General features: G+C 38.8%; 1 long non-coding RNA gene across 2 annotated transcripts; it reads right to left on the bottom strand.

Moving 5' to 3' along the window:
* Positions 1-21098: 21098 nt before the first annotated feature.
* LOC120496984 lies at positions 21099-32467 on the bottom strand. Of its 2 annotated transcripts, none has more exons than XR_005626387.1 (5): positions 32432-32467; positions 28111-28364; positions 23999-24049; positions 23224-23330; positions 21099-21695 (listed from the first exon to the last, which is right to left on the bottom strand). It is a non-coding gene; the product is annotated as an uncharacterized LOC120496984 (long non-coding RNA). The 2 variants fall into 2 exon arrangements; XR_005626388.1 differs by having other exon boundaries at positions 23224-23276.
* Between the last annotated feature and the right edge of the window lie 39622 nt (positions 32468-72089).

Raw genomic sequence — 72089 nt, 5'->3', positions numbered from 1 at the left:
TTGCTGGGGTGGAGGACACGGTGCCCTGAGCAGGGGAGCCGCATCCTGGTGTCAGCATCGAGGGGATGTAGTGTAGTTTTGCTGCCTTAAATGCTCAGGGTGTAACTGGTTTTTTCTTGGTTTTGTTAATGTGTTTGATTTGTGTTTTTGTGGCTTGCTTGTGTCTAATTCTATGAGTTAGGTATGACTTACAAAGTGAGGTGTTCCCCCTTCTCTAGGCTAGCTGTGAATGATGGGTGTTAATGAGAGTTGGATTCACTTTAACTGGAATCTTCAAGACATAAAAATTCATTGTCCTTTTCTCTCCCAGCACCTACATTTTGGTGTTTTACCAACGATCTTGGTGTGTAGCAGCCATATGTAAAGCAGGGCAAATGCTTGCTCTTACTTTCAGCAAGCTTTAGGTGTGTGTGCAGGGTGTATATATAAAATATGTGCTCCCATTTGCAAGGTGCTCTAGTGTGCCAAGTATTTCTCCAGCTAAGACTGTTTGCATACTTTGCCATATTAGTTGACTGCAGTTTTCATGTGCCATAAAATAAAGGTTAGGATATGAAAAGATTAAGTCTCTATTATCACAGGCTGTGCAAATGGCCTGTGTGTACATAGCTGCATTTTTTTTAGGCACATTTTTTTAATTATTAATTTAACTATGGCATTAAAAATTCAAGTTCTTAATTCCCATGGGTATTTTTTAAATGGAGGGAATAATTTAATAATAAAGTATTACCCTAGTCCTAAATTTCTCTCTATTAATTTCTCTTCTAAGAGAAGAGAGTGGACCAGCAGAACTGAGAAAGGGGTGTGTATGAGCTCAAGGCTGCATTTGGCAATTCATCCCAGCACTTCCTGCCAGCACAATGGTAACCCCATATGCAATTTGTGCAGAATGGGTAGATGATTTTCTTCATAAGCTTTGAGTACAAAGGGTATTCCATGATGCCATCTAATTGCTTAATCCCCAAGGAGTTCTTCAGGCATTTATTTAACACTAATTGCATGTGTAAATGTTCTTAATTTACAGCGTGTGAAAGTTGCAGTGAATGCACACAACAGAGGATGTCAAAGTGACGCTTCATGGAAAGATGCAGTTAAGGCAGTGCTAAGTTACTTCTAAATAGGATTAATCATTTATTAAAGTTCAAAGCTCATCAGAGCACAGGGACAAGCATATGATGACTTGTTGCTGTTCAAAAGTAACTAGTGGAGTGGAGCTGTGCCTCCAAAAATTTCTGTGATATACCGTACTATGTTGCAGTGAACGCGGAGCTTTAAGCAGGGCAAGAGATTCAGTTCAAGGCAGAGAAGTTGGCAACTGTTGCACAAAGCCTGCCTGGGCTGTTAATTAGTGCTTGCATTGTAATGAAGTCTTGGAGTCCCAGGCACTGTATGGAGGCTGGGGATGCTGGGGCTGTCCCTGCGCTAGAGCTTGCACAGCTTCAGCCCACAAAATATGGGAACAAATCAGTCTTGCAGGGCACAGTAGATCCACAGAGATCTCAGAACGGGTAGGTGGTATTCTTTGGAAAGGGACCTGCAGCGCAACACCCAGAGTAGTTGCCAGCTATTTCCCACTAGTGGAGTGAAAACTTTAATCTTGTTTGAGATCTTGAATTTCGTGGTAGATAAATGCACAGGAACACAAGCAACAGCTGGCACCTGGGCTTTTGGGAAAAGTTCAGGTCCTAGGTTCTGTCTGCGCTGGGTGTCTGTGTGCTGGCAAAGGAGTTCAGGAAATCATACAATGAAGAAAATTATACTTTTTGTGACCTGATTATATACTTTAGAAACATAATTGCCCACAAGTCCTACTTTGTGGTGCACACTGCACAAGCACCCAGAGGTAACTCTGAAGAGGTAAAACCTGTTGGTTTACAGTTCTATTGAGAGGAGCAGAGTTCAGGAGAGCTGGGCTCAGTCACACCCCACCCAGCTCAAACACAGCCCTTATTCACCCACCTTTACACTGTATGAAATGTACCAGCCCTCGCACTTCTCTGGTTCTTCAGTGGATGCTGATGTTTATACCTGTATTTCAGTAATTTCAGAGAGGGAATAATTCTCACAGGGAATTTGAGTGTGATAACTCATCTGGAAAGGCAATTTGTTCAGAATTTGTCAGAAAACGTGGGAAAGGTGAAGGCTTAGGTGTGAATTTTCTTGTCCATCTGTGAAATGTCTTGATCTTTTGTTAGCTGCAGAAATGGTACCGACTGAATATTACCTGTTTTGAGACTGGGAACTTTAAGATATTCATTCACTTTTTTTACCCCTGAAAATTAGGTTAGTGTAGTATGCCTTTTATGTGTCTAAATTTTATATGGTTTTGTATCTTCGAGTTCAGTCTTGATTGTCCATAGTCCCATGAGGAATAGCATGGGACCGTCTGTTCTTCAGCCATGCAGGGCTGTGAAAACTTTATTTTCAGACATGGCAGAAAAATAACTGAAGAATCTGATTTGCCAGAATTCCACAGTGAAGACCAGAGCTGCATAAAGAGCTAAGCATCCTGTCACATTGTGTCTCGGTGTTTCCTACATAGTAGAATCCATAACATAAAGTTCAGTGCCTCTGGCACAGACAGAATTATATGTATCAGAATAGGATCTGACAATATTGAGGTCCAGGGGAAATCGTAATCTATGTATCCTGGAAGGCCATGATAAAGAGAGGCATGTGTTTCAAATTTAGCCCCACTTTTATACTTATAGCTGAGCATTAAAGTGTTTTTTTCAGCCATCTTAAAGGAGGGGCATGTGAAAATGGAGACAAGAAAAGTTAATCATATCTGGATGCCAAAACCAGAAGTTAATTTGTATGTGAGTTCTGGTCCAGGATCCAAGCCAGGTCTTTTGCTAGGCTAAGTGGCTTCATCATCCCCATGAGAAACTGCTGAAGAAAGCTGGAAAAAGTTTATGCATGATGAGGAAAACTTAACTTCTCTTGCATCTTTCCTGTGCCCTTTGTGATTAATGGAAAGAGTCCATTAATTCAAACATATGCTCTTGGTCTCTAGGGGAAAAGTGGTTGTGATTAAAAATCACCTTCTACTCTTATAGTTTAATTTCCTCTGTCTTTCTCAAAAACAGAGACCAAAAACCGGAAAGCGTATAGATGGCCCAAACAATTTAGTTTAAAACAAAACAGAGCAGCCACAAATCCCTGTCTTTCCCTTACCCTGAGCTGCTCTGGAAGGCTTTAGTGCTCTGTGCAGGGTTGGTTTTTCTCCTTTACTCATTGCTTGCATTTTGACAGGGTTGGTGTGTCCTGAGCTCACAGGTCTCCACAGCTTCCAGAGTAAGGAAGCCCACATCTTGCAAAAAGCTTTCCACATTCTGTGCTGAGGAAGCCTCATAGGTGTTAAATGTCAGACAAAGGTACAAGTTTGCACTTCCTGTAAGGCAGGACGTGAAAGCAAAGAGATCACATGGAGAATTGTTGAGGCTGGCTGCCTTTAGGAGGACATAGGGTATCTTCTGGACAAACCTACTGCTGTGGGAGAAAACTGACAGGCCAGTACCCTTGGATGTCTTCAGACTAGGCTAGCTAAGGAGGAACAACTCAGTTCTTGCTAGCAGGCAAAGTGATACCGGGACCTTTTAAGTAATGTCTATTTGGGTCTTTAAACTGATTAAGTTGTACCTGAACTCTAAAGACCAATTTTTCCTCTTTATTTCGAAAGTTCATCCATTTGAGCAGGGCTGCCTGTTCCCTTGCACAGCAGAGGTGTGTGCAGCAGCAGGATATGCTCATGTCTGTGGTATGCCAAGGCATCAATAGAAAGCAGGGAGGTGGAGTGGTATCCTCAGAGGGATAGGAGCTTGCTGGGATGCTGCTGAGGGCATTGGAGGGAATCACAGGAATTGGAAAGCCAGCTTTGACTCAGAGGCAGCTGTCAGGAACAGGGGGCAGACAGGTGTTGGTGTAGATGGGAGGACCCAGAGGGGACTGGGCACTGCTGATACTGACAGTAACCTGGCTGTGTGTAACCAAGCACTACTTCCCTCAGGTCCCACCTGTGTGGACACAGCTGTTGAAGGAAGAGCTACACATAAACTCTTAATTCTTCTGTCCTGTCAGATCTAATTATTTGGAAGAGGTTATGCTTAAAGGGTTAACTTTCTAGATTTCATTATTTTGTTTTATTCTTTTAGTTCAAAAAGTTGTTGATCTCTTTGTGTAAACAACCTCCAAGGGAAAACATAGTTAGAGTTAGCTTCAAAACTGGCTGGCCCAGTGTCTCTCCATAAAGTACTATAATGTGATATGACCTTTGTACACTTCTTAAAATTTCCTCATGCTTTCCAGCATGTGTTTGTGCAAAAGAGAGCCTTTTGAAACCAGAAACTGTAAAAATGAATACTGCAATTACAATAAGAATTGTCAGTGTAAAATAAAACACCCTTAGTAAGGACAAAGTCATACCTCCTCTGGGGTGTTTAGAATCAGAATGTTATTGAGAACTGAAATCTGCATTAGAAATATAAGCGGACCAACTCTCATGTCATTTCAGTGCCTTATTAAGGACTACCCTTATTGACTCCTCCATGGCATAGGGTTATGCCTGAGGTAAAACAGTTTTCAAGATAAGAATGAGTATACAAAATCGTGCTATTAATGGTTTCTAAAATTTCATCATTATAGTATGTATGCTTATAATTACCCCACTGACACCCTTTAAATGTCCATAGTAAATGTGGTTTTGAGCTTTTAAGATTTCCCAAATAAACATTGAAATGGATCTATAATAAAGAACTTTAAAAACAGAGAGTTTAAGAGAACCCATTATCTAACACTGATTTCCCTGTTGGAGGTTCTGAAGTGGACCTAGTTTTTGCAAGACAATTGCTGTGCATTTTTGCACAGCAGTTTTGGTGAGCTAACATTTAAGCGGCTGGCTCTTAAAATACCTTTGCACCATACAGGTGTGTACGGTAATCCTGGAGGGAAGATGGACAAGAAGGACAATTACAGGATTTCTCTTTTCCCCCTCCCTTGCCACTCCTGCTTTTGCCCAGGAGGAAAAGGCATCGTGTTTCAGGTCCTAGGAAGTCACACTTGCCCTGTTTGTTCTCTGATAGAGGCCTATAAACAGAGACATTCAGTCTGTAAACAAGTCAAGCTTACAAAGTGACTGAAAGATAACAGTCCCCCATCTAGCAGTGGGAGAGGAGGGAGGGAGCAGGGGGAGGGATGATAGAGAGACTGCAATAAAAACAGGAAGGTTTCTGTTGGTCCTCTTGAAGTTGGTGGTTAAAAACATCAAAGCGTGGTGTGTGTTTTTTTCAGCCAGACTGCTGTGTCACTTTATAATTCTTCATAAAGCAGTCATCCAGCCACTAACATACTGCAACTGTTAGTGTGAGCTGTGCTTTGATTTAGAGGAACTGGATCCTGCTCCAGGCATGTTAAGCTGAGGAATCTCTTGTAGGTTTTCTTGGCATGCTGTGTGCCATTGAAGAAACTATAACTTTTCAGAGCTGCTAATTGCAAGCTGTTCAGGAATTTTTCCTTCCATGAAAAAAAAAAATCAAAACAATAAAAAACTCCTCACAAATAAATTACACCCCTCTTCTTTCTCACTCCCCAAACCCAAATAATTTTCCCAGGCTCTGAAGTGTTCAGAATTTCCAACATTGAAATTTAAAGTGGAAAACAAGATGGCAATGGAAAGGAAGAAAAAACAACTATACCATATGTGTCAAAGCTAAATGTACATATTCTCAGCTTGCTTCTAAGAAATATAAATTATTCAGCAGCTGCTTCTACAGAGAGATATTTTACAAGTTTGAAGCCAGCAAAGTACATCAGTTCTCTTAGATGGGGGAAGGTATTTTGTTCTCCAAATATAAGATATTCAGAAAATGGCATGGAGCTCTTGTCTGCCCTTGGAAAAGCAGCCAAATAGAGATAGATGGGAAGAGGAGCAAAGAAGGGCAGGAGCCTTTAGAGTCAAAAGAGCAGCTGCATTGTTCTGGGAGGGGAATAGTGAACTTTGCTATAAACAGTGTTAGAAGCTTCTCTGCAGTGGGCTGCACAGACAAGCCACTCTGGTTCAGTATTGCTCAAACAGCTGACTTACACTGAGCAGCATTTGGGCTCAGCTTTAGCTCAGTAAGAAGACAGCAGTAACAATTACCTACATAGAGAGCAGTCAGAGCAGAGGCAGCCTTTGGTCTGTACTAGAGCAGCTTGTCTGAGGTTGGTTTACTAGGTTTTTAATAGCTTTCCTCCAAGGGAATACTGCTGCAAGATTTTTCACTCCTGTAGGGATTACTTTTGTAGGAGGTGTTGGGAGGAGGAGCGAAGGCAAATGTACTAGGTGGAGGAAATGATTGGTGCTGATGTGCTCTGTTACCAGATATGATAGGTAAAATTCCATGTCTGGATGATGATTTAAATTTCCTCCAGCTGGGAAAAGGGATTTTAGCCTCGATCCTTCACTCCTGATCAAAGCCAGCGAGCACTCTCAGCAGTGGTGAAGCTGCAGTAGAGATTTAGAATGCAGGTCAGCAGTGCAGAGCTCATTCAGGGGACATGTGTTCCGTGGGCTTCCACGTACAGGCAGGATTTGAAAAGGCCACCAGTTGCACCCACAAATTGAGACACCTGAACAATCCTTTCCTCTGGCATATCTTAATGGTATGCATAGCTCAGTACTTAAATGGATAATTTGTGATTTCTCTAAGCCTTTTATAAAGGATATTTTCTTAGCTTTTTAATATTGAGCACATCTTGCCTATAATTCTTTTTTGAAGGGGAAATTTGTTCTTCCTTGTAGTTTTTAATAACCAAAAATATAAATAGAGGGCAACTTTAACTTACAGATCACTTTGGCTGAACCTGCACTTTGATAAAGTGCTGTCACTTGTTTCCAAAATATATACTCATTTTATATTAGCAGCTGTTTTAAAAGAGTCTGCTCCAAATAATATCATCAAAAGTAATGACCTGTAGTAATATGAATGCAGCTTTTGTCTTTAGCACAGAATAAATCAAAAGACCTGCAAAATTTTAAAGTATGTGTGGTAGTATGCTACAAGAAAAGGCTGCAATCATCCTCTGTCCGATCTTCCATATATATCAGCTTAAACTGAGGCTTTGCTTTTAACTGATGGAATATATTCCTAAAGTACTAAATAGGCCCTTAAAGGTGAATGTGTGTGCATCCATACAGGCAAAAGTGTAAAAAAAAATAGGTAAATCTAGCTGAAAAAGCATTCCTTTCAGGAACCTCAAAAGGCTTATGTGTTGTTTCTTCAAGAAAGAGGATGTGGCAGGAGCTCATTGTGAGGGATTATGGAAACCTCTCCAGTTCAAGCCAAATACACATACACATACGCATTATAATGTTTTATCAACTTACTCAAGCTATGTAAAGGGAATGTGGAAAATAAGAAGTGGGGTTGCCTGCATTTTAGAGATTTTGGTTTGCTTGGTTTTTCTTGCCTTTAGGAGTTTGCTGGCAGCATGAAAAACTTGACTGAATAATGAAACACAGTATTTGGAAGCATCTACTCGATAAAAGCCCCAGAGTTACTTACAAGGTATTAGTGCATCCTTCTGTTTGCTTTTCGTGCACATTCATATGCATGACATGTTTGGAAGACCATCCATGACTGAGAAATTCCAAAATGCTTGCATGAATAAATATGAGCAAATGTTCATCAGATGTTCATACCACAAGTGGCTTGCTCAGTTCTTTTGCCTGCTTTTCAAAGCTTGTTGTCTATTTCACGCAGACAAAACACAACATAAATTTGAGAATTTGAGTTTTGTTAATAAATGCCTAGGTAATGTTTGCAAGGATGCTTTTATGGACATTTTCCACCTTCTAAAACATATTAAGGGGATACATTCATAGACACATAAACAGCAAATATATTGAATTTCATTAAAGTTCCTTTGTGAATAAACAAGTCTGTTTTCTACTGGTAGTTCACACCTGTGTTGGACGACAGGTAGCTCTGAATATTTAAAGCTAACTTGAGTATATTGGATGCCTCCAAAATGTGCCATATTATAGGTAGCTGGGATACAAGAATCCAATTTTTTTTTCCTATATGTCAGGCTGGGGTTTTTGGTTTTCTTTGTTTTTTAAATTATTCTGAGGCAGATGAGTACCTCAGAGTTCAAGAAGAGTGTGCATGATGCTCTCAGGCATAAGGTGTGGTTTTTGGGGCTGCCCTGAGCAGGGCCAGGTGTTGGACTTTGATGATCCCTGTGGGTCCCCTCCAGCTAAGGATATTTTATGATTCTATGAACAGCCAGGAAAGCTTTCTTCTGGTAGAACTACTGCACGTTTTGGTGGTGCTGAAACTATAGCTATTGAGAAAATCCTCCCTGCTGTAGTTTCTATGGAACTGTGAGTGCCAGCAAAGCCATTGAAATTAAAAGGGGCCCTTCTAATGATTTAAATCTACTCTAATTTGGACTGCACATGTGTTATTGACAGAGGATTTCATTTTTCTCATGTGTTGCATACTCTGTTTTTTTGAGTCTCCTCAACCCTGAATGGATGCCTTTGGGTGCAGCTGACAAGGCTTCAGTACTGTGAGCCAAGGCACACTTGCCACCAAGCTTACATCGGAAATCCACGGACTTTGGCTAAGCTAAGGGAACTCCAGCACAAATTGTCATGGGTAAAACTAATCCACAAAGTATTTGGAAAATATGTGACACCTGAGCTGTTGGATAAAAGCAAGATCCTACATGTGATCACTTAGGAAAAAATATTGTGGTAGAACAAAAGTTTTTGATACTCCAACAAAACTTATTTCTTACTTGGAAGCCTTCATCATCAAACACATTTTTCTTCATTGTTGACATATACTGAAAATATATATGTGTGTGTGAATTCTGGTTATTGTTCTTGTAATTAGCATAAAGTAAACAAGAACAGTAGTTATTATTATTATTATTAAGAAACTGATGGGTTAGAATGCGTTTTTCTTGTTTGTGAGCATGATCTGTAAGACTGCACAAAATAATGACAATAGTGTCACCTCAGAAAGGTGAGCTGGTTTCTCAGCAGGCATAGGGGAGGATGGAGAGGGCTCTATGGTTTGATTTCATCTCACTGAAAACCTGGAGAGCTGTGGATTTTATATGGCCAGAGCTTGGCAGAACAGAGCTTTGTCTTGATAACTCAAAATGACTAGATCATGCCTGGTAGCTGGTCCTGGAAACCTGACCCTTGTCACAGGCTGACTACATCAATTTGCAGTAGATTGATGATGTATAGACTGTGGGTGCCCCAGGGGAGACCTAAGAAAGGCCTGAGAAACATTGTATTGTTAATCCATACCCCTCATTAGCTTCTGCTGTGCTGGATTTCAACTCGCTGGCAAGGCTAGAGGAGCTGGAGGGAGAATGTGGCGTTGTCTGGCATTGTTATTGTTGGTTGCCTTTTGAAAGAAAGGATGTTTTAAAATACCTTTTCTCCAAAGTTTAATACATCAAAACTGGCAGGATTCTTTATTTTCCTCTCTATCCCTCTTGTCAAGTGCCTGGAATTCCTAGATTTTCTTTGTATATTGATTTAGCGCTCTCCCCTCAACAGCCCAAGCTTTATCTCTTCCCGATAAGAGTCTCTCTATATCCTTTCCCAAGTAGTGGCAGGCAAATTATATACGCTGAAATCGATTTACATTTTGCAATCATTCGTCAGTCCTGGCTCTGTGGTGCCCATAGAGGCTGCAGCCCTGCCTTCAGGGCTCCTTTATGCACTTTTATGGACGTGTTGCTTAACCATTTCTGCTCAGTGCACTGCAAGGTTTTGATTTGAAGGAGGCTATAGTTTCAAACGCGGTTTCCATCAAACAGTAACATCTTTGTCAAACTTCAACAGAATTAACCTTAACTGCCAAGGAAGTTTTGACTGCCATCATAAAAATGTTTGATTAGTGTTAATAATTTATTAAATTGGTTTGTCCTGACACTGCCAACATGTTGGAAATCCCTCAACCATTAAAACATTAACAGAGACTGTAATACAATGCTTCTTCTGTTCTACGTTTTATTTCAAGACCACATTCTTATGAGCCTGGTTCTGTGGTGTTCCAATATGCTCTCATTAGGACTGCATTAAAAGATGAAATATGACAAATATTAAAAAGCGTGGGAATATAGAGTAAAGCATGGTGGGTGTACTTTTGTGGGCAACCCTGCTGCAATTAAATTTTTGCAAAGCAAGTCTGTTTTTGCAATATGGGGAAATAAAATTACCAGGCAAGTATTTCACTGAAACAGACCCAATATGTTCAATTGCTTCATCCAACCTCCTAAAATACATAAGCTTAGTTAGAATTTCTACTAAAATGGGAAAGCTGATATTGGACCTGCTTATTCTGAAGTATGCTGTTCAATTATAGAAGAAACAGAGTCCTATTTGAGAAAAGTATTAACGCCTTGAGAAAATATTGATCAAATTTTTATTTGAGAGTTTACATCTGCACTTGAATGGCTGTAGTAGGAGCTCTCCTGTGCTCCACCAGAAACACCTGTTTTGGCTCACACAGCTCAGGAATTGCATGTAATATACTCCATATGAAATGCCATTTAAACAATAATAAGAGTTTGGTTTGTTTTCCAACTGGATAGAAGATAATTAAAATGGAGGCTCAGTTTATCCTTTGCAATTTGCTAATAATTTCAGTGATATTAAGTAAGTAATTAATTTTTTTCTTCTGCTTGGTAGTCACATAGGAGCTCCAACATTGTCTCAAATGTGTAGACTGGTGTTGCACACAGAGATGTTGACAAGTGAAAGGAAAACTTTCATTTCTCTATCCCAGTTATGAATATAATTACTGAGAGTAGTTACAATATCTACCTTTGACATTTAATCCAAGGTTTTTAAACTTTTGGATTGAACTGTTCTATAATTATTCATAACAGCTGGATTGGTCCCCACTCAACTCTTCACTTTTGGTACCTGAAAAAAACTATGATGGGCACTTTAGTGAAAGTTGTATTTTATTTTATGAGAGGAAGTAATCTAACCTAGTCACACCTGTATGCTTTAAACTCCATGTGTTTTCAAATTAAGGTAAGGCTTGCTAGTTTCTAGGCACTCAGCTGTGTGGAGTAAAGATCTGAAATAACTGACCCTGAGTCAGAGGACTGATTTACAGCGAGGTCTATTGGAATGCTAGTTGGCCTTTCTTTCAGTTAGTCTCCACTGATTTCTCCTTTCTGTTGTGTGCAGAGAAGCTTTATGGAAATTATTATCATATATCAGCCTTCTGCAGATTTCTAGACTTAAGAATGTCATTCTTAATAAACAACCTTGTAAATGCTAATTTGTTTTAGGATGTAATATGCCTTGTAAGATGTTGGCAAGAAGTTTGCAGCCAGAGTACATCAAAATGTGGAAAATGATCAATTGTTTCAACATCAGAAAGTCATAATCCATCAACTCGATAAATTCCCAAAAGATGTGTCAAATACATGACTGTTTGGGGAACAGGCTGAGTGCAAACATTAAAATTGTGTCTCTGAAACTGTCAGGTAGAGACTTACACATGCTTTTTTTTTTTGTTCTGCTGTTGTTTGTCTTTGTAATTGTTTCCTAATTATTTGCTGTGTTAATAATGTGAATTGCTGAATGTTCTGAAACCTCAACAGTTCTACGTTTATTAATTACAATACAAAGATAAGAGTAGCATGTGAGATATTTTAATATGAGGCTTCAAATGGCTCTGGTTCTTGACTAGACTGGGATAAACTAAGATAAGAACTTTTAATAAGTGCCAAGAAATTTCCATCTTATTAAGACCATCCTCAGTTCCTCCTGACAATATGTTTGCTATATGTAAATACTCTATGAGTTTTCCCAAATTGTAAACCAAAGGTTGTATTTTTCCTGCACAGACAAGTGGCATCTGATGTTCATGGTTAACGCATTTTATTTGTGGTTAATACATTTCCATACTTTTTTTCCCCAAAGCAAGGAGGGTTGGAAAATTTTGAATTAAGTCCATAAACTAATTATTTTCCATTGCAATGTTGTTTCTTTTGTAATAGAACTCCTGACTCAGTGCTTTTGTAAATGGCCTGCAGTTACATGACCCTGATTGTGGTCTAATGAGGGCTGGAGGGTGCCTCTTAGATGCTGCTGGAAAATTAAAGGGACCTTTTTCCTCTAGCTTTTCAAACTAATTATTCATTGATTTTACATGAGAACGATCCTTATACATATGTTGAAATCCTTTTCATTCAATGGCACTCTTTTCCTGTCCCCAGCTTTGATAGGGTGCCCATATTTACAAAAAGGCCGTGTAAGGGGAACAGTAGCTGACAGATCCCACCATGGTCCTAGCAGTTAAACAGTGACTTCAAATACAGTAGTGTGAATGAACTGAAATTCAACAGAGGAAGAGAATCTCTGTTCTTTTCAAAACAAAGCCATGCCTTTCATGTCCAGTTATTTGTATCCATCTTTTGCCCATATTTCTATAATTTAAAGACAGTACAGTTAATGAGCAAGGGGCCCACAAACACCTCTGACCCACGTCTGTTTATGTGCTGTGACTCTGACCTTAATATGTGTGCCTTTGACGACTTTGCTTACCCTTCTGTCACACTGATTCCTTGGAAGCTCCCTAAAATAAGACATAAGTAAAAGGCATAGTTTACTCTCTTCATTGCCTTTCACCGAGAGCTGCAATATAATGTTAATGCTTCTGACCAGTAACAATGCTAACAAAAGGAACTACTGGCCAAATATCTGGTAGTTCAAAGCAGTGTGTTAGAATACCACTTCCTTATGGTTAACTTTGCTCAGCATTGTCCTGGAAAATTAGAGAGGCTAATGCTCAAGTTCCTCAGCTAAGATATGTAATCTCCAGATCGCTGCAACGGAACAAATCCTATCAGTAATCCTGTAGATTGCTCTGACATGGTTTCCTCTAGAGGAGGGGTTCTTTGGTTATTAGATTAATAAATATGCACTTTATAGTTATTGAAAATATTTGTCTGACACTGGAGTCGAAGAGTATGTTGGATAAAAAAACCTCAAAAACCAAAAAACCCCAAAAAACAGAACCTTAGAAATGCAAACAGAAGATGAAATTTCACTAACCCAAAGCTAGCAAAATGTTTAACTCTTAGCTCGCCTCATTGTGAAACATAAAACCACAGTAGGCAGAGCAGTTCAATACAGAAACTGCAACCCTGCACAAGAAAAAGCAAGAGCATGTGAAGGATAGGATAGGATGGATACAGCTCAGGACTGCTCATGAGGTGTTAAATAAGTGACAACATAGAATTAAAAATATCAGCAAAGCCAGCCTAAATAATAAATGAGTAATGAAAATCAATCTTAGAGAGGATTTATTTCAATGATCATTTTAAAAATCAGAATAGCACAAAACAGGACAGTCAATGATACCTGAAAATAAGAAACCCAGGCTGGAGAATTAAGATGTAGTAATGAGACAACATTAAGTACAGATCTTGTTGTTTGTGACAAGTAAAAGTTGTGCTTAGTGTGATGTGCTCCTTGTTTTGTTTTCTAGTTTTATTCCAACCTGTTGTAAATCTGGATTCATATGTCTTCTTACATCTCTAGGTTTATGTCTTTCTAGATATGAATTTAGCTGCATGATCAGTACAAATTCACCTGGTAAGGTGGTTGTGAATTAGTATCAGTGTCTGTATAAGTCACAGATCCCTTGCCACATAGGAATTTAACATTTCTAAATGCAAATATTGGATGCTTTATTGCTCACTAGGCCTTCAAGTGGTTTGGGTCAGCCTTTTGTGGTTTTGTGCTTTTTTTTCTTTCTGTGTTTTTTTTCTTTTTTTTTTTCTGACTTGCCCTTTAATAAGTTTTACATGAAGAGCTAGGCAGAAAAAATAGAAATGTACTGCTGAGTATTTTCTTACCCATATCCATGCAAATTCTCCAGAGAGTAGTGTCTTTCTTTTAAACTGTGATTAAACTTTTCCTTGCCAATCAAGGCAGAAAGAGCCAAGGCAGACAAGAATCCACAATTTTGCCCTGTTTCTTCATAAAGATTTGTATCTGATAGCTGGTGTGGTGCAGTTACATGAATATAGCTTGCAGAGTTCAGGAATGAAAGCTGTTCCACAAACAGTCAATATTTAGCTATGATTATTTGAGTTGCACTGGAATTGCATGAATTGATTATTTGAGTTGTATTCTTTAACAGGAAAGAATGAACTTTGTCCTTGCTAGTAAAGATGTTATCTTTATTAGAAGATCCATTGGAGCTATGCTGCATCTATGCACCTGTCCTTTCATATGCAGTTGCATTTTACCTGTTAGAAATCTTTGTAGCATCAGTAAACAATTTTGTTGCTTCTTTTGGTTTGTTTCTTGTTGTTTTGGTTTTTTTCAATTTTTTTTTTAAATTACTTTGCAGCCTTTTCTTGCTCTCCTTTATTCCAACTCACAACTATGAATCACTTCCTGATGCCCAGCTAAAGGAAGTTTCTTCAGAGATATAACATCAGGTGATTTATGCATTTCTTTCTGGTATAATAAATACGGGGAGCCATTCAGCATAATTATTGAACTAGCCAAATATTTATTTTAGTTATATTGTAGGTTGTATTGCTCTATGGCACATTAGACAAAGTCTGTATTGTGACAGCAGCTAGAACCTGGCGGCTACTTTCATCCCAACCCCAGTCAGACTTTTATCACAAACCTCTCCAGGGAGGTGAGGCTTAGCACTCCCATGGGAAACAAGAGAAAACATTTTTTATTATTGCTCTGGCAGGAGTCTAATGGAAGGTAGGTTTTTACTGGTATAGGCATTGACAGCACTGCATCCTACATCCTTTCTGGAGCAGCTGATTGTGCTAGAAATTGCTTCTTACTGCATGAACTGTGTTACAGGCACCAGGGTGTCTGCTTTGCCTCACTTTTGCACTTTTGTATGAAATTGTGTTACTTGGAGGAAAATAATTTCTTGCAAGCAGTGAGGTTGCAGCCACATCCTCTCTCCAGTGGAGCATGGGCTCAAGGACAGGAGCAGGTCAGTGAGCTGGGCAGAGCAGCCATGGAGGAAGGTTTCTGCAGCTTCTTCTGCTGTTCCTGTCTGCAGGGCTTTGGTGGGTGCCACTGAATTTCACAATTTTCAGACTCACTGGTGGAAACTTGAAAGCAAAGTTGTTCTCCCATATAGACCTTGTCCTTTAAGTGGAAAGGCCTGCACACTGCCAACTTTGGAGCACCACAGCTATCTTAATCTACACTGATGATGTGTTTAAATTGATCCATCCTTGTGTTTCAGAGCACTTTGGAAAAAAGATCACAGGGTGTTTTCTGTCTTGGGTTGGAAGGCACGAGGAGGAAAACAGTCTTGCTACAGAATTATAGGGCAAGGAAAAGAAGCTGAGACAAAGCCTCTATCTCCTGACCTTTGTGGTGCTTTCAGTAGTATCCCAACATGATTAAAAAATACAGTTGTTCATGTTGGTTTTGCCTAAATTGCTTAAATTTCTGTAAAGCAAGTACATAAATTTTTTTTTTCACATGTTGTCACCACAGGCATGCCATTGTAACCCAATTATTAACACTTCTGAAAAAGAAATATGATATTATTTTGCATATGTGCAAGAGAATTTTCCTGCTCTGGCAAGCTGGGAAGCGGGTGAGGGGCAGGAAAAGGATTATAGTGTAATCCTTTAAAATGAATGTGAATGTAATGGCAAAATGTATTTTAACAGAAGAAAGCGTGCGGAGTTGTAGTCTCACAGCAAGAAATAAACATTGTAATCATAAACAAATGTAACATTCAGAACAGAAGACAGTGATTTTATTGTATTGACATAGGATACTTGGGCAACAATGAAGGACTTGTTTTCTTCTGTTAGTCAGGACACACGGGCATGAGGGCCCTCTCTGTGGCCATTGCTTCCAGATAGCATGTGTGAGAGCTAGGATTATAAATTGTCTAGGAGTGCCACAGGCAAGGGGAATGCTTGCTTTGAGGGGAAATTGGACAACCTCTTCACCACAGGGCCTGAGAGTGAATGTTCTCAAGAACTCTGGGAACAAAAACAGCACTGAGGTCCGCTCTGCCTTTCACATAAATAGAAATGCTTACATTTACACTCTGCAGAGCATTACCTGCATGTGGAATTTTGGTTTAGAACCCAAAGGCAGCTCTGCAGATTTATGCAAACTGATGAGACGAACTGACAATGTGTGTTCATGTGACACAGTGTCCTGTCCTCATGTGTCAGGTGTCTGCTTTCTGTGCCACTGGCTTAGATTCCATCAGATTCCTCACACAGATCCTAGGGGATTGTGTTTCTCAATCTGGATCTCAGTGGGAAATGTTGTTTCTTGTAAAAGAAGCCTTCCTGGAAGGAGACTTTTGTTGTGGACTTTGGGACACAGTCTGGATGGCACAACAGACAGACAGTGCTGTGTAAGAATGTGGAGAAAGCCTTCACCCTCCAAGAGTCAGAAGTTTTTCAATTAAGCCAAATCAATAGTGTACTTGCAAGGGACTCCTTGCTTTTTTTCTTTCTTTCTCTTTCTGCTCACCATCTGTTATCCATACTTTTTTTTTTTTTTTGATAACTTGATTGCTGGTAAGTTCACAGTGAAACAGGACAGAGCTCCTTGTATATTTAGAAAGGCAAAGAGTAGCAAAAAGGTGGTATCATTTTCCTTTTTATGGGAGAGAAGCAAAACAGAGAAAAACAAAATATCTTGCCCAAGTTTCTTTAGTGTTTTTGTGAAGAACTGGGTATTAAAGAAAAATCTCCAAGTCCTGTGCAGGGTCTGTTTAATGTGTGGTTTGTATGTGCTTTGAGAGTATCTTCTAACTCTTCACTTGTTTGTTTATAATCCAGACTCATTCTAAACAAACCCCTTGTTTTGTTGAGATCAGATTGCAGATGCTGGATACAAATGTAACGTGAAGCTCAGATCCTGTTTGGGTTTTTTTGTTTGTTTGCTTGTTTTTAGTGCTAACAGTAGGAGGCTTTTAGGGATGTTAAAAACAAAAGCAAACATACACAAAGAAAAATAAAACCAACTCAGAGTTGTCGTATTCTAGTGCAAGTATAACGAGGATGTCCTCTTCTGTCAGTACAAGGTAGAAAAACAAAGCCTGCACCTCCCTTTTCTTGTAAGGTGTTTGAAGCAGTGCTCATGAAGGAACAATTCCCATTTGAGAAAATACAACTTCAGGGAGTTTTTGTGCATTGACAGAATGCACAACAGATTCTAGGGCATATCTGCAATGCAATAACCCTTCTTAATAACCTGCTGACATATGGGGCCAGAGAAAAGCATCTAAAAGTTGATGTTTTGTTGCTGATGCTGTTAAGATCAGGGCCTGTTTCTTGTGAGGCACTTTTCTAATAGAGCTGAGCAGCCTTGCAGCAGCTTTCTCTGTCAGGGAATAACTCATCCTTGGAAGCTGCCTGGTCCAACAGGCATGTTTAGAGCAGATCCAACTTTGAAATTAGATCCAGCTACAAAGATAACTTGGGCTGCTCAGGGCTCTGTCCAGTTGAGTCTTAAACACCTGAAAGAATGGAGACTCCTTGTCCACCTGCACACCTGTTCCAGTCTGTGACCACTCTAATGATGAAAAAAAATTCCCAATACCTAACTGGAATTTCCTTGGTTGCAGCCTGTGTTTATTGGTTTATTGCCTATTTCCTGTGCACCTCCAGAAGCTTGGCTCTGTCTTCTTTAGAAGCACATGTTATATAGATTAATAAAATCATAAGATCTTATTTTCTTTCTCAAGTCAGGACAAATCCAGTTCTCTCAGTCTCTCACCTTGTGCTCCAAATACCGCCAATTCAGCAGACTGGTCCCTTCATCCAAAGCAAAAACTCAAATTAATTTGCAGCAGATATGTTTCAACCTTCAAAGTATCAGTGAAGGCCAGACACGTGGGGTAAGTTATTTCCATGTTTGAAGGGAAATGTGTTGGCACAGACACAAGATACCTTGTTGCTAATGTAACTTTTGGCAGGTATGTTCACTCAGACAAGTTTCTTAGATGCCAAAAGCAAAGCATAGTGTAACCCATATTTCTCACATTTAGCCTCACAAACAGCCCTGTGTTCAAACTTCCAGTCAGCCTTGGTTTTTCTCCTGCCACATGGCAATGCATATCTGAGAAGAAAATTCAGCAAACTATTTGGAAAAATAAATAATTTTTGAGTACTCATGTAACTTCTGACTATAATTTCAATTTAGTTGTATGAAGGCCCAGAACTATTCCCTTTATTCCAAAATATTCAGAAATGTTCAAAAGGAAAAAATATATGCATGGTTTGAATTAGTTTGCAGCATGATTTTTCACTGACTTCCTAGATAAAATTGATTTCAGCCTATAAAAATCCTTTCTGGACCTTGTCTGTCACCAACTTTTATCTCCTTTGCTCCATTGTAACCTGTCTTCATTGTAAACAAGGTTTCAAAGACATTGTGATGACAGATTGAACGTCCAAACATAGAAAACAAAACCTAATTGTGTAGGAAGTTTACCTTGTGCTGGTTTTTAGGTGAATTTTTTTTCCCCTCACAGTGTCAAATGGGTCTTTAATTGAATGAATTTAATTGTTGTAAAAAGTTTCCTTCCTATATGCCCTGCTGGCTCACTTGGGTTGTATTTCTCTAGTTGGTGCTTTCATGCCAGGTGGTGTTGGGAAGTGCTTTCTCAGGCAATCTGCCAGCAAAGCACCTTCTTAGATGTGACTGGCTGGAGGATTCCTGTGTTCTGTGCATACATCTCTGAAGCTATGCTGGCCAATAGACTGTCCTTACTATATCTAGTAATACATTACAATACATTACTATATCTAGTATATCATTACTGTATTTCCAAACTCACCATGCCCTATTTGCAATTGCTGTTAACATAGTTGCTTAAAATTGCCATCAGGGAAAAGGAAGATCATGTGTTTTTCTTGATGATTATCTTGGCACCTGTGACTTGTTTCCCCTCAAGTTGTAATAGTTCAAAGGAATTTTTGGATTCATCTTCTAGTTTTGAACTTATTGACTGTTCTGGAGTCAATAAGTCATTATCACCTTATTATATTCCACTATTTCCATAATACTCAGGAGTCCTAGAGGACAGGATCAGGTCATGAATCTACAGGCAGTATCTCCTTACTTGATTGCTATCTGTACAGTTTTTGTCTTTCTTTTTCCATTGTAATGGAAATATAATGAATTATTATTCATTTAAAAAATTATTTCCAGTACAAATACTTCAAGGATATTTCAGATATCTGTTCCTCTGTAGAAATTGTTTCAGCAGCGAATCACCAATAAATGTTCTTCACTCAGTTGTGAACATCGTGATGTTTTCATTTAAACTGTTTCTTTCATTAATATTTATATAGTTGTGTATTACATGTCAAAATTCTTATTCAAGCTGAAATACATCTACTTCTCTCCTGTTACCTATTGAACCTAGTAATCCATCAAAGACAGAAATTGACCTGACTTATCACGTTCTTTTCCTAGCTCTTATGACTGTTATATCCCAGTGGTTGAAAATTGTTTGCTCTATCATTTGCTCTAGAACCTTTCTAGGACTTGAGTGGGTTGTGATTTCAACAATTACTCTGTGATTCCTTCTTCCACTTTTCTTCTTGTTCCTGTCCTCCATATACTTTCAAAGGTTTAAACACCACTCTGATTAATTCCTGAATTGGTCAAGACCAGATTTCATTAAACCTTTTTCATCTGGAGATATCTGAATAATCCATATATCTTTCCTCTTCTGGTCAGCATTTATTTATTTTGGCATCTACAGTGATAAAAAACCTAATTATTTTAGTAAAAATTGATTCCTCTAACTATTTTGCAGGTCTAAAATGCAGACTATCAAAAGTAGTTGTTATTGCTTGCTCTATAAATGATGGTGTTTATCCTATTTTTAGCAGAACTACTGCAGTGACTTGCCTGATACTTCAAAACTGGTCAATGGTAAAGGAATAGCACCTGGAAGTTTTTGATTCTTTCTTATGATATTCAGCACTCAGAGCCTGCATCATGAATCAGGATTCAGCTGTGCTAAACTTTGTGCAAGCAAGATGATCCTGTCCCAGAGCAAGTAATGGGGGAAAATACATAATATGTGATAAGAGGCAGGCAATGCTGATAGACAAACAGGAACACTGCAGGAAAACCTGGAAGACATCAATAGTTTGTGAGAGACGCACACAAAAAAAAAGAACTTGACCCTAATTCTCCTCTCAGCAGTCCTAAAAGAACATTCTGTTAGTGTGCGAGATCAATGTATCCTTGCTGATGCTGATTCTTTAAGAGGAACATGAACAAATTGATGCTGTTGAAACTGCAGTTACTGAGTTTGACCAATTGAAATTTCTCTCCAAGCACTGTTACAAAAAAAATTACCATCTCAGACTGTTCTTGGTCTCACTGCACACAATTTGCAAACATGGTATCCCATCAGCCTTTCAAAGAGAATTAGAAATACAGTACTCCTTCTCCTATATTGTGAAAGGACTCAGAAAGAAATGTTGGTAGAACATCTCAAGTGTCTGTATAGAATTCAGCATTCAAAGTCACAAACAGTCCTAGAAGCAAGCTCAGACTGCGAACATCTCTGCATTTCTGCAGGCTGTTGAGTAGTTTTGTGTTTTCATTGTGCACATTGTGATTCGTATTCAGGATTCACCTATCTAAAAGGAATGTACTGAGCTTATGCATGTGCAGTGGATACATACAAATCTTACTAGTCAGCCTCTATTTTATGTCATGTGTGTTTGAATCTCTCTAACATGATTTGGGAGTGTGTAACATAAATGAATGGGTAAAGGAGAACCCAAACACTTTACTGTTACCTTGATGTAGTAACTGCAAAATTTGTCTTCCTTGTAATGTCACTTGAAACTGGCAATTAAAAAAACTTTTATAGAGTTGGGGGAGGGGGTTTTGTGGTTTGTTTGATTGGTTGGCTGGTTGGTTTGGGTTTTTTCCCCATTTGTGGTATACTGAAATAAATCTAGGAATATATGAGCTGGGTTTGAGGAACAATCCTCCATCTCACCCTTTATAATTCTGTAGTGTTGGGGAGGACATGGGAAATATCTGTTCAAATTGAGGAGAAAGAGGTAAGATGGTGAGAGCTTCTAGTGAAAAGATTGGTTGAGTTATTGCCAGGAAGACAGGCTGAGATATCTGAATACACAATTTATTTTTTTAGGGGTGTGTATATACAGGCTAGTGATGTCAGATAGCATGGATGTACATGTAGCTCATTATATGGTGCTATAATCTTTCCAGCATATGAAAATCTGGAAGGGAGCTCATAGAGAAGATAACAGTGTAGCTGCCTACATGTTGATTGGTCTTCAAAGTAAAATCGTGGATTATGTGATTTGAATCAGTGGCCATTTTTTAAAGAAAGTCTCCATTACACAAATATGTAGAAAATGTGCAGAAACCAGACAAGAAGGTAGATATGTTGTGCATTTATATTTGTGGATGTTTTGATGCTGTGGGCTTATGTAGTATACTTTTACCTTATATTTTTATGAAATTTTTATATTATCCATGGATGAATTGAATTTCAAACTGATTTTGACACTTTCACACTGTGAAAGCAGGAGAGTTTGACGTAAGGACTTCTGTATCTTGTGCACCTCTTCTTAGACATCAACTATGCTCATCCACTGACATCAGATGATTTCCAGAGTGGCACCCAAGCCTGCAAATAAAATGTGAAGAATAACTCTTGTGTGCATTTGAAGCGCAGGATTGAAAAAACTTGTAAAACCCAGAGATGGTCTGGCAACACCATCTCTGTGCCTGATTATTTGAGATGGATTATTTGAGTTGTAACAGTTCCCAGCCTGGGAGTCCCTCACTTAAACCAAACCTGCAGATTGTTCCCTTCAGCCCTGGAGCTCCCTAGTGTGTGAAGGCTGTGACTGCCACACATGTACGTGACCAGCCTTGCTCATCCATTCAGAAATGCACATATGGGGCAGCGATGCCGTACCCTAAATGATCAAAGAAATAATCCAAATCCCAAATTCCTACTTTCATTCAAGCATGCACATAATGCTTAACATACCAAGTAGTGTTTTAAACAGCTATTGAAAGCAGTGTTAGGCTCTGAAACTGATTATACATCTAAAAATCACTTTGGTTAATTAAATAATTTTGTTTCTATTCATATTCCATTGGCTCTTTCTCTCCTTTCATTAATTTTAACCCACAAAAACTGACTAAAATCACTCTCAGTGTAAGTGCATGCTCACAGTCTTTGTTCTAATCCCCACAGAGTGTTTGATATTATTTTCAACTCAAGCCTAATTAACAGTGTATGTTCTTTATTGAAATCTGAACATTTCTGTATATTACATATCAATGCAGATTCTTCTTGTGTGCTGTCATTTTTAGAATATTATTCTGGTCCATGTCTTTGTCCTTAATTTCAGGAGGCACCACGTTACAGTAGAGATTCTTCTGACAGAAAACAAATCTTATTTTTCTCCTTTTTTCTTTTTCCTGTATTTGTCCTGGTTTTAATGCTCTGTGTGTGTACTGGTTTAAAAGCTATGCGTGATAGGGAATTGAAGCAGAGGATTCACAAATAGAAGTGTCCTTTTCAAAACTACTAGTGATGCCCTTAGTAAAGGGCACAGGAGCTGAATAAAAAGACTTTTCAAGATCAGGAGTGAGTTCCAGTGATGCAGCAGTGTTGAGATGGTGACTGCTGCCACCAGCTGTGCTTCTGTCACTAGAACAATGTTTCCAGGTCAACACAAAGCATAAACATGTTTAAGTCCTTTTTGCATGTAAGGTGGAAAAAGTCTATTTTGTAGAATCCCTGCTTTGTAAAAGATGGCTCCATTAACTACATGATGAAAATCAAACATTTGCTAAAGTGTCTAAGTGAAACAATGACCAAAACTACAATGAAAAAAAGAAAACTCAAATGAAAACATCCAAGCAGAAGTAGATACATGTATAAGCATAAAAAATATTTGGAATAGATGTGATGCATCATCTCAGTTATAGTCAGAATCCTGCTTGGCCAGCTCGGCCTGCTGGTGACAGAAGTGAATGCTTGTCTTGGAGAGAGGGGCTGCCTGCTTCACTGGGGCTCAGGGCAGTAATCCCAACATTAGCATTGTTATACCAGTTGATGAAGGCACACGCATGCCAAGATCTTGGTATGGCCAGAATAAAGTATCCCTAACTAGGTTTAAAACTCAAGTACCACTTACCGTTATCAGATCTCCTCAATGTCCATCTCCTACCATTTTAAGGTTCTTCAAATCTGCATAGTTGAAGTGAAGATGTCAGAAGGACCACTCATGATGGGTAAGGGAGGCTGGTGGATAATTTAATTTTAAATGTAGTTGTATGGTAAAAGCTACTTTTTTCACCTTCCTGACATCTTAGAGACATCATTGGGATTCAGTGCTTTTAGCAATTCATTTATTTAGTTATTTAGATGGAATTGCAATTGGAAGGCTTATTTCCAATTAATCATTCTTTGTGGTTAATATTTAGCAGGGGGACACTGTTTTGTGTTTTATCCTCTATCACTGATACTGAATAGATTTTTCAGAGTAATAAAAGAGGTTCTGACAAAATGAGTATGGATCCCCCATGAAATTTCATTTTCAGTGTGACATTCTTTCAGACTGAATGATTTTTAGAAACTGTTTGTGGAAGGATATTGATTATGGAACAGAATTATTTGGGATAGCTGAATACAACAGTTAAGGCTACATAATATCCTAGACTATATCTAAAGGTAAGCAAATGATATGTTGAGATTAAGAGGACACAAGTATTACCTGATTTTTATGAGGAAGCAAATAGTACTTTTCTGGACAAGCGTAGTAAACCCAACCCAGAATTCAGCAAGTTTCTGCCGTCAGTCATCTGGGACTGGAGATTAATTTTGAACTACCTTGCTTAATTCAGATAGTGATAACTTAATTTTTAAAAGTAACTGTCTTTATTGGAATGGTTCAACATTTGGATACTCACTTGAATACAGTTGTCAAAATCTGAGGTGTGCTACTTTCTGTTGGTTTGTGTCTGCCAGGTAAAAATAAAAGTAACTTAGATCACTCTCCCATGTGAGTGTAAAGTCTACAGAGGGAAAAATAGGATAGCAAAATAAAAGTAACCAGATTCTATTTGAGATGTTCCTGAAGCAGGATGGGAAACTGCTCCAGGGGCACCTGGGTTCTCCATTGATCTAGTGACCTCAGGCAAATTGCATCACCTCTCAGTTCTTCATGAACCAGAGATAATGCTCAAGGCCTCCTTTTGTCACATGCTTTCAGATCTGTTGATGAAAGGTGCTTCACAGAAATAATAACCCTATTCACAGAGAATTTAATGTCTTATTTTCAAACTTATTTTCCATGTTAGTGCAAATTGATTTGAGAGTACTGGAACTGGGAAGTCCAATATGTGCTCTAGGCTACTCCAGCTCCTCAAGGCAAATTTGTCCTGAAAAACAGATATTTTTAAGTGTCTCTCCTAAAAAGATTCTGAATATCTGATATGTTATCTGCTTATTCTGTTTCATACTCTTATCCTCAGCTGGTTACCCTTTTTTTTTTTCTTCCCCTTCCCTCCAAGTCTTGCAGAAACTCAGTCTTTGAACTATTCATTCTTGTCAAACCAGGCTGACATGACCTAAAGGATCAGAAGTTGTTATGGGGGTGGGATGGGTGGACAGAAAGTCTTGTGTAGCATGATTGTGTAGGTCTCTTATCCTTAGGAAACCAGGGCAAAAGTCATGCCTGTCTTCATTCCCTCTGCTTTGAAAACCATAGAATGGACTTGCCAAAAGAAAATCTCCAAACTTGAAGTTATCTTTATCCTTAGCAAATGGGATGAAATTCTAGCTAAAAAGTAAAACAATAAGATTTACAACACAGATGGGACTGCTTTGTGCTTGAATAGAACAGGTGAGGTACAAATTAAAATCCTCATCACTGCATAATCTGATTCAGGAAAGCTGCTACAGCTTCCCATAGAGGAAATGGGAAACGTGAGAAGAAAAAATGAGAAGACAAAAGAATATCTGCTTAGCTTTAGAAAGGGCAGCAGGAAGGAGAGCAATAGTCTGACTTGCTTGTTCACAGTGACAAAATCGAGCCTTACCACCAAGAAAGAGGTAAGGTACATATTTTATGGAAGAGAAGGAACCTTTCCAGTGCAAAGGTTGAATGCATTAAGTGGGACATCTACAACCTCTGTTTTAAAAACCTCTGATTTTTAGAACAGGATTATGCAAGTGTCTGTCAGGAATTACATAAGAATACCTGATAACTGCAAGGCCCCTGAGCTCCATTTGAACCACCTTTTCTACGATTGCTCCATAAAGTACAGGTTGTCTTGTGAAACACAGATATGCAGTGACGTAAACAAGACCTTTGTGCACTAAGCTGGTAAGGTTTGTCTGGCTGGAGACTGAGATGAAAGTTTGTCTTATGCAAAGCAAAGTTGCTAAGAGAAAATACTGTCCTAAATTAGTCATTCAGCCCTCAGAGGAAGGAGAACCAAAGCCTTTGAAAATAGCCCCAGCTTGCCAATAGCATCGGGACTCAGAAGCACTTTCAGCAGCATTATGAGCACAACTCCTAGGATGGTAGCATAATAAACACTGCATAGCACAGCTGACTTGCTAGAGGCTGCAAACACTTTTACCTCATCTGGGCAGCTCTCAAGCAGAAAGAAGCTTCTCATCCTTGACTTCAGTCATGGATACTGGAAGCATGTGAGGTGAAGAAACATGTTCACAGCTAGAGAAATATTAATATTGGCAACGGCATTATCCATCAGGGAAACAAGTTGCCATTTTTTGTGAGCTTGAATGACAGAATTCAACAAGTGCTATTGCATCAAAGGTCCAGATCCCAAACCCTTACTCATGCATGCAGTCTTATTTAATCTTCCCTATAGTCAGGTGTTTATTCAGCCCCATAATAATTTCCTGAGATACTAAGAGAAATTACTATCAGCCCAGAAGTCAGTTGTAATATCTTTGAGCACTGCCCAGTGACTGAATCTAGTAGAAGTACTTGTGCATAGTGCTGAAATTTGGCTATACAGCAATTCACTGCTGCTTTTTTTTTGTCTCCCCATTAATGCTGATATGTACTTTTCCATTCATTTTCATGGACAGTTACAGATAAATATCCAAGCTTTAAGTTTTACACAAATATATTTGCTTGGAAATAAAGTCTTTAACTCAGCAATATTAAATTTTCAAAAAAAAAAATCCATCAAAAGCTTTTTATCAGAAAACTGTAAAACAAAAGAAAAGGTTAATAATGCTTTATTACATCTTCTCTAATACTTTCTAGTTTAACTAAATTTACTGAGAAAAGCCTCTAGTTTTCCAGTCAGCACAAGTACCAGGCTTACAAAAACACTTTTGCCCTACAGAAAAATAGCATAAAGAGTTGCTAATGGGGAAATTTTAACTTGTCACATTGAACTTACTGAGCCGGGAGAGAGCAGAAACCCCTACAAATCCATGAATGGTGATGCTTGCAGCCTGCCTTGAACTCACCAAGTATGACGAACAGTGACACTGCTGTCTTAATGTATTGCTGACAGAGCTGCTGTACTCATTAACCTTTGATGAAACAAGATGTCACTTTGTTCACATCAAATGCTCCTTGATGCCAGTGCTCAGAGACTGTTTTTGTTGCTGATGCAGACATCAGCTATTGTTGAAAACGTTCTCTTTCCCTTCCAGCATTTCACTGCCCATGAGGATTTACAGGTGCTGATCATTATCAATCTGCAAATGGAGTCTAAAGCCAAGACTGCGTGTTTAATTTCTGCAGTTTTTAATTATTTATTTTTATTAAAAATCTTTAATTTAATTTAATAATATAATTCACCTATACTTAAACTCCTGAAATCGTTAAGTTCTTGATGTGCTACAGGATGCTGCCAGGAACTCAAGGACACATTTGAGTGACCCCTTCATTTTTCTCTTTGAGGCTACTGGAACTACTAACGAATTATTTTCAGCATTAGAGCTACATACTAGAAGCATATTGTAGTAGGAAAAGGCATTGAGTTGTGTAACATTCCTCTCAGCATTATGACTAAACAGTGACGTAGCATGGATTAAAACAGACTATTCCTAGTTCCTGATCTGCTCTCCAACCTTTTATTAGCATTGCATCTATTATCAGCATTAGGAGCCAATCTTGCTGTTCTATGAAAAAATTTTGCTTGTTTAGTAAATCTCATGTTGTCTACCAAGGAAATCCTGACTGATTGGGAATAATTCTCCAGTCTGGGAATAATTTTTGTTTAGCCCTTACTTTGCATGATTTATATTGCTATGAGATGAATGAAAGCAGAGCAAGAAAGAAAGGAAAGAAATTATTTCCTTGCTGAATACAGAATTTTTCAGTACTGAAAGCCTGAGATCAGGACTACATGTTCTCCCAGTTGCTTTTGTGTCTGTTATTTTAGTGGACAGAGCAATATTTACAGATGACCTCTAATGACATTCTTTCCACTTTATAATCCTCAAAATCTTTTTCCTTGCATTAGGGGACTTTGCAGGTTTTGCATTTGATTTTTTTTATTTAATTTTTTTTTTCCACAATTAGGTCTACAATCACTACACCTGTCATGCAAATGTGACATCTTGGGAAGCATTTGAAGATAAGAGTAGGGATTCTTCTAATTTGCAGTTATGCAAAAGAAGAGCATCTGATCATAGCTCAGTGTTGGAATTCTAGCTAAAGGTCATGCCATGCCTCAGGGGGTGATGAGCTGTCAAAACTTTGTGGGATAATGTAGCTTTAGAAGTGTTTTTTAAAGAAAAAGATTTGAAGGAAGCTAGGTAAACCAGCAAATTGTTTAGGGCATAGGAGGCTTCAGATTCTTGCACTAAGAGGAGGCAGCAGAAGCGAATGTTAAAGACAGAACGAGTAAGTGGATGAGATGCAGGCAGAAGTATTTCCATGGGAAATGTAGGAAATATTAATAGTTTGCTTAACACTGAAGTGCATCTGTCCCATATTGAGTGATGAAAGCCCAGGAGATTAACCATCCACACAAGTCCAGCTTTACAAGATGAACATGCGATATTCACAGAATAGCAAACTTACATGAAATGTGACCGTGCCACTAAACAGCAACACAAAGGAAAGTGCATCTGAGAACGCTCATGGAATACGATCAAGCATAGCTGATACAGAGTCCTTGAAAGGTGCTGGTAAATACACTCATTTAAAGACTTTCACCTGTTGCTTTAAATCATTCATACCCCCTGGCATGTCTGCCAGCACTGTGACCCCTGGCGCAGAGTGAGGAACATCAAAGGCAGAAGGGAGCAGATCGGGTCTCAGGTAGGCGTTGCACCCTTGTTATGGATAAAAGAAGTGACAGTAAGTTATAAAACAGGTGGAATTGGGATATTGTAAGCCCCATGTGAATAACCCAACAAATAATTCTGCTCATGCAGAAACACAAAGAAGATGTTTTAAAATATTTTTTTTATCTCAAAGATGTGTGAAAACACATGGACTATACACTGATTCATTAAAAGCCCTTCTTGACTTCATTGATTTTTTTAGATTTTTTCACTCCTAGAAGGATTTACACTCTCTGAAACTGCCTGTAAAGCCAAAGGAAAATAAATTTATTAGTAAGTTTTTATCAATCAGGTTAATCTTTTGGAGATACACCACCATGCCACGTAACATCTCTGCTGCCAGGCTGCTTATGGTCAAGCATTTACTGCCAGCCATGATTTTCTGCTGAAATGGCTGTTTTCTCTGGAAATACACACAATGCTGCTTCCCATCTTTAAATGTTCTTAATTTGCTTTTAGGTACAACATGTACAGACTGGTTTTAAAACAGTAGAAATTGCTCCTTGGAAATGAACTGTAGTTAAAATGGAAGACAAGCTCATTTGCAATCAGAACCAACAAGTCTGAAAACATGCTCTGGGTATCTAATATCAGGCCAATTTCAGTAATGTTCACTTGACTATGTCCTGTATAATCTGTAGTTATTGTACCAGAAAAAGTCTGTTATGAATGTTTATTGCTTCTTATCACTGAATCCTAACCTCAGGACACTTTTTGAACAAGAATAAAAACACTTTCACAAATCCCCTTCAGAGATAACAATTTTTAGAGTATTCATCTGAACCAAGGGCAATTTTAAGAGTTAATCATATTCATAATAATGCTGATGATATAAATTTCAGGGTTTCTGCATGGTTCTAGACATGACTGACTTTGGAGAACATTATTTATCATCCTAATACAGGGCCCAAAGAAGTCTGTGCTTTCACAACAGTGAACCAGAACCATACCCAAGCCCCCACTGTAATAAGTATCTGTTCTCTGTGCTAATACACACTTACATCCTGTCTGCCATACTGACAAAACCCCTGCTGCAGTCTTTGAACTTTTCAAACATGAGTGTTTTCAGAGTAAAAATTCTGTTTAGCAGACAGTTGGTATTTGGGATGAATATTTAGTTTTTCAGTAGTGATTGTTTTTTAAAGTTGGTAATCATTTTAATTTTTTTAAAGTTTACTTTGGTTGCTGTTTACTTTTCTGGTGGTAAAGGATTGTGGGGAGGAGGGGAAAGTTTTGTCGTCTCCTCTGAGTGGCCAGAGCCTGTCTGTGACCTTCTTTGAGAAGTGATTTCAATGAGTTAGAAATGCTTTCCCTAGTGTTTCTATGTACTTTCTCCCGGGTTTTGAGATCCAGTGTGTATCACAGGAGTTCAGGTTTCATAGTGCCCTTGAGCAGAGTGTGTTTCTAAGACAAACAGCGGCCTGATGGTTGCACTGAAATGCAACGCTGCATAGCCGCACTGACATGAGGAAGCTGGATGAATGCCAGTGGAATGTGGGCCTGCTGGAGCTGTGGTGGTCTCTGCTGGGAGAAAGGGCATTTTCTGGAAGCTGGAAATGTGTGATGTTCACATCCAGCTCCAGAGACAGTGAATTATGGTAATCAACAGCTATTTGGCTCATCATGGCCAGATGCTCATCTGAGAGGAGGGACAATATTTTCTGTAAAGTTGGAAATAAACACTGACATATTTCCAAAATGCCTCTGCTATCCCTCCATCCAGACAAAGGCTTCAAACCACTCCTTTGGAAGATGTTATTCAGTGACAGAGGAGACAAAACTTTATTTCATGCTTTAGAACACTTAGTGTTTTTAATCAGCTTGATTTTTGTCTTTCCCATGGTAATGAGTCAAGACCTCTTCCTCTCTGAGTGGATTTCCTTACCAAATTCAGTTAATCTAGCCTGACTCAGTACAAAGTAATGGTGCACAGGAATTATCAGTGTTATCTTTGTCAGTGAATGCTGTGGGAGCAATTCCAGTAAACCTCTGGTTTATACATATGAAGTTTAAAAGGTCTCCTCTCCTAGCAAAGAGAAACAGGATCTTGAAGTAAAAGCAATGTTCAATATGGTAAGTTAGCTTTTACTGGTTTTCTTCCACCAGGGGAGAAATTGGGTGCCTAAAATATGGACACAATTTTAAGCCCATTCTGAGGTCCCAGTGCACTGAGTTGGGCTGCTTTCCATACTTCAGACAGAGCTGTTGGAAGCTGTGAGTTTTGCCTACAGCCAAAACTGAATTTGAAATGCTCTCTTGTAATTTTTCATCATCTCTTTCCACATCACTGCTGATTATCACTGATATTGGCTTGGAAAAGGAGACACTCTCCTATATAACCATGCAACCACCACAGTGTGCAAACCTCGCCTGGACAACCTTTCTTCCTGCCATGCTCTGCACATTTTTGCAATGACTGCTCTTGTAGCGCAGGCGAGTTTCAGGGCTTAATGGGTTGGTGCCCACAGACCCAAACTCTTGGCAGGAATAGTGAGGTTAATTACTTTCCATTAAGGTGATGTCCTGGCTCACAGAAACTTTTCCTGGTGACTTCAGCACAGCTTGGATTTCACCCTTCAAATACCAGTGACTGTGCAACAAAAGAATGTGTCCTGCCAATTTGTGAACCTTTGATTTCGGTTGCTGCTGCCCTACTTAGCGCTCTGTGCCGGCTTAGCAGTGTCTGGCAGCCGTGTGCTGGTCCTCCCCACCTCCTGGGCTTGGCTTCCCCCGGCCTGTAACTAATAAGTGATGTATTATTTTATTTACTGACTAGTCTAATCTCTAACTGTACTGGACCGTGTTACCGGACACTTTTGTCTGCTGTAGGAGCTTCAGATTTTATTTTGGAAACTTGGCTACTGGCAACCTAACCACAAAGGCTAGGAATAGGAATAGCAGCATATGTGCACTTTAGAGAACAGTTGGACAAAATTGTGACAAATCCCAGAAATTGTGTATGTCTCACACACACAAGGGAGGTTTATTTTTTAAGGCTGTCATTGGTCCCCCATATCTCAAGGACACCAAATCAGCTATTTTAAGTAGTGCATAGCCAGTTGCATTTTATTTGTTTTGGGGGTGAAGGGAATTCTTTTTTTTTTTGGTAGGATTTTTAATTTTCTGTGAAGCTTTCTGAAGGATACATTTTTTTATTCTTTGATGAATTATCAAAACTACTTGACCCCATGGTAAAATATTTTGTTCAAGGTTACAAAGAACATTTAAGACAATTCAAGTAAATATTCTCATTGACTTTAAGGAGGTTGATTACCAGCAGTAATCACGTGAAGAAAAGTTTTCTGCACTAGCTCTCAGTTAAATTTAAACCTCGGCAAAATATCCACTGGAGTCAACTGGAAAGTTTTCCAGAGTAGGGAGTGAATATGAAACTGAGGACAGTCTTGAGGACCAGGCCCATATTAAATAGTTCTACTCCCTAAATACAAACAGCTGAAAGTTTCTGGATAAGCCAAGACAAATACCTTTCTTCTGTACCTTTTTCTTTGCCAGCCAAATCTAATTTTTAGCATGTGATAAATGCTGCTAAAGTGACATGGAAGTGGAATGTATCTGGAAATGAAATGTCACTTCTGCCTATAGTTGGTACCGTCTGTTTCTCATTGTAACTTGTATTTAACATGTATCTAGTCCCAAATGCTGCTTAGCTTGTTTAGTTGTGTTTTTTTTTAATTTACGTAATATGTAGAGACAATCAAGGCACTATGTTCTTTCCATAAGTTTTTTCCTTTCATAGCACAAGGTTGGAATGGAAATAATATGAGAGGGAAAGTGTGCTTCACCAATGCCAGGAAAAGAAAAGTATACAAAGTTAAAGCTTTTGATTTAAAGAACACAAAGTTTAAAGTTCAAAAATCAAATTACTTCCTCCAATTTTTGGATACTTGGGACCAATTTTCAAATGCAGATTTTTCCTTTAAAAAAACCACAAACCCAACAAACAAAAAACCTCCCAAAGCCCCCCAGCAACAAAACAAACCTGAAACAAAACAAATAGTCTCCACAAATGTCCTTTTAATGCCCTCTCTTATTACCTTACTGTGATGGACCTCTTCTTCCCTGGTCTTTTTACTGCAACTGACAAGTAATCTTAGCCTGCTAATCCTGACCCTTAAACTCTGCTACATTATAATTAACTTTCAGTGTCTCATGACTCTGATTTTTATGTATTAAATGCATGCCTTGTTATCCACTCAGTGCTGCATAAGACACTGGCTTCACAAAGAATGAAATCCAGTGCTTGGGAGAGAGCTTTATTAATCCATAAGACAAATAAACCCTATTTCCAGGACTTAAGTGACATTAGAGGTTTGTTGATATTGAGAAATTTAATCTGCCAAATGCTTAGAAAAATACTTTCCAGCTAAATTCACAGACTTCCATTAAATCTCCACTGATTTAGGTTGTAAGGATTTTCTTCTAGGCTAACTTAATGGATTTTAAAAAAATATCACCTAAACCATTGTAATTTTTTTGGGGGGGATACTAGTCAGCTGGCAGAGAGTCCTTTCAAGATCCATTTGTAAGGTGATGATTTTCCATGGAAAAATGATGAGCTTGTTTACGAAACAGAAAACTTTGAATCAGTAAAACTCCCATCCAGAGAGAAGCTGAATGACTCACGGGATGAAAGAACTTACTTACACTTGGAATCAAATTCATCAGGTTTAATACTGGAATACTGAAATATTCAAAATTAAAACTTCAGTGACAAGCAGAGCAGGAAGGGCAGGATCTTACATTTCTTAACGCATGTGCTTCAAAAACAAACTTTTCTTTCCAAATAAGTCAGTTTATTGTTATTTTTCCAGGTCTTGATGAAAACAAACAAGATTCAGATATTAAATATCTTGTTTCCATGAGAAATAACAAGTTATCTTTAGAACAGCAGATGTTATTTCTTCAGATGAGAAAGGTGCACTTTAATTCACTTTTGCTAAACAGACTTTTGGCTTTATTGGCCAGTTGTCAGGAAAATTAAGTGAAAATGACACTGTGTTGCCAAAGTGCAAAAGACTTGGATTTAAAAACACATCCACCAGAAATCCATTTCAAGCCATCAGTCTGGGAGTTTTTCCATGGCTTCAGTTAAAGTGAAAAGGAGAAAACAGGGCCTAAAATTCATAAAAGTTCTGTTTATTTAGTGGGAAAGTCATAGGAAAAGCTGACTATATCCATTTATTGCAAAATATTGATATATCTTGTCAAATGCACCCCTTCTAAAGGGGTTGAAAGGAAAGAGAGGCCTCTTGGAAGGCTGTAATCCAGCAGAGGATGCTGAAAATCAGGGCTTTCATTTGTAGAGTCAATGAGAAACCTAAGGGTCGGCTGGGGAGAAGGACAATCAAGTTTATCACTTAATTTCAAGAAGGTCTGAGGGCAGGCAGGAAGTGAGGGGACACTTCTGTGGGCCCACAGGAGCAGCTGATAACCATCAAAGGACAGCAGAGTCTCTTGCTACTAACATGTGCAAAGCCTCAATCTCTTTGAAAAGAGAGTTGTTGCTTTTTGGGGAAAAGCAAGAAGTGCACTGGTTGTTTGCTACAGGCAAGAAGGAGAATCAATGAATAAGGGGAGCCCTGGGCAGGGTGGGAGCTGGTGAAATGCAGCCTCATCCCAAGTGTTCCCAGACAGAGCACTGAGTGCTCCTGGGTCCAGCTGGGAGGGCCACCAGAGCCAGGGCAGGGTGGGCTGGCAGCAGGGTCATCAACTCCTGCATTCCCGCTCTGCTTAGGAAAATCCAGGGCTTAAATTGATGGGAAGTTACAAATCTTAAAGGAGCAGATTGAATGGCTGGAGGACAAAGGAGGTGGGGAGTTCTCCTTTCTGCTGTTCCCCCGGGGCCACTCTCCCTGTCTCATCTCACTCTTGTGGAGTGCCCACTTGTGAGGATTCTACTCTTATGGAAGGGAGAGAGTTTCCCAGGACCTAAATATTTCAGATATTTGAGCAGATCTCTCTTGTGTCAAGCCCGTAAATCATCCTGAGAAAGGAAAGTGAAGTTTGTCTTCTGCTTTTTATACCTCTGTGGCTGAGACCCCTTACAATAAATGCTTCAGACAGTTGTGTTTTTTTCAAAAAGAATATAAATGCCCATGAGCTAGATACACTGATTTAAAATGAGCTCTGTCTAAAAGCACTTGTACTTGTAAGCATGATTGTTACTTAAATATGCTGTCCCTTAGCCAGCAGACAATGTACATAACAGCCACTTAATTCTCAGCAAAAACCAAAGATCTGTGTTTTGATTTGTTTGGATTTTCATTTTCCTGATTTAAAAGAATGTAGCATGTATGGTGGGGATGTAGACAAATTGTATTAGAAATTTTGAGAATAAACTCTAGCTCTGCTAAATTCTTGGTTTGAGGAGTGACATGAACAAGAGAGAATGTAAATGAAAAAGTTTCTAACTGTAAATGAAAACCTCTATCTCTGAATTTAAAAAAAAGGAGCCACTAAACACCAAATGTGCTGTAGTGATAAAGAGAGGGGTTTTTTTCCTGTTTCTATGAAATCACAATAAGGCTGGTATTACTTTATATCTTTTGCCATTGCAAGCTTTTGCCAGAATGCTAGAGCTGTAATATAATCCCCCATAATTACATGTTTTGAGATAGAGCATTCCTTAGCTGTTTATATGGATTAAAACTTAGAATGCTAGAAGGCATTCCAGTCATAATGGTAAACGAATTAGCAATTAATACTGTGTTATGGTTTGAGTCAATTTCTGTTATACTTTGCTGCTAAAATACTAATATATAAATGAGCTATGAATGACTTCATAGAGTTTTATCTAATTATTGTGATAAATTTTTTATTCCTTTACACACAGAAGGAAAGTGTCAAGGAACAGCAATTAAAGGAAAGTAGTGTTGGGAGCAGCACCAATTTCACAAAGAGTCATTACTTATTCATAAACTTGCATTTATCTGTGGCAATAATTGACAAAAGGGCAGGATCAGATCTTTAATCTCCACATGTATAAATAGGCCAAAACTTTGTTTTACCTCTCTGCTAATGTGTTGGAATCTGGAATGGCTAGACAGATCATAAAAAAATACTTCACAGATTTGTCCTTATACAGATCTATTCTGGCACCTTTTTTTCTAATGATAGGTTAATGGTTTAGTTTACATCAGCTGCCAAGCATGAGTACTTCTCTGAACTGTATCCAAACTGAATAGGTCTAAACTCAGATATAAGTCTATTTTTTTCCATTTACTTCAGTAGGCATTGGATCAGATCCCTACTGAATCTTCAAAGTTGAATTAGAAATCTTGTGTAATCATACCTTCTTGTATCCCTTGAGCTGATTCCAGCCTTACAGCTGGTCTATGTAGAGATTTCTGATACTGTAGAACACTAAGTGTGCCTGGCAAGGTTCTTTGAATTTGGTAATGTGTCCAGACTGTTGATTTCTGAGAACCTGGAGAATGGAATCTAATGCTGTGTTTTCACAGGGCAATTTTTTTAGAGTTTCATTTCTTTTCTTTAACAGAGTTACCATTTTTTTGTTGTTATATTCAAATGACAGCAAAATGCAGGTTTGTGGGCGCATATGGTAACTCTGACTCACAGTACTGATAGTCACTGAGCATTCGGTCTGATTTAATAGTGAAGATGATCCAACAGGCAGGAGGAAGTCAAGAGCTTCAAAACAAAGCATTTAGAAACATTTTTTTCTCTATGCTTTGTTTGCAGATATGACTTGAAAGACTGGCAAAAACAGATGAAAGAGAGGTTTCCAAACCCTGGCTGTCAGCTTAAGCTACAAGTGCCTTTTTGTAAAATATTGTTGGTTAAAGTACTTAGGTGTTTAAATAGAAAATTTGCATAGAACGTATCTTTTTCATAAGTGCCCTTCTGCTTAACAAAATGGTTCTTATCAGAGAACAAGTCTGTCCTTGCAAGATTGGCTTGATGTTTTTTTAACGCCTTGGCTGGAATTCCTGCGTGCCAGCCAACCCTCCACAGATCCTCAAAAGGGGGGTCCCTCTCTAACTGAGTAACAGAAACCCTGAAAACACCCTAAAGAAGTATTTGGGGTCTGGGGACTTTTGGAAGATACTGAAGGAGTGAGATGGGAGAGTGCACAGGTGTTTTCAAAGGTCTGTAGTAAATGAATTTTGGCCTTCCAAGAAAAACACACAGACCTGTGTTATTCCCAGCTAACATCATTCAAGATATTCCTAGTCAAAGGCAAAACTCCTCACATTTAAATGTTTTTCCACATTTCATTATACATTTGAGAACAATCTAAGTTATGAGGAAGGGGAAGAACTGATGCACATATATTTTTTTAGTTGGAGATTTTCCAGTTTCTGGTGTCCCCTCCAAAACACAAAAAATACACATCACTGGAGTCAAACTAATTTTTTTCCCCATCCCCACTTAGCAGAAAATAAAATGTGGAGAACATTAAACCACAGAACAGTAAAGGATTAGCCAATAAATGTGCAACTTTCACACTGTGCAGCATCCAACCCCTGAGAACTGAGGTTTCTGTGGGGTTTGCATAAGATCATGGTGCTGTGCTTCAGTCTGCCCCTTTCTCCTCCCTTGCCGAGGAAGTGGCATCAGCCTCTGGCTCTGCAGGGCTTCAGCCACCTCCCTGCTTGCCTCTACCACACTGCAAATCCCAGAGACAGGGGGATTGCAGGACCTCTTATGGCTTGGGGGAGCAACTGCTGGTGAAACAAGTGGTCCAGCTGCTGTGTTAATTCACTGGTGGCTATGATGGTGCTGCTGTGTTTGCAGAAGTGCTGTGACCAGCTGCAGAGGACCCCCATTGTTCCACAAGCTGAGGAGGCTCCTGCATATGGGCTTCTCCCTGCTTCCAGCCTAGTGACCAGCTTTTGGGGTAGGGGCTGGATGGAATTCAGCCAAATACCATCAGAACTCGATTGCCCCAGTAGTCCATACAATGGCTTGGAAGTCATGGAAATGTGGCTCCTTTGTTCTTCAGCCTCTTGGCTCCTGTGTGTGCTTGAATGAATTTTCATCTGGGGCTTTATCTGTCTTATTTGCTCATGTTTTAAAAGTTGAGACCTCAGAGGCATTTTGGTATTGTAAGACAATTTTAAGTGTTTAAGGATGCTGGAATTCCCTGAGGCAAGGATCTGGCTCATATCTTACTGAAGACTGTCTCCATGGCAGTGTAGAGCTGTGTGGACTAACTAAGCCTGTTCCTGGGAGCTGCCTGTGTGTGTGTGTCAGTGGGTCGAGCCAGTGCAGGCATTTGGTGATCACAGCTGGTTAGACCAAACTGAATGCCAGAACCATGCCTGTGCCTCTCCCAGGGTGTCTGCTTGGGTATCTGCTGCAGGTCTGCCCCGTGCCACACACCCCTCCAAGGAGAGCACCTTATCCTGCAAGTCACACCCTCTAGTGTAAGGAGTGGTTCTGTTATACAAATAATGAGAATGTTTTGGTGTGACACACTTGCAGAGAGACACTAGAAGTTCTCTCATGGGACTGTAACTAGTAATAGCATATTTTCCATTTAAGTTTTTAAACTTAATTAAGAACCCCCCAAAATTAAATTGAATCAAACATGCATTCACTCTGCTTGTCAGTCTGAGGCTCTGATTTCTAACCTGGATTTAAAGGTTTGTCCCCAATTAGGTTATCTAATTTGCTTCATTTAAACACTACAGGAAAATGAAAAGCAGGTGTTTCCTTCATTGAGCACCTATTGTTATGCTTTCTTTTCTATTTTGAGTTATAGTCACAGTATTTTTGAATTATGAACCAGGACGTCCTCTTTGTTCTCAGGACTGAAGGACTGAAGTGAAGCTGATTCTCTTGGCGGTTACTGTCATAGGAGATAAAGCTCTCCCATAAATGGAAAGGGAAAGGAAAGGCAGCTCCAAACCTCTGTTTATCATCAGTGTGTCTTGGTAGTACTTGTAATCTCCTGTGGCTACTATGACTAATAAAACAGAAAAGTTCCTGGAATAAAGGAGCAGAAGCAAAGCTCTGGCCTGAGAGCACAACAGCATCCCAGAAAAACATAAACTCTGTTCACAAAGTTATGGAACTCTCCTAGCACAGAACTGTGCAAAACGAAAGAAGAACCATAGCATCATTTGCCTGAATAGTGATTTGTTTCCCAGTTCAGCCAGGGTGGCAGGCACTTTCTGTTCTATTTAATTGCTGTGTTGGTCTTTTATGAGGGTCAGTGGATGATCACAGGCAGCAGAGAACAAAAACTTATGAATTTGAGACAACCAAAACCCAAATTGTTTCAGAATCATTCAATTTGAAATTACCATGCTTGTATAGTAATATAGTAATCATAATCAAAACTGTAGGTACCCTGTGGTTAAAGAAAGAAGTGGGTGAATTCTGTGCATGCGTTTGAAACACAGGAGCTCAGAGCTTGCCTTGGAGAGCCTTAACAAAGTACTAAAGAGTCCCAAAACAGGGATCAGCATGAAGTATCCTGTTACCAACTGAAGAAGGAGTTTTTGAAATAGCCTTTCTTGATTGTTTCAGAAGAGTGAGCATTTGTGCTATAGGAAGTGTTTTCTGAGAATTCCTGCAGGCTGAGGAGTTATAAGTCATGCCAGATTTGCTTATTATGACTTTTTACGTTGATTTTCCACTAGCAATGGGCAAATTTAATAGAGACCAGCGGTTTTATGCATTTTAGTAAAGGATGTTTATTAAAACCTTACCCAAAGTACTGTGAGATAGAAATCTTCTGAGATTAGATATTTGGAAAACTGTTGCTTAAGCTGCAGGAAATTGGGTGTGATCATTTCATTATGAACCAATTTGATTGCTGGCTATCTCTTTGTAATTCAAGTGAAAACCAGCCAGATTATTTACCAAAAGCTGCTCTGAATGTTGATCTCAGCCCCATGATATAATTCATTGATTTCAACTGAAGGACAGCAGTACAGGGACCATCTCTTCCTTGGGAGAGAACTTACTGGGCTGTACAGCTAACACCATTTCAGAGGTCTTTAGGGACAGGGAGCAGCACTTGTAGCTGATGAAATTCTACTTGCCTTACTAACACTCAGTCATGGTATTGAAATGGCGGTTTTCTCAGCCTGCTGTGGTTTGAAACACTAGCTTTAATTTCACAGCAGTTGACCTTGATCGTGCAAGACAATAAGCAGCAACACCGGGGAAAAGTCCCAGAATACAATTCTCTTTAAAAGAAGCAAAACAAATCTGATCCACTGGTAATCTTAGAAGGTATTTAATCTAGCAGTGAGGTGACGGCTTTAACAGGAGTGTTTAAAAACTTCTACTCATATGCCAGTCCTAATGATTTTCAAGTACAAATAAGCACTCAAATAATTTAATTCTCAAGTTCCCCCACCTACTTCTTGAAAAGCCTTACTTTTAAGAAATAACCTTTACCTGTAGATAAATACTGCATGTGGTTGGGCTATGAGGCTCACATTCTTCCAGCCTGGATTCATATATACACACATTTTTTAGCACAGCACATGCATGAATAAGCAGCAGGAAGGTTATGTAAACACCACGTTCCTATTCCACTCCTTTTTAAAGCACATTCCATGCTCATGAAAGCTGATGGGCTGGGGAGCAAGAAAGGCAATACAGTTCTGTGGCCTTATATTCTGCTTTATAATGGCAATGCAAACATTTTTTTCCCCACCTGGTCTCATTAGTATGGGTGAATGAAAGGGGGAACTTTTCTGTGGCTGATTGTCTCGTTCTTGTGCTGTGCCATTATTAGCATACAGTGCAGCATGTGGGCAATATTTATTTGGGGGAAGAGGAAATGGGCTGGCTTGCTTGTTCCCTCTATTTGTGTGTGCACAAACAACTGACGCTGAGGGTCTCATTTAGCAAACCTTCCTCTGTGAATGCTCCAGCCTGCCCATGCTGGTGAGGCTGCTCAGAACGTGCTTAACTGTATTCAGATGTTTAAATTCAAAAGGATTTGAACATCTGCTTCTCATTAAGTACATACTTAAGAGCTTTGCTGAATCAGGGCCTTAGCCATTAGGAAATAAACAGAGACCACCAACTTATTTTACATATACTCTTGAAGAGTGCTTGGATAGATAGTAATGACTCTGTCAGTACTGCCCAAAGTTGGCTTTGAACTGTTGACCTAGAGGTGAAAGGCTTGTATCCTATTACCAATCCCTGGGGCAAACCAGACTTACCTGTTTTCAAATATTAATGAATTAAGTCAAGTCAAAAATGTAGCCCCATTGATTGCCTTTTCCCCCATATTTTTCCTGTGTCAGAATCAGTAACTGATGCTACTGTAGAAAATCTTCAGGAATCTGTGCTGCCCACACTTCTCTGCTTTAAATCACTTACATTGTAAGCAGAGTCTTAACAACTGAAACACTTGGTCAGTTTTTAAAAATATTTAGAAATGGACCTTTCCACAAATGTTGATAGTAACTGTTCATCAAGGAAAACATACTTATGTGTAGGGTCTAATGAATTATTTAGCTATCTATTCTTCTTATGATATGCAGACATAACTCTCACTGACACTAACAGGAGATTCATATGCATGCCAAGGGCAGGGAAAACCCTTGGAGAGTATTTAGACAATATTCCTTGAAAGACTGGAGGAGAGGGGACACAGCGGGAAGGAAAATCATCGATGCAAACATGAATTTGTCATTTTTCTGCAGAGGATGTGTGTATTTATGTTTTTAAAAGGCAGTGGGGGCCCTTAACTAACAAATATTTAAAATTCTCTTTTTCATCCTTAAAGGCAGAATTTAGATGAAGGCCACACACAGACCTCCAGTTGAAAGTAGAGGCACAGTAAAAACGAAGGAAAGCAAATGCTCCTGGCAAGTGCTCTGCTGAAAGCTCTGGGTTTAGTCTTGAGTATTGGACTTTTGAGAATATTTTTTACTACAAAAGGAGGTTTAGTGAACCCCAAGTACTATATGAAATTGAGGGTGGGGAAGGGTTTCTTCATCACTGGACATGGGATGTACATTTGATCCAATGATTCGGGTATTGAGGGGTTCTGGTCAGATATTGTAAAGGCCCATTTCCAGCAGGATTTTCTCAGCTACTGAGTGGTGTGTGCACAGTGCTGTCCAACACACACGGGACCTGTGTGACCCAGAACAGGTCCACAGGCCACAGACGTTGGAGCCTAGAACATGGCATGCCTACAAATGTAGAAAACATTCAGGAGCTGTGGCAAGAGATGCAGATAATTTCATTTCTATTTTCAGTCTTTTTAAGCCATCCCAACTTATCAGAGAGCCATCCCTCCAGTGGTGCTGTATCAAAGAAAATTCATTCCAATTCTGTGCAAATGGCTGTCAAAAATCACACTAATATCAAAATTGTGTAGTCCACTCCCTGCCTCTGCTGCTTCTCCTTTGTGGAGCTATCCTGTCCTAAGTGGCTCCTTCAGTTGTTTCTGATGTGGGTCCAAAAATCCTCAACTTAGTGTCACCACTGTGCCTCATTCCTAAAACTGGCTATTTGGCAGCAGGGAAGAACAGAACTCTAAATAAGCCTTTCTGGGGCTTTTGGTATTTTGATTTTACTTGCTTTTCCCCAAGTATGTGCTCTGCCAACGGCTGAGCCAGGGCTGAGGAGAGAGAGGAATGAAAGGTCTTATTCTAGGTGAGATATTTGAGGTCCAAGTTTGTTGCTTTTACTGCAATTTGAAACTGAGGTCCTCTGCCCCACTTTATATTTCTGGTGTTTGGAATTTCCAAGCCCTTCCTGTAAGATGTGTGGCAGGCAGGTTAAGTCAGTTTATGGGAGAAACTGCGATGCCATTAGTAAATGCTTCTGGCAAATGGCAGCAAGTAATCTGCAACCCTGAGAAAGTTATTATGGCTCTTTTCTCTGCTGCACACCTGGCAGGAGGACAACGTGCCAGAAATCATCACCCTGAGCTGCTCCTGGGTTTCCTGGCTCTTGCAAGGAGTCTGGCCCTTGCTAACCTTCAGGGTAACATGGTGCAGTGCACAGCCTCCAGACAGACAAAGCTACTTTAAGTGGTAGTATTTCTTTACTGTAAACACTTCCCACCAGTTCTGGAAAACCACAAAATAGCGATAATGCAAAGTTACTGGAAAGAAAAGCTAACTAGAAATTGTGCCCTGATACCAAAAAGATAAGTCACAGCAAACCAGTGACACTTCTCAGGAGACAAAAAAAATGTAAAAAGAGCAAGCTGCATTTCCAGTGAAAAATAAATTAAATTGCTAAAACATTTTAATTAATCAAAGATTGAATCAGCAATTCACAAAAGCTATACTGAAAATTTATTATCTTATCTTGACAGCATATCATTTGTGGTGGGAAGAATTAGCAAACCCAGAGCAGAGGGTAAGGGCTCACCTCTAGGCATGCAAATATTTCTAGGAATTCAAGTATTTTAGCCTGTAGAGACTGCAGTTTACTTTAGCTAAGCTCATTTTTATCATATTTTATATACTGGTTGTTTAATTTACTGCTTTCTCCATGTTGGTTTTCTTTCCAGGCTAAAATAAAAGAACAAAAAAGAAATGTTATTGCTTAGAAATGGTCTTTATTAAAAAGACTTTTTTGTGAAATGTTAGTTTGGTTGTGCTGGATCACTAGATCCAATTCTGGCTGGTGACATGTTTAACTGATGTGTCTTCTCACTACAGTTCAGAGAAAAATCAGCAAGCCCATGCAAGGGGGAAAGAATCACAAATCAATGATAGTAAAACTGGGTTTGGATAATTTTACAGAAAACAAATATTTCTATGGGTAAGATGATATTTTTTTTTAAATGCTTTAGGGTTTTGTTAAAAAATAGCCAGAAATTCTCCTCTTCTTCATTCCCCCCAAATCAATTTGTTTTCATTTTTGTCAAACAGAGAAAACTCTCGTTTTTTCCCAAAGCTGAACATATTTTTATGTTGTCCTTTGTATGAGAAGGTGTTTATTCACATGCATTGTTCACTCCTAGTTTCCGTAGTGAAAACTATTGAAAACTATGTAGTTTATGGTACTTTAGTAAAAAACATTGCAGAATAACTAAGCTGGAGACAAAGCATTTCAGCTTGCTGTGCAGTTATGCCCTGCTCTTCTCTGGGACTGATGGTTCCAAAACAGAGGCGAGTACAGAAGGAGGAGATACTGAGGTTTCAAAAGGTCTTGGGGAGCATTTTAACTGAGTGGTGGCTCCAAAAATCCTTCTTCAGACAGAAACACAATAGTGCCAGGCCATTAGCCCAGTCATTTTCACTTTGTGAATAGAAGACATACATTTAGCTGTCAGTGAAGGTAAGGGAGGTCATTTGTATCAAAATGGGTTGTTTTTCCAGGGCTTAGGGTCAACATCAACCTAGGGCAGCACCTACTTACATGCATAAATATTGATGTCCTTTAAGTGAGAAAACATTCTAGTACAGAAAACCAGGGAAGAGGGACAGACTAATTAATTTCAGTCAGTCCTGATCAAAGATACCTGTTCATCTTTGCAAGTTTTTGTGTCAGAGAGCTGCCTGAGGGGTGTGGAATGCTCTGCTGTCAGAGCTTGTGCTGCTCCCAAGATCCCATGGCCTCCTCTGCAAGGTGACATGCCGGGAGCTTGTTGGGGACGGAAGGGAACTGGGGGGTCACCAAGGGCACCCACAAAGCTCTGCAAACCTGTGAGGGCACAGCATCCTATTCTGCTGTGCCAGGCTGCTGCTAGGGCAGGAGAGCCACAGCCCCTGTTGGCTGGGGCGCTGTCCCTTTGGCCACCACCAAGGGTTTTTTTGCAGAAAGAATCCAAATGTACATCACTAAATTTGGTCTGAGATGGCCTTTTTTTTCTTTTTTTTCTTCTTTTTCTTTTTTTTTTTTTTTTTCCCCAGGTTGAGGGATTTACTCAGACTTGTTTTCTGGCTGGGGTTTTCAATGGTTTGGTCTATGTTTCCTTAACAAAGATATATGCTGGGATTAAAGGATCTTGAGTTAACCTCCTGGGCTTATTTAAAATGCACTCTTTGTAAAATACACATCAAAAGTGTCATGAACTCTCTTTCACTCTGGGTGGCATGGAGGGTGGAGAAATGTTATAAACAAAGTAATACAGGGTAAATTGTGATCTAAGAAGCTACCTTTTTTTTTTCATATAGAAGGCAGCTGAACCCAAAATGCACTCTCTAGCTGCAGAACTGTGCTAAGGAGGATAATGTCCTGTTATTATCGTTGCTTTATTGTTAAGCTGCTTCAAATCAGTATTTTGTACCCTTCTGGGAAAACAGGTTGTGCATAAACATACTTCCCATGCTGCTGAGGTCTGCTGAGCACTGCTGTTTGCTTCAGAGGGAGGAAGTTGCAGGTGGCTCGCAGGTTGGCAAGTGCACTGTGTTTAACACTGCTCAACTTCTGCAGAGTGGCCTTTGGGGCCAGGGACTCACTAACATCTATTTACCTTATGGCAGTTCCCAAGACACTCCCTTGCATACCAGCCACTGGCTGTGCTTTCCCACTCTCGTCAAATAACAGATTTGGAACAAATTGTGTAGAATTACAAGTGGCACAAATGCAATGCATAATTTTCTACCTAGCTACCAGAAGAGTATGATAATTATGTTTTTATTTTAAATCATATAGTGGAGGTGGCTACATTTCCTATATTTCTAGTGTTGCTATGACTGTGACCATAATAGCACTTTAGATTTCTAGTTCAGAAATATGGTTTAATCTTTTTTTCCCCCCAGAGAAAATTATAGCCCAAGTAGCAGAAGGCAAGTAAACACCTTACTTTACACATTGGCACTTTCATTACAACTGGCCAGAGAGCCACACTGCACATCCTGAAAATATATTTGTATAGTACAATCAAAGTCTGTGTAGCATGGAGAAGATTTCAATCCAAGGGGTAGGGAATTAGGCCCATAACAATAGCAGAACTTGTATTTCAATATCCTTTGGTAGTCCTGCACTACAAAGTATTTCTTGCCATGAATCCAAACAGCAGTGTTTGCATATTGACTACTCAGCAGTATTTTGGGGGAAGAATGGGTACAATATGGTAACTGCAGCTGTGAGAGGCCAGGATATGAGCTGTCACTTGGCCCAGCTAGCCCGTATGGCAAAGATGTCAAACTGTGCTGCCTCTCGCCCTTTACACATGTCACTCTACCTCTGTTGCTGTTTATTTGCTGCAATTCCGGTCAGAGCTTTGGGACCATCATCCCACCTGCTCCTTTTCTCAGTGCATCAGATGTGCTCTTGCATCTGTGCCCATATAATTTGTTCCTGTCTGTTAAGTGCCACTCTCCAGTCACAGGCACCGCTCACTGGCCAAGAAGTTGCTGGTGAGAGCAGAAGCTGTATGGAATTGAACTCTTCTGTTTTAGTGCTTCATAATAATATTTTGCTTCAGAACACTTTTTGCAGCCTGTTGTTAACATGGACCGGGCACTGGGATGTTCCTGGATTGTCAGAATAGTGTTTTTGTTCCCCACTAAATGGGTGACAAAACCATTCCAATTGCAGTGAAAGAGATAAAATGAGGAATGGAAACGACCTTCTCTTTGAAGGACTAAAGGGAAATGATCACATGGGTAGAGGGACCCCCAACCCAAAGTATTGTAAATGCCCCCCCACCACCATGCACACACACATTGTGCTCTGAAGTTAATACTGAGCAATGAACAGTGTAGGGTGCTGCTAATAACGATGCTGTTTGAGGGCTTAAGCAGCAAACTTACACATGGGGATTGTCAAGACTCATTTTCTCCCATAAGGTCACCACCCCTGTTATGAGGTGATGTTTTAAATTTAGAAACTGATGGTTCCTGGCAGCTTTCTGGATGACCATGTTGTTACTCTGAGCTATGTATTTTTTTAATATATTTTTTTGCATCTGTCTCACCTTTCTGAGGCCTGAGTCTTTTCTCTGTCTTAGAAATAGGATTTCTCTATACTGTATAGCTCTGTCTTGGCAGGGATGTGACACAACCCCTTGTAGCTCTTTGTAACTCTATAAGGTCACAATGTAATAAGTAAATGCACTTTGTCCTCTGTGGGTGATGAACACCTGCATTAGGAGGGCATGGAATTCTTTCAATATGTTCTTGAATAGACTTGTGAATAGAAGTATCTCCTGCATCTCAAGACATGTGAAACAATAGTCCCACAGAGTCAAAGGCACTGTATTATGAAATTTAAACGTGTTTTGCTTACATGGGTCTTAGGATAAATCCTTTCTTTCTTTCAGCTGTGAAATCCCTCTTTCAATCCTTCAAATAACCCATCTGAAAGAAATCATTCCAGCAGAGCCATTACAAATAATTCTATTATACAAACCTGTAGTTTCAGATTTTCATTAAACTGACAAATGGTTCCTCAGAGTAATTTTCTAAATTACAAAATATATCTTGGCTGTTTTAAAAGGCCTGTTATCACACAGTATCCTATAACATAGGACTATATTAGTGGTGTGAAATTTAGTCCTCAGCCAGGATTTTTTTAAGGAGCTATATTTGTTGCTGATATCCAATATTAGTTTTAAGTTACTTAGGATCCAAGGGAGTTGATTTGTATACAAGATTTTGTGGGGGGGGGGGTACTGCAAAGACATTAATGTTTGGGGAAAAAAAGTGGCACAAATTGCTAGGTATTATTAATGACATTTAGAAATAGGTTTTGTGCCAATACTTACTGGCAGTCCTAAGCACATCTCTACCATCCAGTGAAGTTCCTGATTTGCCTGGACTAGCACTAAGCTAAACTCACCACCATGAGTGTTAGAGGAAACTCCCAAAAACAGCAGAGGGGCTGTTACATGGGCAGGCATGGGAATTTAGCTGAATTATCTCCTAAAGAAATCAATAATCAGATCATTTCAAAAGGACCATTCAAAAAAACTTGGATAAAATGACAGATTACTTACAACATTGGTTGAAAGCATTTATGTTGATAATTAAGAATAACAGACAAAGAGTATTAAGTAAAGGAGAGCAAACATCTAGCCAGTCATTAAAAGAATGGAATTTTTCTAATCCTCTTACAAAGATGCTGTTTTGGGTTAAAGTCCCTTTCTGCATAAAGCAGCCACACCACATTTTTTAAGTCATTGAAAAGCTGAGAGCTGTAGCCAGACCCTCAAAACTACTTTAAACAGACAACTCCCACTGAGAGACAAGCATTTAAATTGATCTTCAGACTGGGTCCATGGGATGAATAAAGAGAGTGTCTTTCACTCTGTATTGCATGGCAAATAATAATGTAGCCAAATGAATTTGATACCAGAAATTTATTAATGTTTATTGGTTGGAAGTTTCCACATTCTGTATCACACATGTTTTATCTCAGGGTTAAGAAATTCTAAGAAGTGCTTTTTATTAGGTTAAACTGAGAGATTTTAAATCATACAGAGCCACATTTATGGATAACATCTGGTCTTTGCATTTACTTCCTTTTTTTGTTCAGTGATGATTGTTTGTTCCTGGGAAAAGAGGGTATGTAATTGTTTCTATCTGCCTCAAAAGTAATTCTGAATCTGCAAATTAGAGTAAAAACTACTTTTTTTTTTCCTTAGGTACCTGAGAATCCCACTCAAGCCTCATGATCTACTTCTGCTATTCCAGTCATTAGTAAGTGCCCTTGACTGCAGTTGTCTTTTGAGTCTTTTTGGTCCTTTTGACCCCTTGTAGGATGTGTGAGGCAGTAAGGTCCAGTAGGAAATTCTTCAATCTTAATCTCAAATCTTATTCAATTAGTCCTTCTTGGGAAAACATTGTTTAATGGGTTGGAAGGACCTCAAATTCTGCTTCTAGTCTATCAAACCCAATAAGAGCTCCCTAAGACGCATAATTAACTTTCCCCTTCGCAATTTCTTCTACACTTGCTTTCATGTCACATCAGTGGAAGTCTCTGTTCAAAATGTCTTTATCACCCTGCTTATTGCTCAAGCCTTAAAGTCTCTTCTTCTACCAGGACTATCAGCCTGACCCTACCAGCTGGTGTGGGAAAGCAACTGAGAGGATGGCACTTGACACTCTCTCTTTTTTCTCAGTATCCCCTGCCCTTGCTGCTGCAAAGGTACCACGTGTGAGCAGCAAGGTCCAAATGCTTCTGTCAGTAAGCTGTGCACAACATTAGTGACTGGGAGGTGGCACAATCTGCTACTCTGAGAAATGCAAGGGTCATAAGCTGTTTAAAAGTACCCTGGCTAGCAATGCTTTTTCCTTCTGGTGTACAGGCAGTGGAGCAAACTTAGAGAAAGGCTCAGAACTTTGGAGAAAACAAGACTGATGTTCTGTTGTCTAACAATTGTCTCATTATACTAGTGCTTTGGTACAGTCTTAGCCATTGGTGTTCAGAGGTGATGTGGACTGCTCAAAAACATCTATAGCACAAGAACAATTCACTTTTTTTCAGCCAAATAAACCAACTGAGGAGCAGGTATAATAAGAAAATTATACTTAAGTCATGTGGGATTTTTCTCCTCAGTAACATATAGGGCCCATATACAAACTGATGGTGAACCTTGCTGGATCCCCTTATCTAGAGAAATGGAATTGAGTAAGGCCACAGAAACTAAGGCAAGGTTCAATTTACTGCAGCTAGAACAAGGAGAATTGTAAAAATACTTCCACCTCCTCATTTAATTCAGTATTTCTGTAGTAAAAAAAGATGATGGCTCAATTTATGGTTTTTTTCTCAAGAATTTTTTCTTCCTAAAGATAATACCTTGTGGGGTAAACAAGAAGCTGCCCTTTTAGTGTAAGGAATGGAGAGAAAGGTGTTTATTCTTTCAGATTTTATGTACCTCATTTACCAAGGACCTTGTGAATTAAATCCTGTCCTGTAGCATAATACATCTCTAGGAAAAGAAAAGGGATAAGGAGCTTTTGGTCTGAATAAAGCTAGTTTGTGCCCCATAACAGCACTGTAGTGGGTTATGGCTTTAAATGCAAAACTTCTCCGACAAATGGATCATATCATACCTTCTAGGTACGTAGTTCTTTTTCAGTAACTGGCTGCCTTTTGACCCTGAGTTAACATATTAATGCTCCACAACCTTAGCCTATTTCGTGAATTACATTTTCTATTAAAATAGGCATTATTCCAAGTGACTTTATTTTTATCTTTTCCTCCTGTCCTTTATTCAGACACTAGCTGATGCTAGTAATGACTCAGGAGGTAATTTAGGACTAGGTTAGTGGTGTTAAGTTTGTCACTTCACCTCCATTTCTGGCCTCTGTAGACAATATGTCATCAATTTCATAACATAACAGGATGGCAGATTTCAGGCTGTGAATAATAATATGATTCAAGGTCTCTTGAACCCTCTGTAATTACTTCGATTAACAGATGACTTGCTGCTTAATTAGCAAGTCATTTGGAATCAGCTCATACAGTAAGTTATATTTCATATAACTCTTCTTAGTGAGGCCCCTAGAAAGCTATTTTACTGCCTTTAAAAAAATCCAATCTGTGCCATCTAAAATCAGGCATTGATTGGTAGTTAGCTCTGAGGAGGCTGCAGGAAAAATTGTTGTGCACAAAATATCACAGCCTTTGAAAAAAAAATATTTTCTCGTGGAGTGATAACTTTGATGTCATAATTATGACCATCTAACTAGCAGCAGACAGCAGGGAGAGGCCAGGCTCCAGCTGTGTCTGCAAGCTGGTGCTGGTACATACCTGCCAGCTGCATGGGAGTGAAGTTTTACAAACACTCCATCACTGTTTCACAGACCTTTGTCCGAGGTCTTTCAGGTTCCTAAGTGACACAGCTCCTGCCGCTGTCCAAAAAAGAGGCAAGTATTAACAAAGTCAATGACCAAACTCACTGTCTAGGGCCCTTAAAAACATTGCTGAATCCAGCAGTATTTAGCAAAAGCTCAGCATCCTTAGGCATCTTCATTTTCTTGTCTCATGAGTTTAACACCCAGAGGTGTGAAGTTCAGTTTTATTTTTTCTCTTTTGCAGCATAATTGGAGAGTGATTAATCTTAAAATGCTTGTAATTCTCACATTAAAATGGTTCTGTTCACAGTGGAGGGGAAAAAAAGCAGTCACTCTCTGAACTGCCTACACTAAGCCTCAGAGCGTTTGCTGATCCTCTGGAAATGCTGCTCTGTGAAAGCATCTGGAGTCTCAGGGGATTACTGGAGTGGTTTGAGGCTCCTCAGAAATATTCTCTAATTTAAGTATAGTTTATACTACACTGGCCTTTAAACATGATGCTGTGTAGCTACACATAGAGTCGGGTGTTCTGGAAACCCCCCAGCAGACCCACTGCTGTCACCTGGCCCTGGCAGGAGGTAGGCAAAAGTCTTCACTTTTGTAATTTGGCCCTCTTAACTCAGCCAGTGATTAGAAAACTAAATTTTGCCAAACACTGGAATTAAAATCACAAAGTGATAGAAGCCAAGTTTCTCTAAAATAAGTTGACCTGCCAGAAAGATATGACTTGGAAAACTAGACTGAAAGCACATGCTGTTCTTTGGTTCTACTCCGTGGCTTTGAGGTCCTTTTATTTTTTTTCCAATTCTTTCTTTTTCAAGTGCAAACAATGCAGTTGTTTATATCATGCATATATATTACATCTCAAGTTTAAAGTCTCCTGTCTAAAAGGTGCATGTGGTATTGTGGATATATTTTTGTACAATTTTCATGTTTGGTAGTACACATCAAAAACAATTGATTTCTTCTCAGTTTGAGGTAATAAGTCCAATGTGTGTACGACATACTAGTCCTCCATCTAAACCCAGCAAGAATGTTTGGTTGCCATGTATTAGAGATGCTGCTTTGGGACTAGACCCTCATATAGTTTATTCAAATTCAAGTTAGACTTTTAAAATGGTTCTGAGTAACTCCTGTTGCTTTTAGATACTCTTGCATATGAGAAAACATGGTTTAAGTTTAAAAAAGGCTTGAGTAACCTTACCTGTTTTGTCAGGTTCTATTATTGTGTGTTCATTTGGTCCCTGATCTCAGAGAGACATTTCTATGGCAGCACTCAGAGTACTAATGTTGTTCAAGCAGTCAAGGCTATGGTCAAAAAAACCTAAATTATTACTTTGCTAGAGCTGCCATGATTCCAAGGCTACCAGCATCATCCCTAATGTACAGGGAGGGAGAAAAAGAAGGAATTCAACTTTGGGATATCTTTGCACTCAGGTGCAAAAGAGAATTGAAAGAAAAAAGTGCTAGATTTGTCCAAACCCCTCTTCCCACAGAAACTCACACACTCGTTGCCCAGGGTGTGTCAGGTGGGTCTCTGCTCAGCATCCCCACTGTGCTCACCCAGGGGTTGTTTGTCTCATTTTTCAGTTTGCTTCACTTTATATCGTGGCTTGCTGAGAGGCCACCATTATAGGCCTGACCTGAATACTGGAGTTATGAAGAAGAAAAAAGTCACTCTGATGGAGAATAGATAGTGACAAAGACTTTATTCTCCTGTCCACACCGTCAGCTGAGAGGGCCCTGCTATCAGCAGTAACTGAGCCTTGAATCGCACGTTTTCAGCGCTGCAGGCGGGAGATGGGCTTGGGTTACAAAGCTGAGTCTCACATCAATTAAAGTCTGTGTGCACAGCAGCTGCATTCAGAAAGGTGGAAGAGATTTAATCTTCACCTTTCACCTTGGGTCAAAATACAAGGTTACCAAGACAGACTTATTAAAAATGGATTTTTTCTGCAATTTTAATGTTAAAAGTTTGCAGTTATTACAAAAGCACTTCAGTATTTGCCCCTTTTGTTAAAGAAACTTGTAGTTAAATAGCAAGGAAGTAATAAAACTTTTGAAAGAAACAAATAAATGTTTATGTCAGACTTCCAAAGTGTGCAGCAGTTTTAGTCTTTCTTCTTGATAAAAATCAGAGAACTATTCTCTACTGCATTTTTTTTGTGAGTACATGGATTTTTCTAATCAAGTAGAAACAGTCCCCCAGGACTGAACACTGAAGGCATTCTTAGCTTAAATATAGTGGAAGTGAGATCTTATTTTAATACAAACAATTATTTAATAAACAAGCCCTATCTGAAGCCCTGACTTCTTAGCTGCATCTCAGAAATCATATGTCCAGCTCACCACTGAAGTCTTTGGCATCTTTCATTGTTTTTTGAAGGAGGCTGAATGAAGCCCAAAGGGGAATGTGTTGCTGATCTGTGTTCCCAGGATGCACTAAAGATAAACAAGATATGATTAATCACATTGCTATCTCACTGCCTTTTAGATTTGTGATTTGTTTGTGAATTGAATTGGAGGACAAACATGTCCGTGTGCAAATAAGAAAATCCCTACAGTCTTCGTGTTTCTCTGTGCATCTAAGTGATTTCCCCAGAGAGATAAATACAGATATTTTTCTGTAGTTTGATACAGCCTGTTTTCCAAGGTTTTATTGAGAAATATGTAACTCCAAGAATATATATGAATTCTAAAGATGGGGTCAAAACCTGTGTTTCATATGGGTAGGGGTTTGTCACTGCTAAAATCAATGAAATCTTTGTCATTGACTTGGAAAGGTATGAATGAACAGCCTGTGAACAAGGGAAACTTACTGTCATTATTTTACAGAAATTCTGTCCTTCCAGTTTTGTGTCATTAACCTCAGGTTGAGTAAAGCTGTCATAACAGAATAGAAAAAGCAAACTATTCTGGTAGCAAATATTTCTCTTTAAGGAGAATATTTGGAATGAGAACTCAGCCAAGAAAGTTGAACTTTGGAGTGGAATTTTCACCTGATGCAGGAGTTGAACATGCACTTTGGTGTGTCTGTGCAGGGTTCTGTGTCACTCACACAGCAATTGTGTCCCTTTGAAAAAGTGATACTGAGTGCACACTAGTCCTCTGTACAAAGTGTGTATTTCATGGCTTGTGTGCATTGCTTGAGTTACAGCTGAATAGGACTTTTTAATATATTCCAGATATGTTAGGCAACAACTGAAGAAATATGTGAAGCACGCTCTAGTCTTTGTTCGAAAACACATGTATTTTATTTATAATGTGGAAACTGTACAGTCATCACAATGGTTACACTCTGACATTTAGCTTTTTTTAAATTAAAACAATACCTTTATTAAAATTGTAGCAGTACTTTTAATGAATTTTCTATTTACATTATGATGAGTCTTATTTAGAGTTTGAATGATACAGAGGGACATTGGTCATCACTTAAACATTAAAAAAAGGTGTTTCCAGCTCTGGAATAAATCATAGGGGCCTTAGATTCATGGTGCCATATCAAAGCTTTCATTAAAGAAAAAAAAAAATAGAACTCTTGTTATATATATATCTAAATAAAGGTTTTTATAAATGAACTAAATGGAACTGTCAGAGCACCTCAAAGGTTTCAACACTCTAGGTATATCTTTTGCTAGTGACAGATGCCAAGTCCTTGTGACAGATGCCAAGTCTCAGTATAATGCAGATGGAACAAGCTTTCCCAGCCCTCGTTGCTACGATGAGTGCCCTCCGTGCAAAGGGCTCCTGCACTCCTGGCTTGGGCACAGCTGAGCCGTGCCCTGGGGCTCCACATGGATATCAGGATCATCTGGGACAGTCCAGGCAGTGCAGAAAAAAACCACATAGCTCTGCACCACCTTGTTAAACATAGATGCAGCTCTTGCAAGGACCTTGCTGTCCAGAGCTGCCTCACCTTCATCTCCGTGGGTACCAGTATCCCACAGGGGCACCTCCGTGGTGCTGCACTGGTGGCAAAACCAGCCTCAGGCAGCGGCTTTCTGTTGGGGCTTTCTGGGCGGAGGGCAGAGGTGCTGCTCCAGTCCTGACCTTCTGGGGAGTTAAGGTCAAAAAGGCAGATTTTTGTTTGTTTGTTTGTGCAGAAAGTATATTAAGTACCAAACTTTGAAAGTCTTCAGTTAAGTTGATAATGGTTTGAAATATTCATGACCAAAATCTGAAAATCTTTATATATAACATTTGAAAATGTAATCATTGCTGGCTGGTAATTTATTAATCTAGGAAGTCAAGGGTATTTCAGGTCAGAATACCAGAAGTAGAGGTAGAAAGGGGTGTAGCTGCTGCCTTCCTGGGTTTGAGGGGCTTTTCCTTTGTTTTATTTTGTTTTCAAGTGTCTCATCATCTGTAGTGAATGTCTGTTTTGCTTCTGGTGAGAGGAATGATGAAAACTGGCACCATTTGATTGAAAATGACCTTAATTTCCTTCATTTATATTTTTATACAAATGCTATGATTTTTATTAGACTTTTACCAGGATGTTTCTGTTCCAGGACAGAATTTCTGATGATAGAGTCTTCAAAAGTCCTTTACTTACCAGTGTTCCCTAATCTGTGGAAACTTAGTTAAGTCTTTAGTCCAAATCAGACAGATGAGAGCACTGACCATCAGGTATTTAACTGGGACTGCATCAGTTGCTCCTGAGTTTTTGTTTTTTTGCATAAAACTTTTAAGGCCTTCTTTTTCATCCCAACAGGGAACAGGAAAAGATTTTCCCCGAAAGATGAAAAAATTTCATGGTACAGAAATACTATTTCATATCCATATGTAATCCAGAACTGAGTTTGTCAGTGCAGTCTAAATTCTGTCTTTGATCTCTAAAAGGGAAAGGCAGCCCATGAAAATACTCTTGAACTAAAAGAACATAAACAGGCTTAAAATACCACTTTCTGATGGAGTGTATCCCACAAAATTTAGAACCCAGTGAGTTTAGGAGGGAGACTTATGCTGCAGTAAAGGGACAATTTCAAAGCTCTGAAATTTGATTTCATTTTTAATCTAAACCTTATCTGAATTTTTTTCTAGATGACCAGTCTCATTATTCAATAATTAGTATTTTATTTCCAGAGAAGTATGGTAGAAGAAATCATTTTGTTAGCAAAGAATGTCCACATCCAGTGGACTTCTCTGCAGAGATCTTTTAATTTGAAGAACACTTCAGATTATCTCAGCTGATTCTTGTTTAGGAATAAATGAGCAGAGAGATAAATAACTCTCTGCCTATCTCCAAGTCCTGGAGAGGTGTGTGCCAACAATATTCCTTGCCCCACCTGGGAGGCAGTTTTGAGGGCTCCCATCTTTTATAAAAATGATGAGAGCTCAACTGCCTGGCTGCTCTCAGCATGCAGTGCCACTGTAGAAGCTGGTGTAACTGGGGCATTTCCAGAGCACACTGAAAAATTCTGAAAAGCCCAAATGATTCTCTCTGCTGATTCCTAATGAACTCTGTGGGAAAGTGTCTACCAGTATGGAAAAGAAGTTCTAGGTATCTTAGCATGGATCTTTTGCCATCAGAATATAAGAAAAATATGGCATAATTATTAAAAAAAAAAACAAAAACAACCAAAAACAACAACAACAACTGTAAGAACACACACTGAATGTCCCACGAGCTCCACAAGGAGTGATGGAAATTTGAATGACCTGAGAAGACTTAGTTGTTATCTGCCTTTTACTCTGATTTTATTCATGGAAAACTTGTTTTCCTCTCAGTGCACCACAAATAACCAGTCACCTAAAACATTAAATAATGAAATTCAAATGTACTGAGTTAATCACTGGAAAAGTGCTTCATCTGAAAACTCCACAGGGGATCACATTTCAGAACCCAAGTGTCCTTGTACAGTATGCATTTCCTCTTTGGTTCACAGGTTTGCTCATGCAGAGATTTAGAGTAATATTGAATTACTGCCTGAAGCCATGCTTGACTATCTTTTTCATTAATTACCTTCCATGGCTTTGGGACAGATTAACTGATAAATATATGAATCCCTGGTGCAGTAACCTTTCCTGTGTACTTAGAATTACTGATAGGCATGTAATCTCAGAATCTGTGAAAAACTTTTTTTCTTTCTTCCTACAGATTACTGCTCAGCTTTTGCTATCTGAGTTGCCCATCCACGCTGCTGTATTGTCATTGCTAAAAGATGCTGTTAACCAACAACTAGGGCCTCTACAACAGTCCACAAGGAAGACTGGTATGCCTTTATAGAAAATATAGTTGTTTCTCTTTTTTTCATATGCTAGCATGAAAGATGGGTAAAACTCCATAATGCCCTGTCTTATCTTTTCTGGGCAACAGATGCTTCAAAGTAGTCTAAGAAATGCAAATGAAACAACTGTTTTTCTGTTTTGTTTTCTGTTTTGTTGGTTTTTTGGGTTTTTTTTTCCTTTTTTATCTTTCCTTAGCAAATTGTCTCAGGAACTGGTCATTCTGGAAGGCTAATCACACTTAAAAAAAACCAAAAACAAAAACAAAACAGCCTAGCCTCAGCTGCAGCTGAGTTTTATGTTTCTCTAAGCTGTCCTCCAGCAAACTATCTGCCACAAGTTATTTGACCAGCATACCACCTTCTCTGTGCAAAAATTACTTAGATTGGTCAAATTTTTAAATTCAATCAGGAGCACTTCAGATACTCCTTCTGGGCACAGAGAGCTCTTGTATTTTTTTGCTTTAATTATGTCTTGTGGGTATTCTTACTGAATAATCTAGCTAGTGATCTAGTTAGACAATATTGTTGAACAGCAGCCTTGCTGGGATTCCTTGAAAACTCCCACATGTAATCCCAAAAGCTTTGCTTTGGGTGACCATTGCAAGTCAAAAGAATTACTTAACCACAGTCTGAAGAAATCAAATAGAGCCAGTAAGTACTGTAAAGCACATATACAAAATTAGCTGAACTAATGTACTTGCATACTTGCTTCTAAAGCCTTTGCATTGATACATGTTATAAATTGTTAGTAATATGTGGTAAGAACATCTATTTATAGGAAGTTGTTGCAAGTGAACAAAACTTTTCACTGATGTCATTATAGGAGGTCAGTTTAGACCTATTCACATTCACAGGATTGGATCTGAATTAGAATTACACTTTCAAAGTTTTAAATGTGAAAAAGAACTATATAGGAGGGTAGCACAACCAGAGCCTTTGTGATTTGTTAATCTCATTTGACACTGATATAAAATTTCCTTCAGCAAGAGATATTTTTAAAATTACCAATAAGGCTCTGTATGCCCCAGAAATATGGGAGCTGCCTTGCTAGTTTGTAGTTCCTTGGGGTGGAGAAAGTCTTGGTTTGCATAGCCAAGTAAGCAAGTCAGTTTTATAGCAACTTCTATTCTCCTGAGCCTGAGCACTCTTATTGCTAAGCATCCATAACATTTATGCCTAGAGTAATTTTTCTTCCATCTGTTCAGCTTGAATGGAGGGCATTTGTTAAACCATGTTTGTAGGGATGTTCACAGTGAAATGCATGCCCACCCTGATGTTAGGCTGGTTAACTTGATTTTTTAAACACAAAGCTGATATTCTTAGATGGCACAGAGCTTGAACGAGTACAAATATGAGACATCACAGTTTTTTCTTTCTTATAAAATTGAGTGTTCTTTCCCATTGTTGTTCTAAGAAGAGGTAAGAAGACTAACTGCCCACTTAGAATAATTAGTAGTTGAAGTCTACCTGTCAATTGGTTCAAGTTAGATTAAGTCCAGTCTTTGCAGTCAGATACTTTTTCAGATTCAAAAAGCCAGAGCCATGTAAACATTGAAAGTAATTATGTCTTTTTCTCCTCCTGTTCTTCCTTTTTCCCCCTTTTCTTTCTAATGTTAGTTACTACAGAAAGGAGTTGACTTGAGTTTCAGAGAGTCTGCCAAAAAGTCTCTGGCATTCCCTGGGGGACTGAATTTTACATTCTTCAGCAAACAATGTCTGTCTCCAGAAATGCAAGAGGAAAACACTGTTTTTCTTTTTAATCTAATATCAGTGTCTAAGCCTAATGGAGCTATGATTTTTTATTTTTAAGCCTGGGGAACATCATGTGTTGATATTAGTATGTGCCTTTTTAAACTTCATTTGTTATCTTTAAGCAGCTGTTAAAGTGTAAACAAGTTGTTTTTCTCTTCTGTGTTAAAAAAAGGCTCTTTACTTATCCAAAAACTCACTGCTTATTGTGCTTATTGGGCTATGACTGAAGCAGTGAAAAAGCATTATTGAATGCAGCAAATGTTTGGTTTATTTCAAAGCCTTTCTAAAGTACAAATCATCTGTTTCTTTTCAGCCTTTTCCTTGCTAGTAGAAAATTGAAGCAAATCAGTTAGCCAGGACACAGTAACATAAGATATTGTGATTTTTTCAAACATAATAAAGAAGAGATTTCATATTTCTGACAGTGATTTTACATATAAAATTCATGTACAGTCTAGAATTTTAAAAGGGATCTTGGTTGAGCATGTTAAAGGAGGTCTGATTTCTCAAAAGGGCAGGAAGTAGAAAACATTGTTCCTTTCAAAGTAAAGCAAGCTGTAATCTGACCGTTTGAAATTATTTCAATACAGCATATATAGAAATTTCCCTCTTTCTCTGCATTACCCCAGCTCCATATTTCCCTGCCACACCACAAAGACTTTCCAAAGATTGAAAAAAAGAAAAAAATACATAGGAGAGAAGAGTGGTTTTAAACATTTTGCATACAGACAGCAGCAGCAATATCTGCATGTGTGCTAGAGAGGGAGTGCAACAGGTGACTTTCAGGACTGGGCTGTTTACCATCTCCCTTGGCTAGACCCCATCTCCAGCAAAATCACTGCCACTAGATAGGAATAGATTGCTAAAATCACTCCTTGAAATGTATGGGATATATACATCTTGAAATCCTCTGTGAACTCTCATAAGAAAACTCCACAACTAGGAAAACAATCATGTTTCCAAATTATTCCTTACAGCTCTCTAGATTTTCTTTTTATTTGCTTTGATTCCTTTCGTGTTTTGAGTTTGAGTTTCACTTGTTATGCAAATTTAAAGTAATGATATTTGCTGAGAAACCCACAATGCACAGAAAAGGATATCTACATATCTAAAAGGTATGTTTTTAGGACTGAACTACAACTTATGAATCTCCTTTAGTTAGATGCATATAAAGTGTGGCTAAGGAGTCTTCTGGCAACTGAAGTCCAAGTGCCTTGCTCAGCCTGGCACTATTTGAAACTACCAAAGCACTGCGCAGAGCTCTGGGGCAAGTCATTTGTCCCCCACCTTGTGGGCAGAGGGTTCTGAAAGAGAGGGCACTTCTGGGTGTCTCCTCTCCTCCACAGAGTTTGTTCAGAAAATTGGTTTTGCTCTGTTCAGATTTTTATTCCGTTCTCTCCAATGTCTGGTTTGAATACCTTCAGTAGGGCATTCAGCACTGGTGCCCTTCACCACAGCTTTGTCCTGTCCATGCTCATGTGGATGTCTGTTCTGGAATGAATGGGTGTTCACATACTTGGTTTATGTTTATTTTGGAATAAAAAAGGGTAAAAAACTGTCCCTTATGATGGAGTTAAAGGCAGCTTTTTAATGAAGCAAACTTCCTGGAAAAGCTTTATTTCCTGCAGGTTGCTAGAAGGTGGCAGAGAAAAACATTACACCAGCTGCAAACCTCTTGGGATCTCCTGAGTCTTGAGGCAGAGTGTGTGTGTTTGGGGTGTAGGGGAAATAAAACTCCTGCCAGGGTTTACCACAAGAAACCACTGTAGAGCTCAAATGAGCTGCATGAACAGAGGTGAGATCTGTCACAGGATCTACCCTTTGCTACTGAACTAACTGTTCTTTCTTTTGGTCACCTGAGATGTTTCCTGTGCTTAAACCTTCCTGGGTCTCTTCATGTGCCCTGCTGGAAACCTTATGAGTTTAGCTTGCTATATATTCTACTCAGTAGAAGATATTTAGGATGCTTTAGAAGAGCAAAATAACAGGCCCTAGTGAAGTAGGAGCTATTTTAAATATCAGAAATATAGGTGGACTGCTATAATTTTAGCATGAATATGTTGCATCAGGTACAAAATGTTATATGATGTTTTTAAGTTTGTGGGGGGTTTTTTTTGGTTGTTTTTGTTTTGTTTTGTTTTCTTGTGTTTTTTTTTTTTGTTTTCCCTGAAGTAATGGTGTGGTTTTTTCCCCCACCCAGCAAGACCTAGTCAGCTGAGCATTGTTTGCCTCTCAAAGGTGTAACAAAACATACAGTTCTGTAATTTTGCCTGTATTGCAAACTGTTAATGAGATGTATAACACTCAATACAAAAACCACTAGAACTGTAGATGTTTAAAAGGCACTTAACCACTGTATCTTCTGGTACTCATCCCATTTGCCATTTTGGAAAGTGTTATGGAGAGCAGGCTTAGCAGATGCCGAGCTATCCTGCACAGAGCAGACCACTCCAGCTTGATTCTGCATGCTCAGTTCAGTTCTGAGATTTTACAACCTCAGGATAGTGCTGTAGAAACTAAGCAGGCCAAGTGATTTAATACATAATTTTCTCCTCTCTGAGCCTTTATGGATTTCATCTCACAGTAGAGGGCACTGTGCAGTTGGAGTTCATCGTCTCAAGAACTGTATAAACTCTTCCTGTAGCCACAGATTCCAGGGTGCTCTTCAAATTTATAATTTTAGCTCTGTTTGCTGCTCATGCTTAATTGACGTAGTTTAATTTTACTCCAGCTCTTGCTTTGGTTCCTAGTGGATTCTTTCTTCTACTCTGTCTCCTCTGCTGCCATGCATTGTTGTTTAACTGCACTGCTCCATCCCAGATATGGCTGCATTTTAGTGGTCAGCCAGTAGATTGCCATATCAAGTATTTAGCTAAATGCTTTGCAGATCTTTCTGTATGAAAAGAGCTCCATTGAGACTAAGAGGATATTATTATTCACAATGTGGTGACTAGTTTCACACATGGCTGAAGCAAAATAAATCATCAGTGTTTTTAACAAAACAGTGAGTAGACCTCTTGTTGACCACAGCATATTTGTGGTCAGCAAAGAAAGAGTCTTTTATAGCTATTAATGTGCTGCCAAGGTGCTTTAGCTGAGATTTTTGCCCTAAGGGAGGTGGGCTTCCCATACCACATATTCATGTTTCTTTGCTAGGCCTCTTTCCAGAGCCCTACTCTTACAGAGTGATTTGTTGCAAAAAATCCAGTACTGAAGAGGGGAACAGGTTACTGAAAGAACTGATGCAGACGAATATTGCTGAGATGCTGAATCTGGTAAGAAAATAGGCAATGCTCTTGACTGTTCAAGTAGTAATTTTTAGTTCTGAGCAGTTGCACACAAAAAAACCTAGTGATATGTCAGCATTTCTGTTATGCACAGAATATTAAAAAGATTTGAAGAAAGCGCAAGTGGTAGTTATCTGGCATCACAATGATACTCCAGGTTTTTGTGCTTCCATTTCTGAGCATTTAAACTGGTGTTCAAATCTTTTTTAATTGGTCTGTTTGTTATACAGTGAAGGGAATGGCATTGGTCAGGTCTGGGATCATCTGAGTTAACACCTGTACACTGGTACCTGACTTCCTTGTAATAACTTGGGCCAAAACACAGTGATTTCTTACGCTGAGTGTCCTGCTGAGCAGACAGTGACACAGGCAGTGCTGGTTCTTCTGTGCTTCCTCCCATCATTGTGCAGAAGTTAATGTGAGCTGTTCAGCCATCTGGCCAGCTGAAAGTCCTACCAGAAATTCTGAATGCTTTTTCAGTCAAAAAGCAGGAAGTTTGAACACATTGATATGCTGTTTCGAGGGCACAAATGAAATGTGGTTTCTACTAAGAACAGCAAGAAGGAAAGATCTAAAGCAGCACATAAAGAGAAGAGTCATGGGCGGTATGAGAAGAAGGGAAGGAATATAAAATAGGAAAGCTATTCTCCATAGCATATCATTATGTAAACCAAAAGCAGAACCTTTGCTTTAAAGGCTTACATTTGACTAAAACATGTTTCTTGACATACCATTTACAAAAGGGCCTAATCTGATCTCAGTCCAGTGTAAAAAGAAACAGCTCCACTGAACATATTGAAAGCTCAATGAATTCATGGGAGGGAAAACTTCTGTGAAATAAGCAGGGTCATCCTTACAAACATATCTAAGCTATCTTAAGCTCTCCAGATGAAGATCTAAAGTTGCATATCTGCAAACAAGAGACATGAAAAATGCAAATAGTTTATTGAAGATATTTCTCAGCTTCTTGTGTATTTATAAATAAACTTGGATTATATTTGTAAGGCATACAGAATGCATGCCTCTGTGTTTACTTTGCTATCCAGCATTCAGAAAACAAATGTTTTCTGCCATCTCTAAACTACATGAAAAGCATCCATTGTCTGATTTTTTTTTAAAGATACTAAATTCTTCATGATTGTTAGTTCTGAAGTATTCTGTGTTCTACCTATGCTGGCCAGATACAATCCAGTTTAGACATAGTGTGACTGAGTCATCGTTACCACAAAGATGTATTCAGATTAGTGTACTTGATCTCTTTTTTAGGACAGTTACAGCTCACAAAAAGTTATTGAATAGAAAAATTTCTGTCTGAATAAATGCATGTGTAGAAATACATTTGGTATTTCTCTTAAAAACTCCATGCTGCATCTGTGTCCTCTAGAGGTGGATATGTTCTGTATGGCATATGAGGTGCTGGCAATTCTCTGGAGAAAAAGGGACTGATTATTGGTGTAAAAATGAAATTCAACTGAAGTAATCAGATCAGATTTGATTTCCTGTCACCTGTGACAAACATGCATGTTCCATAAACTTTAAAGTACAGTAAAGCCTAAAAGCCATTTTCCCTGAAACTTCCTGGAATTCTATCTATGCCTGTATGTATTGTAATGCCCACCATCATCTTCCTCATCTTGGGGCTTTCTCTTTCCAACTTTGGGGAAAAACACAGAGTGTTAAAACAGACTTGATTTGGTAACAGTTAATAACTGAGTTCCTGCTGATGCAATTGTATTGGTTGCTATTGATCAGAAATTTTATATGATAATATAACAGGAGAGCAGATAACATTTGATAATATTTTGCTGCGGAGGAAATATAATAATTTTAACTTCATGTAAATGTAATTAGCTCTGTTATTAAAAAAATTGAGAAAGTTCATGGGTTATAGTTTCACATATAATCAGATCCAAGTGCCAATTTGTGGCTTAATCGATCATGCTGCTTTCTCCTTCCTTCTATATTAAAATGGAATTTTTTTTAGTTTTTGTAGAAGCTTCTGCACTTTTTTTGCAGGAAAACAAGTATGATATCTTGGAGCGTGCCCTGAAGTTGTTTCTGGGGACTTGGATGACAATTTTGCTGCAGGATCTCTCTGGTGTAGGACAAGAAGTCTACACAACCCTGTTCCTGGGTCACTGCCTTTGAGAGGAAGGTATTGCTTTTCAGTTTCAGGAATATTTTCTCAGTAAAAGACATTTTTAAAGGCTGTGTGTTAAGGTTCTCTAGTGATCTGATGAATATTTAGCAGGATTTCACTTTTCTTGCCTTCTCCATGTTAAAATCTTAGAAATATGCATTTGTTGTTTCAGAGGAAAATTAGTACTGAAGGTCTCTGAGTTGCTATGACGGTTATGAAACTTGCTCACAATTACCAAAAGTGCCTCATGAGGAACATTTAGCTGAGCTGGGAAACTTCTGAAATTTGCAGAACTCACTCCCACGTGCAGCAGTTTGGCTCTTCTTCAGAGAGCAGGGCTTTCTATAGCAGTGATGCTGAGCATCACCTTCCTCCTCCTCCCTCCTCCTCCTCATCTTCCTCCTCTCCTGCAGAGGCTGAGCATGCCACGGCCAGTGCCTTCCGCTTCAACACATGAAAAGACACATTGGCCACCAAGGCAATCTCATTTTATCAATAAAAGCAGGGTGAAAGGCCATGTTAGGATATAACAAACCTGACCTTTCTGTTCATAGGTACCAGGCTGCTCAAGCCAACCACAGATATTTTAGCTGGTATTTTTTTGTCTAGGCCAAACTGTTCTTGAGAAGTAAAGATTGTTTATGAAACCTCCACTGAAAGCAGGTGTTGCAGACATCCCATTAGTAACCTTTGACTTACCTTCCCCTTTGAAACTTTTCATCCCAAAGGACTGACATTTCAAAGCCCCCCTTTCTTTTTTTTGTGTCCCTCCAAGTTTGCATATTGTAAACATTTTTCTTCTCTGCTCTGATGGAACAGAGCCAAAAATCTGCACAATGGGGGAACTAGATGTTAATGAGCAGAGATTGTGGGAAAATGTGTACCGGGCTGCCCTGCCTGACCTGCATGATAATGCTACATTTAGCACATTCTTTTCCATTAGTGTAGCAGGCCTTGAAATGGTAGCAAACAACATGTATTGTGAAGGTTTGTTTTAAAGAAAGCTGCTTTCCTAGGAGAGTGGAAATAAAAAAAATTATTTATTGTGTAGAGTTGGCAGAAATACAGCTGGCTCTGGAAATATTTATGCATAAACAGTGGTATAAAATTATATATTTTTCTTCACATTTTTAGTAAATTTACTCTGTGTGAAGGTTTACATTATGTAAAACCCACAGATTACGTACGAGCTCATACTGAATCAAGAAAGTCTGCAATCTATGGCATTCAGGCACTGATAAGAACAAAAATGGCTATTGGACAAAAAATATTCTTGCACTTTGGCATCTTCTAAATAGATTTTTTTTTCACTCTGGCTGTGTTCACAACCCCTTTTTAATGTGTTTATGTCAGTGGAGTTTTGTTTGTACAAAATGCTCCTGAAAAATTAATTTTGGCTCCTCTGAGCCAAATTTCATTTAATCATAAAACAAAATTTATGTCTCAACCATATGAAAATCATTAGGGGCAAAAGGATTCTGAGAACATAAACAACACCATGTGACTTAGACACCCAATTGCACAGCTTGAACCTATCAAGTGGTGAATATATTAAAATGCTAAAGAGAACACAGTCAGCATTTGGTGTGCAATGAGTAGGGAGAAATTTGTTTGCACAAAACTTCTGACTAACAAAGATGAGTACCGAAGGAATTAATAACAAAAGACTGACTATAGATAATTTCTGAGCAGAGAAAGGGATTAAATCAGTTAAAAAAGCTGTTTCTTGCAAACTTTTTGCTCAGCTAATTTTTTAATTATCCTTTTACACATCCAACTTCACTCTTTCAGTTAAGGAAAGAGTAATTTGTGTAGTAAAAATTTAATCCAAATGTGAACTGTTTACAAATTACATTCTAGATCCTCATTGGGAAATGCTTATTTCTTCACAGTCAAAGATTCCTAAAGAGCTTTCTATGGGGAAAGAGACTTCCACTCATTACTTTAAAAACAACACTCTTATCTCCACAGTGGAGTGTATATGGGCTCTGAGCCATATTTTGTGAAGGACAAAGCAAATTATTTAGCAAAACATCTGCTAGATAAGAGCAGCATTCCTTAGAATAGGTTTCCTGATGAAAGAGATGCCAAAGCCTCGATTCCAAATGTACTTACATGCTAAAACAACTACTGTCTGTGCTAGTTCTGGTTCATGCTTTCAGGAGCAATGTCAAGCCCAGCTAACACTGAAAATACAGAGCTGGTTAAGAAGACGATTTGGGGCTACTCCAATCAGCTCACCTTTTGCAGAGTCAAAGGAAAGAATGAAGTATCAGTCTTATTTTCAGAAATCTTTAAGATGGCACATGTGGCCAGCTGATGGGCAGTCTCTTTACCAATTAGGAACTGGGTTTCATTTCTCCACAAACACTGTCTTTGTGCCATGAGCAGTGTGTGATTCCAGCAGTTTTGCCCCCAGGGTTGCTCAGGACAGCTAAAGGGTGATGGCTTGAAGCCTGTGCACTAAGGAAAATATTCATGTACTCTTGCTCCAGCAGGAAGGGATTCACAGAAATACACTCCTAATATTATCCTGTAAAACCAGAGCATGCCATTGAGAAAGGAAACATGGCAAAGGGTACTGAGTACAGATTTATTGTGTGTTCATAAAAGCCTCTTGGTAACACCAAGATAAACTGTGCGCAGAGAACTTCTAGGGCTGGAAGACTCTGCCTGAGGCCCTCGGTAAAGTCCTTGTTTTTTATTCTGAAGAAATCTTCATGATCCAAGCAGGTATCTATTACCAAGCTGGGTGCTTGCAGCTCCCATTTTTCACTCTGTCTTCCATGCCTGTTGCTATGGTTCCAGGTTTCTGTTGTCCCCTACTGCTTGGTGTGGTGACTGCAGAACGTGTCTGCCTTGTCAAATATTTCTGCATAATGATTTGAACCAAACCTTGGCACATGGTTATGGCAAGCAGCAATGTGGTGACCTTCTCTCTTGAAGCATTGTGCTTGTTCTCAGTTAAACTTTGGCTCATCTGCATTTCTCATGGAGCTGTACCTTCATCACATGCCTTCCGTTTGTTTGTCTTCCTCTTCATTGCACTCGAGGGATGTTGTGGTCTGTGTTTTGGGAACTTCCTCAAGTGAGAGTCAGGGAGTTGAACTATAACTGGAAACAGGAAAGCAGGAGCACTGGGTCTGTAGTGAAAGAGAAGAGATCGGGAAAGTTGCTTATTCTTTTCATCTTCCTTCAGTTCCTGTCAGGTGCTAGCTATGTGTGGCTTTGATTTTATTTTTTCAGATGGAATTCTGCAATTTTTAGACCCTCACATCACAGCTTATATATGATGATTATACCCCCACAGCTGATGAGTACATCCAGCCTACCACCTTGCTGGTCCTGCATTTATATTCTTGAAATCTTCTCCAGATTTGCTTTCAAAGCCCTGCAGAAAATATTTTTATCTTTGTTCATTATTCATGAATTGGTTTCTTAAGCTTCACTGTCTGAAATTCCCATATTCTGTATGAGTGCCATAAGAGATTGCTTCCAGCTCAGCCAACACACATTAGATTTGGTTTCTTCCAGTCAGTACTAACTTCTTCTTGACCAGTTATCATCATTCATCATTAAACGTTGTAGGAAATCAGATAATATTGCAGACCTAAGTCTTTCCTGTTCAGGTTTTGTTAGGTAAAAGAAGGTATTCACCCTGCTTTTCCACAAGCATTTGAGTGCTTGCACTATTGAAACCTGTGAGAGATGAAAGTTTTCAGCAGCAGTAGCCTGACCACACTTATGCTCTTCTAAAAAGGTTGAATGAAGGCTTATGCTATGTTCAAATGATTTCAAGTTGTTGCTAAAACTTCAGGACTCATTTGGTAAATGTGAAGTTTATTCAGAAAAAGTGTATCTGTTAAGAAAGGATTTGAGCACAAGATAAAACATGAATCTGGATAAGAATCAGCAAGAATGTATTTAGGTGCTTTTCCATGTAGGTCTTTACACGGTTGATCTCACATCATCTTTATTTCTTATTCTGCTGTAATCTTAAGGACATTTGCTATAAATACTTCTCAAATATTTGTTTGATCCCTTCTGATACGTTGCCATCTCTAGATTTTTTAACAGTTCCCAAAATCTCTCTACTGAAAACAGTATTGGTGTTCCCACTGTACAAATTATGAGATGAGTTACAGAGAACAACTTTCCAACTTCACAGAAGAACTGGGCAAATGTAGTGCATGCATCCTTACTTTCCATATCACAGGCTCTTCTTGAAAATGGAGCAGGTAATTTCTTTTGAGACAGTGATGTTTCACAGAGTGAATGCAGCTCTGCTCTCATGTTAAGAAATTTAAGCTTTTGAAAACCCACTTGCTGCCAAAAGACTTCTCTTTTAAGACTTTTAGCTGTGGCTGATCCTCTGTTTAAAGTCTTGTCCAGCTGTGCTTTATAAATATCTCTTAACTGATAAATGAATTATTTCCTTCAGTTAAGCTCTCCATATTGTGGGGCAGAGTCTGCAAATGCACAGTTTTGCAGTACAATTAATAGTTTTCCAAATCAGTTGTCTTGTGATTTTATATTTGGTATTTATGCCCTGTATATTTTTAACTTGCTGGCATAGTTTTGGCCCAATTTGGTAAAGTGTTGTCAATCACTGTTGAAAGACATAAGAAAGAATACTAGCAAATAATGTCTTGCCATTTTTAATCTAAGAAAACAGCTCTGTTGCTGATCTTGCTGGCTGTCTAACAGATGGGCCAGAGTCCCATGAGAAGACAGCCACTTCCTTGCATAATAAACAAAGAAGGAGAAGTTGTCTGCAAGCCATTAGTGTATTGTAAAGTTAGATGCAATGTCTTGATATTGTCAGAATGTGTTCCTCAAGCACATTTCTTTGACATTCTGTCATAAGTCAGACACAAGACAACATTAAATCAAAACTAAAACTTTAAAAGGCAGCCAGCTGTTTAATTTTTTTCCAACAGAAGAACCCCAGTAACACTACCCTCCATTTTCTAAATGTTGATAATGAACAAACAGACAAGGATTCAGTAGGGTATTTGATAGAAACACGATCACTCTGGCCTATGTGACACATTACCAGGATGCAGTGGAGATTCCTGTCCAATACTATTCTTGCTTGAATTGCAAACTGGTTATTGTATCGTCAACGCTTATGAAAATCCTGGCTGGTCATTACATTAGAATTGGGTTTTTGTGATGGGATACCTAAGGAAAATTATAAGACCCTCAAAATATTACTGTGTTTTTCTTAAGAGTATTTTCTCTTATATTCAGAAGACAACATATTACTTACACATAAAACTCTGTTTCTGGCCACTTTTCATAAGAATTTTCACTGAAGTAGAAATAAGTAACAAGTGTCATTTGCAGAAGAAATAGCTTGTGTGGTGAAATGGATTTCCCACCTTTTAAAAAATCAATATGTATAGGTGTTCCAATATTGAACTGGAAATTAGTCTTTCTTTATGGTTCTGCCAGGAAAAAAAAATCGTACAGCTCTGAAAAAGTTTTTTTTACCCAATTACTCATGGCAGTTTTGGCACCAAAAAAAAAAAAGATAATCAGTTCCCAGATGTATAATTCTGTTTAAGCCTGTAGGACATGAAGCTGCTAGGCAATATGCTACTTACTTAGTTGTCCTGACAGGTCTTAAGACCTTCCCACAAAAATTTCATGTTTAAGTTAGACACAGAAATAAATTCAGTGATCTGAGAGAGGAAGAAAAAAAGTACACCCTATCTCAATAGATTGAGGTGATGATCCCTTTTTTATTTATCTTGAAACTAAAAAGGGCTTTAAGCTAGAAATAAAGCCTTTCACATGGCTTCACACATAAAAGATAAAGTCTTTTAAGGGACTACTGTAAACTGAAGAACTGACAAAATCCAATGAATATTACAAATACCACTGCAGAGTGATTTTGTTTGACTTTTAATGTAGTTTGACAACGTGTATTTCTGTTTCTAGTACACATGATCAGCAGAGACAATTTCAAGAGAAGATATACTGAAATTAATCTAAGTCCCATGTCATGGGGATTTTTTTCTCAGCTTTAGAGTGAATAAAATTGGTTCAATTTGTGGGGGAAAAAGAGTGAAAAATGGAATAGGGATTTTTCAGGAAAAAAACAGTAACATCTGAGTTTTTATATTCAGATTATGTGAATTAATATGCAGTATACTACATATCTCCTGAACTGTTCTGGTTTTTAGGGTTGGTAATTGTGTATATAATACTTTTGTCGCCTTGCCTCTTCTTTGTTGTTCACAGGAAAAATTTTATTAGTTGGCTAGATGGTCATTTATGAAAAGTATAAATGCTGAAAATGTACCTTGACTTGTTTGCTGTTTGTAATTCAGTTTGGCTTTGTTTAACCCCATATGCTGTTTTATTTCATTCGAAAGATGTAGGGAGCAAGTTACTAGATCATCATAAGACAGATGCTGTGTTAATGTTTATGTTAACTAGTGAAATTAAATGACCCAGATGTGTTATGGGAAACCCTTGTTTAACCTGGGGTCATATGATAATTATCAGAAAGCTAATTTCAAAATATCCTTTAAATAATCTCCCATCTCTGACAATTGCTTTCTATCTTTACTTGTCTCTCTTAGGAAATTAAATGAAACCCACATCTCTACAAAGGCTATGTAACCTGTGGAAGTAATAATGCCACATTTATAAATACCAAAGAATATCACTGAGAACAACTGTCTCATTTCATTGCTCATTCATTATCATAGAAAATCAAAGTATTTATGAAGGACCTCAGGACAGTTCTGTGGGATATAAAACAGAGCCAGGGGGCCTGAGGCAGGGTTTTGAAGCTTTGAAACAGATTTCCAATGTATTTGAAAAAGTATAAAGAATAGTAACTTTTTCTTAATCCTCTCTTTGAATAAAACAGTGACATTTCAAAGGCTGAGACAGTTTTGAAAACATAACTAAGCTAAACCCCTTTAGCTTTGCATCATGCTAATTCTGTGGGATCATATGTAACCAATGGCTAAAGCGAATAACTGGATCAAGATTTGTGCCTCTAGTTTAGCAGGACCTCTGGTTCATACTTTGAATCAAGCCAACCCTGAGCATTTTTTTCCCTCACTGATCCATGCTAGGAAGTTCCATGAAAAGCACAGGCAGCACAATGCATCAGCTCTTTTCATCAGAGCTTTTTATGTCCTGGAAAAAGTGAACAAAAATACTCAGGCTGCTCTGTTTTTAATGAAGGCTGTGGCACTGCATTTTGTATCTGTTATTGTCTTCAATAAGTTTGTATCCCTTTTAGTGTAGACAGGGAAAAATAGAGCTAGAATTCATGGATTTGCTCCAAACAGGTCACAAAACAACAATTTAGTAAGACAAATTCTTTTAAAATAATATCATTGCAACATTTGTCTTCTCAATATGTAGAATAATTCCTAGTATTCCTTTATTATTTCTAGTGTCTTATGTCAGAGGAAAATGATGACTTCCACCATGAATTCAAAAGAAAGAAAAACCATTGCAACCAATACTGTGATTAAAAAATGAAATTAAAGGATCAAAATCATTGAAGCAAACAGTCTTGCACAAGTCCTCTCAATGCATCCAAAAGCTGTGACAATTTATGTATTCAATTTCTGTCAGCAAGTACGCTTTGGGGCCTGGCATCCCGTTCTGAGGGGCGATGTGTGTGGAGCTGCAGAGCTGCGCTGTGCTCGCGGCCTGGCGCAGCAGCGTCGCGCGCGGGTACCGCGGTGCTGCTCAGAGCCACACTGACTGCAGACAGCAGCGTGCCTGTGCTTCGAGCCGCTCATTATCAGGGAACTCTGACAAAAGCAAGAGCCTGGGCTCGCTGATTCTACTCCCTTGCCGTGGCAGACAGCTCCATGACTGTAATTCTGTTTATAGATCTAATGTCCCTGCTAGAAAGTTGGGCTGGGATCCTGCTGCTGTGACACTTTCAAACATTCTCCTGCTTTTCAGTTGCACTGGTGGGTGTGCTGAACTCTTTGCTGCCTATGCTACCAAGCACAGATAAAATAATTGAACACATACACGCTTAGCCTAAATTTTGGGAAGATAATAAGCCAAGTTGTCTTAATTCTCTCTCATAAGAGAGGCTACCTATTCCTCTTATGGTCTGAATAGACCTTCTTTGTAAGTTTTCCAGTCTTTTACTGTTCTTGAATGTCAATGATGAGAATTTATACCTATGGCCTCAGGTGTATTAGTACCTGGGCATGGTGCAATTGTTTCAATAATTCCCTTTTCTAATTTGCCTGAAGCCTTGAGAGGTTGCATTTGCTTTTTTTAAGTAATGGCTGGGATCAAATAAAATACCATGCTCATTTTCCTCTTTTGTTGCATAAATCACAGTCTGTGAGCTTGGAAAAGAAATTCTGTTTTTCCCTTGCTGTCCATGCAGCTGAATGCTGTTAAGATCATTCCTGTGCAATGCTCCAGCCTTCTTCAGCAGGGGCAGAGCTCCCTGACTTCATGTGGTCAGTAACTCTGAATTGAGCATTTCTGTTGATTGTTGACAAAGTCAATAATGAAAGTATTAAATACCTCCTGCTCCAGACTAATGTTTTTAGGTGCACATCTAATAACCTTCCAGACCTTCAGGTTTGTGTTTTGTTGTTTCTTATTTGGTTTGCTATATCTAT

This window comes from Passer montanus, unplaced genomic scaffold (genome assembly GCF_014805655.1).
Source record: "Passer montanus isolate IOZ18808 unplaced genomic scaffold, ASM1480565v1 scaffold12, whole genome shotgun sequence".
Classification (NCBI taxonomy): domain Eukaryota; kingdom Metazoa; phylum Chordata; class Aves; order Passeriformes; family Passeridae; genus Passer; species Passer montanus.
Note: the sequence above shows the minus strand (reverse complement) of the source record. Positions and strands in the feature narration are given on the sequence as shown.